At 37.1% G+C, this 72089-nt stretch overlaps 1 long non-coding RNA gene and 1 other non-coding gene across 2 annotated transcripts; one reads left to right on the plus strand and one right to left on the minus strand.

Moving 5' to 3' along the window:
• Positions 1–19597: 19597 nt before the first annotated feature.
• LOC123651618 lies at positions 19598–32673 on the minus strand. Its single transcript, XR_006740472.1, has 3 exons — positions 32593–32673; positions 22017–22025; positions 19598–19608 (listed from the first exon to the last, which is right to left on the minus strand). It is a non-coding gene; the product is annotated as an uncharacterized LOC123651618 (long non-coding RNA).
• On the plus strand, positions 32553–32678 carry LOC118710793. Its single transcript, XR_004985531.1, has one exon. It is a non-coding gene; the product is annotated as a U6atac minor spliceosomal RNA (small nuclear RNA).
• The last annotated feature ends 39411 nt before the right edge of the window (positions 32679–72089 follow it).

The following is a 72089-nucleotide window of genomic DNA, read 5'->3' on the forward strand; positions in this document are numbered from 1 at the left end:
CTGCTTTTACACTTATGCTATGCCCTATAATATTGGAGCCATATTTCAGTTTTACTATTATTGATGAAAGCAGTAGAATTTATCAGGAGGTATGTCCATTATTATATAGATGGAATAGAATAGTCATTGTGATTTCCATATGAACTACATTTAAAAGTAAATAAAAGTAATTTAGAATCCATAATCCATATTGACTTATATAACTTTACTATAGAATAAATTTAGTGACTCTGTTGGCCACTAAAATATTAGCCAATGTTCCTAGAAGAAATGTTATGGATCCCAATAGTTTTTAGTCTAGCTATTCTTTAAAATTCAGCCTTCTCATTTTGTTTCATTATACCAGCCACTTTCCAGAATAAGTTCCCCAGTGTCATTGCATATTGATAGTATGGTTTATTATCTCTCTTCACTAGTCTATTCAACCTAGTGTGTCACTGTGTTAAAAGAATAGTTAACAGCTGCTCTGATCGTGGTTATTTTACAAATGCGACTTCTAGTAACTTATATGTCACCAATTCTTCTATGAATTCTTTCACGCTGTGTTCATTTTCTTTATACAGAGCTTCTGCAGATTCAGCTAGAGATGTGCTGGTAGAGAGACAGAAAAACAAATAAAATATAAAGGAAATCTCTATAGTGGCAACTCCAGAGCTTCAGAAATAGGCAGCATCTTTCCATCTCATTCTTGTTCCTACCATCCTAAGGGGAAGAAGATACAAGAATGAAATGGCCAAGGAAGCACCATGGATTTCTTTAGGGTTACTGTCTTTGGGTTATGAAGTATTAGCAGGAGCTCACATTTTGACACTAAGCAGGAATTCAGCAAAAGTACTCTTATTTGTTGTTTAGTGTAAAAGAATATGATATGTGCAATGTATTTTACTGTTATATAATATTTATGACATTCAAAGTATTTTCACGTATATATTCTTACCTAGGGTCAAGGTAGGCTGTGGTTGGTATATAGTCAACATTTTATCCATATGGAAATTGAAGCACAGGTATGTAATGTGACTTGCCTTCCTTTCTACTACAGTTTTCTGTCTCCCACAGTGGGAACTTCTTGTGAAATAGAACCTGCCATAGCCAAGTTTTCCCATGGCTCCATCTCACCTCCTGTGATGATTTCTTTGTCTACCTCCATTGTGATAGAAGGAGTATATTGGTGTGCCAGGATATCTCTGGGAGCTTGGCTACTAACCAACTTAGGAAGTAAGCAAGTTCTCAATGCTTGTACTCTAGTTTCATTTCTTTGGTTATTCCCTCATTTGTAACTGTCTCTTCTCTTTCAGGCCACAGTTCCTCAAGTTCCAAATGACAAATTTAGTTCTGATAAATTATTATTTTAGCGTAGGATAATAAAATATGTAAAAATCTGAAAATATTTTCCATTTAAAAATAGAGCATAGGATGAGTTCCCAGTCATGAAATTTCAGAGCTTGGCATTCTTTAAATCAGGGGACAGTTTTAGGTACCAAGGATTTCCTGGAAACTCAAAGATCACAACTGAGATGAGTGCCCACTCTGTTTACACAAAAAGCTAGCTTATCACTCAGCAGATAAGAGCTGGGATATCATATGCTTTTAAGTGTCTAAATGATTCAGCTAGATGTTTGAGGCCTCTAGTCTTACATGAGGGTACATATAGTCTTACATGATGGGATTGTTAGGATTAGAGGATATATCTTACAACAATAGGAATACACCAATAATAAGATATGACAGAGACAGCCCCTCCTCTGCAACTGTATTTCTTAGATACTTGGTATGTGAACCATGTAATTTATGTAGCCTTTATGTTACAGTGGCTCACTGATATCACTGGAGTGGGGATGTCTTGAGCTTGGATTTCATAGCTTTTATATCGATGGAACTGTATTCCTATACTGCCAGTTCTGTGTGGCAGTAAAGTCATTTTGGAAGTTTCCACTAAATTCTTGAAACTTTAGGGTGTGTTGGTTAATTAAAAATTATAGGTAAAAAGACAACATTTTATTTAGAAATATTTGATGTTTATAATTTTATTTACACTTTATCATAAGGCTGGCTGATAAGGATTTAAGGGTTGGTCATAGGGTCACATCATGGAAGTCCAGAAGCTATTCTTTGAATAAACTTCCAATAAACTTTCTCTCTAGAATGAATATGCATCATAATTTTTATAACAGCAGAGAACTGCCCTGGTACAATGATACAGCAGTCTATGCATAGCAAAGTTTCCCATATAATAACAAATTATATGAATATAATATATTGGGTCGGCAGCTAAGTAATTGCGGATTTTTTAAAGAAAATCAAAGACAATTTTTTCATGGAACTAAATAACTTTATTCTGTAATGTATTGCCCATTTTGATCAATGACCTCTTGCCATCTTTCAGGCAGCATCATAATCCCACGTTCAAAAAACTTCTGGTTTTTATTAGCAAAAAACTGAATCAGGTACGATTTGACATCATCATCATTATTGAAATTTTTACCATTCAAGGAGTTTTGTAAAGATCGAAACAAAAAGTAATCAGATGGTGCAAGGTCAGGACTATATGGTGGATGTGGCAAAACATCCCAACCAAGCTCCATTAATTTTTGCCGAGTGACCAAAGATGTGTGTAGCCTTGCATTGTCATGATGGAATACAACACCTTTTCGATTTGTCAATTTGGGCCGCTTTTCTTCAACTTCATTGTTTAATTTCGTTAGTTGTTCAATGTAGACATCAGAATTGATCGTTCGGTTGGGTGGTAAGAGTTCAAAGTAGACAATTCCTTTGTAATCCCACCAAACTGATAACAAAACCTTCTTTTGATGAATATCAGCTTTTGATGTTGTTTGAGTTGGTTCACCTGGCCTGCTCCACGATCTTTTCTGCTTGATATTGTTGTAAACAACCCATTTTTCATCGCCAGTTATCAGTCGTTTTAAAAATGGACCATTTTCATTACGTTTCTTTAGCAAATCGCAGCTGCTAATGCGTTGCGTTAACTCTGATTCTTTCAGTTCGCGAAGAACCCATGTATCAAGTTTTTGAACATAGCCAAGTTGTTTTAAGTGATTTTCAATGCATGTATGTGATACATGAAGCTTCTCTGCAATCTCACGTGTTGTACTGTGACAGTCCGAATTGATTATTGCTTTGATTAGGGCTTCATCAACTTCAACTGGACGACCAGAGCGTTTTTCATCTTTGAGTGAAAAATCACCAGAACGAAATTTGGCAAACCAATTTTGACACTGCCGTTCTTTTAAGGCTTTGTCACCATAAACAGCACATAACTTTTTATGAGCTTGCGATGCGTTTTTCCCTTTGCGGAAATAAAAAAGCAAAATATGACGAAAATGTTCCTTTTGATTTTCCATTTTTCAACGAACGCCAAACGAAAACTACAAAACAGATCAAAAAACTTTTTTTACTGATTAACAGCTGAATAGCCAACTATCAAATAACAAAATGTGTTTTACATTTGTACTACGTTTGCAAACCTAAAAATTCAACTGAAGCCATATATGTGTGAAACCAGCAATTACTTACTTGCCGACCCAATAATATTCAGCAGCTAAATATAACAGGTAGGGTAGGACAACTAACAATGGCAGGCCTACAGACCCATCAAAATCCACTTGAAGTAGCCTGCTACCAGTCAAGTACATCTCCATGGGACTTGAGAAACTCCGAGGAGTCAGTACAGATGTTACAGATGGTCATTTACTGACCAGAAGAACACAGCTAAATATTTGTTTCTCTGTTCTCTTTTTGGTGAAAAGCAGTTCCTATTCCCTGCCATCTGAGTTTAAAGGCACTAGTGGGGGTAAAATCCACACATTCTTTTCCCTATAAAAAAAGGACTTTTACAACTTCAAAATGTACACAAGTTTTTGGTTGTGAACTCTGAATTTTTACACCTTAAAGCATCAAAGATATTACTTCAGTCTGAATATATTCAAGGCCAAGTATTACCCTGCTATAATAAAACTCCGATATAATCTCTATAAAAGACTTTATTTTTATAAAATCTATATTATTGTCCCCTCTAGAATGTGTTAGCTGAAGAATATGTTCTTATAAGACTGAGCCTATTGGATGGGATTATTTTGGTGTCATTTACTTAATTAGATGACAATATCTGAAAAATATAATAGATTTATATTTAATATTATTTGCTCTTTATGACAATAGTTAGCCAAGTTATTGCTTCAGCTCCCTCCCCACCAACTAACCACTTGTTAAGGGAACTTTTAGTTTATGGTAATAAGGTCACATCAGGTCTAAGAATAGGGATATTGTTATATTTCCAAGAGATATATGTTCACAAGTAAGAGGGGAAAGGAAACATCTTGGGGTAAAACCCACTCATTTCTATCACTAGTACCTGAACCTACTGGATGTCATAATAGCAATTTCATCTGCTATTTCAGCATCATTATCCCCTTGTAAATGCTTCTAAATTAATAATAGAAATCTTCTTTACATATTTTGTGTATACAATACACTTAAGTTACTCTTTAAAATTGCATGGCTCCCATTTTTTTCCTTCTTCTTCTTCTTCTTCTTCTTTTTTTTGGTTTGAACTTCTTTTCATCTATCCTCTGACACTTGAATAAACTATATCTGTTGGAGTTCTCTGTCTTCCACTAATATTTTGAAGTCCTTCAGGGGCCAAAATCATATTTGTATTCTCTAGAGTCTTCAGAATTTCAGAATCCATTCTGTGTTCTCTTAAAAAGCGGTAATAAAACATGCTTTTGCTTTTAGCTGTACACTTTTCATCATGGGAACTAGGTCAGGGTCACCGATACCTCTATTCCCTACAACTGCTGAGGCTTTGCTAATTGAAAACATCTTGTCTGCCTGACCACTTCATTCTTTTGGGTTAGTTGCTCCCAGGAGATTCCCCATTTATTCATCCTATAGGATTTATGGTGAGCAGTCATGCCTTATATAGATCTCACTCATGGTAGAGTCTAACTACTTCCACCACCAAGCTCTTTCTAGCCTGCTTCTCTCTCTCTCCATAAATCAGTGCAAATTGAATTTCCAAAAAATAAGAATCTCTGCTATATAAAACCAGCTTGTTATTGTGAAGAACAGAGCCATTAGGTCAGGTGGGATAAGCAGTGCTCATTTAATTCAAATGATTCTTGGGTGTTCATTAGAAGAGTAAGTCAAAGTCACCACTAAGTAGGAGGGTGGATGAACCAGGGTTAGACTTGAAGCAAGGTCATGTCTGAGTGAAGCAGAGCTTATAGGGGTGAATGGAGATAGGGCTGGTGGAGTTGGGGGTGGGGAACAAGAAGAAATAAAACATTAACTCTAGATTGAAAAACAAGATGGTAGCATAGGTAAATGCTGAATCCTCCCACAACCACATCAAAATTAAAACTAAAATACAACCATCATTCAGAACTGCCTAAAGTCTGGCTGAATGGAAGCTCCCAAACTAGAGAATTAAGGAAGAAACCACACTGAGACTGATATGAAAGGCAGAGGTATGGAAGGACTGGTTTGATACCCATGTGTGGCATGTTTTTAATTAGGAGGGATATATTGGCTGAACAGGTCTCTCATGAGGAGCAAGGGGTTCCAGCCCCACACCAGAACAATCAACCCAGGGTTCCAGTGCTGGGAAGATAAGTCCCTGTAACTTTGGGCTGTAAAAACCAGCAGGGATTGTGGCAGAGTAACACAGAGGCTGCCAGAGACCCAGGCAGTTCCTCTTAAATAGCTGGTTCATGGACTTACTTGGACTCAATCTCTTGGATCTCCAGCACTGGAGAAGCAGCTTGAAAGGATCCAGGGCCATATAGGCAGGGACTAAATTGAGGGCATGAGTAAGGGGGTGGTTGGGAAGGTAATGGGGGGATGAGGACAGATATGTAATACCTTAATCAATAAAGAAATTAAAAAAAATAAATTGTTGGCATTAGGGTAAGAACAGTGATGGCAGAGGTCATTAATCCTCTGTTGAGATCTCCCTCCACAAAGAGCTGACTGGAAGGCACCATGTATGAGATTCTATCAATCTGGCCCACTCTGTTTGCCCTGTCCCAATACCCCCATGAGATACTGCCCAACCCAATTTGCAGCCCCACCCAAGCTGTTTGCAGTGGCATTTTCATATGAAAGGCCCGTTCTGGCTCAGGCTTCAGACTTTCCTAAAATCTCTAAAACAAGTAACAGCTGGACTCAGCATGCCCTATACCTTACTATGAGTGACCCCTTGAAGATAGTGTAAGGAGCCTCTGGGACAACTTCAAGTGTATCAACATTTATATCATGGGGGTACCAGTAGGAGAAGAGAAGGCACTAGCAGTAACTTGCCAAGGTTCACAGCTTCGCCTCTCCTAGGCACTTTTAAGCCCAACACAAGTAGCAGCTATCTGAGATTGCTCTGTAGCTCCTGCCTGGTGGCCCCAAACATTGGCTGAATTTTCATCTCCCAGGAGACCCCAGAGCTGGTACACCCAGTGGACAGCTTCAGATTACTCCAGATTACAACTGTATCACATCCATGAGTGACACACTCAAGAGGCGGGCTTGGTGAGTACCAAAGCATCATTGAAGCAAGTCCTGCTTCATAGGGATATCTCCTGTACAGCAGTTCTTCTATTGTAGATATAGCTGGTCCTCACAGCCAATTGGCGTGGGGGTAAATTCCTCCCAGTGACACCAATAGCAATCAAGCTTCAACTGCAACAGGACAGTGCAAACATCCTACACAGAGGCATATCGAGTGCCCAGCTCAGGTGACTGGGGAGGCTGAGACACTGGGCCCTATAGGATACCTTCTATATAAGGCCAGACTACCAATTTCAGGAGGCACAGAAGTTCTACCCAATACATAGAAACAACACAAAGAAGCAGCCAAAATGCAGAGACAAAGAGACATGACACAAATAAAAGAACAGAAGAAATCTCCAGAAAGAGATATAAATAAAATAGAAGCAAGCAAACTAATATATACAAAGGTCAAAACAATAGTTATAAGGGTACTCAAGGAACTTAATGAGAGCTTCAAGGAACTTAGTGAGACTTTTAAGGAAATTAGTTAGAATATCAACAACATCAAAAAAGACCAGTCAGAAATGAGGGATACACTAACTGAAATGAAGAATAATTTCAGGGAATCAACAGTAAGAATAGAGGATGCCAAAAATTAAATCAGCGATTTGAATTATGATGAAGCAAAAACAAAATAAAACCCAAACAGAATTACAAAAAAGAAAAAAGAGTCCAAAAATATGAAGATAGTGTAAGGAGCCTTTGGGACAACTTCAAGTATACCAACATTCATATCATGGGGGTACCAGAAGGAGAGAGAGAGCAAGATATTGGAAAGATATTTGAAGAAATGACAGAAAACTTCCCCTAACTGGTGAAAGAAATAGACTTACAAATTCAGAAAACACAGAGAGTTCCAAACAAGATTAACCCAAAGAGGCCCACACTAAGACACATCATACTTAGAATGCCAAAAGTTAAAGACAAAGCGAGAATCTTAAAAGTAGCAAGAAAAAGCAGTTAGTTACCCAACAGGAAACACTCATACAACTGTCAGCTGATTTTTTAATAAAAACTTTGCAGGCCAAAAGGGAGTGGCAAGAAATATTAAAAGTGACGAAAAGCAAGGACCTACAAGCAAGTTTACTCACCAAAGCTAACATTTAGATTTGAAGGTCAGATAAAAAGCTTCACAGACAACAAAAAGCTAAGAAGTTCACCACCAAACCAGTATTACATGAAATGTTGAAGGGTCTTCTTAGAATAAGAAGAAGAATAAGGATAAGAAGAAAAAGATCAAAATGTGAAAATAAAATGGCAATAAATACATATCTTTAAAAAATCTATACTGAATATGTAAATTGTTCAGGACACTGTCACAGTAACAACAGAACAGCAGGCTACATAGGGCGGCCAGGCTGGCAAGGGAAGCAGTTGGGGGTGACTAGGCTGGCATAGGGGGCAGTTGGGGATTACCAGGCCAGCAGGGGGGCAGTTGGGGGCAACCAGGCTGGCAGTAGGGACAGTTAGGGGTCACCAGGCCAGCAGGGAGGTGAGTGGGGGTGACCAGGCCAGCAAGGGGGGCAGTAAAGGGCAACCAGGCTGGTGGGGGGCAATTAGGGGTGACCAGGCCAGTGGGGTGGGGGCAGTTGGGGGTGACTGGGTTGACAGGGGGGCAGTTAGGGGCGATTAGGCCAGCAGGCAGAGGTGGTTAGGGGTGATTAGGCTGGCAGGGGGGCCAGTTATGGGCGATCAGGTAGGCAGGCAGGTGAGCAGTTAGAAGCCAGCGGTCCTAGATTGTGAGCAGATGTCCAACTGCCAGCAGCCGGACATTTCCCAAGGAGTCCCAGATTGGAGACTGGTGCAGGCTGGGCTGAGGGGACCCGCCCCCCTCTGCCCCCTGTGCATGACTTTTGTGCACTGGGCCTTTAGTAGAATATAAAAATCAAAACAAACAAAGGAATATAATGAACTAAATAAACTGATGAATAAAATAAAACCAGAGGTATAGATACATGTAACAAACTGAAGAATCTCCAAGGGAAGGGGAAGGAGGGTGAGAAGAGATTAAACAAAGAACTTATATGCATATATGCATTACCTATAAACACAGACAATAGGGTGATGAAGGTGTGATTTGGAGTGAGAATGGGATGGAGGTGGACAATGAAGGGAAAAATGGGGGGAATATCTGTAATAACTCTTGACAATAAAAATAAAAAAGAAATATTAACCATTAATTTAGTCACAATTAATATTAAAATGCATACAATAAACCCATTAACTCTCTTTCATTAATGGTGGTAGGCAAATCTTTTTCATAAGATGATAAAACAAACCTAAAGTGAACTTTCTGAAGACTGAGGTAAAAAAGATTTACAAAGTTACAGGAACAAATATAATTATACCATGTTTTTAAACGTTTTCTTTTATATATTTTAAATACTAAGCCAAATACATAAAAAACTTTAAATTTATATTAATTCTATGTAAAGCATTTCATTTGTAGGTTGTCTATGTCAGGGGAAAATTAATTAGAGTAATGGGAATTAACAAAGTAGGTCACAGTAAAATTATTTTCTGCATTCATGGTCCAAGGCAAAAATTTCAGGCTAAATAGGGCAGGTATAAAATAAAAATAAACCAGAATTATTTTTCTTATCTTTCAAAGGACTGTTTTCTTGAGGAAAACAGCATTTTAATCTTGCTTATGCTAAATTGTTCAAGAGAACAAAGCAGTGTGGCAAAGGTCAGCATGCTGGAGGTGTTTGCCCACAGAGCATGTCTCTTCATCTCTTCATTGAGTTCAAGTACCATATTCTCTAAACCTAGGGCTTCAGGTCTTTTCAGAGTTGTTCTTGTGGGCCTGTGCACACAGTTTGGTCTATTGCTTTACTCTTCTGAGCAAAAAAAAAAAAAGAGGGAATAGGACTAAGCTGGTGGTCTTCAACTTTTACTGTGAATTGGGATCTTTTGGTGTCCAAACCTTGTTCTGGGAAGTTCTTATTGGTAGTACTGGGGAGGAGTTCTGGAGTTTATATTTTACCAGGTACTTCTGATGTGTTGGTATCTTTTCTCTTTAACAGATAGCTGTGGATTTGGCCTGGAGGGAAGAAATTGGTCACCTATGGTGACTTCCCCAGATTTTTTGGTGATGAGAATGAAATTAGAATTGTCTGCTTTTCTTGCATGGTGACCCAGTTAGCCCAGCATCACCATTTCATGACATGATGCTTCTGCATAAAGCCTTTGATTTATGCTTCTTTATAGGCATGATGCCAGTGCTTACAAATAGGTTTAGGGTTACACAGGGAGGGCTGCTAATGCTCTGGTGGAATTACTGATTGGAAATTGATTACAAATGAAGTTCTGGTTAGGATTTGGGCTATGGGCAAAGGGAATATGTGATCTTCCCTTCATCTTCCTTTCTAGCACTAAATTGTAAAAAAAAAAAAAAAAAAAAAAAAAAAAAAAAAAAAAAAAATCCACTTGCATTGGGTGAGTCTGTTCGGTTGGTGGCAGCAAAGTTCTGTTACAGAAAATTCTCGGAGGCCTTGGTCTTGGATATTTTGAAGAGTTAGAGGGAACAAAGCAGCATGTATAATAACATCCATGTTTTCCGTTAACCTGCAGAGCTTTTCATTTATTGCATGTGCTCTGGAAAGGGACAAATATGTAAAAGGAAGATTCCTTGCTGCTTCGTCTAAATCTAATCCTCTAAATATGCTCTTTGTTTCCAAATTCAGAATAATGTAGCATCAGCTTCAAATGAAGAGTTTAGTCAGGTTGTGATCCAAAAAGGTAGGAATCTGAGGATTTATTGCTGGTTGTCATGTAAATTTATTAAAATGGGAGCTTTGATCTTGAAATACATCCAGACAAGATTAATGATTTAGCATCTGGGAAAATCAAATTTTTGATGCAATGAATGAATAAAAAAGGTTTTACAATTTCACATTTGAAAAGATTAAAATTTAGTACTTAAAAAGCTATTTTAGAATTTTAGCTTAATGGGAACTGTAATAAGCGCCAAGGAACATTAGATGGTATCTGACTAATATATTGACTAGAAGAGTTTGTAAGCAATAAACAGATGGAAAGAAATGAATAAAAAAGAAATGATAATCGGAAAATTAGTGCTTGGGATAGTGATATATTGTAGTTTGTGCTGCAGTTTTCTATCTATGAATCATTGTGTCTATATACCTGAGTGTTAATTCAAGGGCAAATAGAAAATTGAAACCTATTGGTCCACTGATACCCTTGTAGTTGTGCCACTAATTTTACCATTACCAAAGTAATTATCATCCAAAATGGCTCATGCTTTTGGAGAAACTGTCACCAATGCTGACACCATCATTGTGAAGCTTTGGGGGTGGGAGGAGAAGCCATGTGTAAATTGAGAAAATGGAGACTCAGCAAAACTGCTCATGAATTGTCAGAATGCTGACCTGATGAGAGACTATCAACTAGAAAAATGGTTAAAATGTGACAACATTCAAGATTAGTTATGTGATACCCATGAAAATACACACATGGTGTCAAAACAAGCCAGAGGAAAATCATTTGGGGGAAAAAAAGAAAAAAAAAGAAAAAGAATCCCAAGTCAAATTTATAGAAAATACCCCTTTATTAACTTTTGGTCAAGAATATGTTTGTATATTTTCAGAAAACAACTCTGAGACCATCTGGATTCCTATAACAGAGAGTAATAGACTGAAGTGCTCCAGCCATGAAGACAGAAGAGAAACAGTTCAGAGATGGAAGATGCTGAGGACACCTCGCCATAGCAGCAGACAGCAGCCGCCGGTTGCTGAAGGATGCCCAGGACCAAACCAGAGACAGGCGGACCTGCATCACCACCGTTTGTCCACCAACCAGATCTGACATAGCATGGCTGGCATGTACACATAAGGAACTATTTGACATTGAAATTGGGACTCAAAAGAACTGTTGGTCCAGAAAGGAACTCAATACAGACTGATTCATTTGTCTTTCAGCATAACCATTATGGCTTTTCTCAGTTTAGGTTCTTACAAAGGTATTTCTTAGATCACAAGATCTCACACATCTAGAGGAAATGATGAACAACATAGACTGATGAACAAAAACAGACTCGGAGAAAGAGAAGCACCGAACAGACTTTCAAACCTTAGAGGGAAAGTAGGGGAGGGTGGGGGTAAAGGGGAAGAGATCAACCAAGGGACTTCTGTGCATGCATATGGGCCTGGCCAGTGGCCATGGACAAGGGGTGGGGGGAGGGGCAGGGGAGGTGGGGGGGTGGTAAGGCATATGGAGTTTGGGATGATATTGGGGGGATGAGAACAATTATGTGATACCATAATCAATAAAAAAATGGGAAAAAAGATTAGTTACATAAGTACTGAATATAAATGTTCTGATATGATATATTTATTATAGTGCTAAAACATCACCTGATTACTAGTATTTCTCAATTCAGGTTCATATTTTAATCATTTTAACTCCCTTTTTTTACACTGTCTTAATTACATAAAGTTTTTTTTGGAAATAAGTTTGTTTTGCTATTAAAATAATTATTACTTGGCTTGAATAATTATGTAAAAGCTGATTAAAAGCTTAAAACTATTAGGTGGTTATTTAGTAACTTCAAAGTTCTTGAGTGTTGAAATAGTGACTTTATAAAGTAAGTTATCCAATGTAAGCTTAAGTCAAATAGACACCATCAAAGTTGAACTTTCTAGGTTAAAATTTCAAAGTAGGTTGGAATGTAACCATGTAAATCCCATTTAAAGTAATGGGATTTTTCAAACTGGATATATCATTCCATGTGCATAATTTTGAAAATATGTCCTAAAAAATACTTTTCTGCCCCTGTCATCATAAGTCAGTCAGATCAAAGTTTGTTTCTTCTTCATCTTTCAGTTTTGAAAAAATAGCAAGGCAACAGAATACGATGAATATAAACTTTTCACTCATGAGGAGTTTATGAGTGAAGATTAGAAAACAATTATTATAAATTTTGTAAATAAGATGCCTCTTTTTAATAAAGCTGATTTTAAAAAGAAACTGCTGCATACAAATTCCCAATTAAACACAAAAATGGATTATTTCATACACTTGTTGAAATTGATGTGGTAGTTACTTAGTGTAAAGATGAGCTTTCAGAAATGTACTCTAATGTAGTAAACCAGTAGAGAACATTAAATACATTACAGGTTAAAATTTAAAGTAGTTTGAAATGTAAAATTACCTTAGGAAATTCTGATGTAGGTGGCCTTGATACCTGTGTGTGCGTGCGTGCGTGCGTGCGTGCGTGCGTGTGTGTGTGTGTGTGTGAGAGAGAGAGAGAGAGAGAGAGAGAGACAGACAGAGAGAGAGGGAGAGGGAGAGAGAGAGAGAGAGAGAGAGAGAGAGAGAGAGAGAGAGAGAGAGAGAGAGAATAAAGTATGGCTGATTCTGATAGGCAACAGGGTTGAAAACCATTGGCTCAGCCCTGGCCAGTGTGGCTTAGTGAGTTGGGCACTGTCCTGTGCACTGAAAGATTGCTGGTTTGAGCCCGCCAGGTCAGGACACATGCCCTGGATATGGGCTTGACTTCCTGATCAACGTTGTGCTCCCACATAGATGTTTCTCTCTTCTTCCTTCCTCTCTCTAAAAATCAGTAAACTATTAAAAGAAAAGAAAAGAAAACCACTGGCCTATTGTTTTTAGAAAAGGTGTCATGGCCAGTGACAATGGCCCATCATCAACTGGTTGATTTCTGTCCTTCAGTTGAGGATTCTGTTGGTGAATTGCCACCAGTATAATTAAGAAATGGGGATATTTGAGAGAGAAGGTTGCAGATAACGTTTTTCTACATATTTTAGTCTCTCTCTCTCTCTCTCTCTCTCTCTCTCTCTCTCTCTCTCTCTCTCTCTTCTCCTCCTTCCACAGCATGGGCTCTCTAACCTGTTTTGCCTTGCCTCTTCTCACCTGTACATTGTTAAGTCACACATGATAGTGGTTCTAAATGTTTTGAGTCAGATGTTAAATTTTCAGAAGTTTTGTGAATCTTTTGTTAAACACACCATTATTAAAATTAAATCAAATAAACTTACAATTAACTTACATTCAGATAAAAGTACTAAAAAATAAAAAAGGAATGAAAAGTACTAAATACTCAAAAACTCATTGCTTCCTAATTCTTTGATTACTTTTAGTCATGATCTGTGCCCTTGAGGCCACATTAACCAATTGTTTGGTTGGAAGGGACACTACTGTCCACCTCTTCCACTCTTGGCCCTCCATGGTGTCCAGTTGGTAGCCTGAAATCAGCCAGGTGTGGGCTCCTTACACCATAGAAATCAGCAACTGGTACAAGTTAGGACTTGATTTAATGTGTCGATTGTTTACATTTTAGAAGTGATGGAGAATATCTTAAATGGTGATTAAAGAAAGTGTATCTTGTCTTTAATTATTAAATAACAAAAGCATGACAAGCTTTTCTTCCAGTAGTCAGAAACTAAACCATTTTTCAATTGCAAGAAGTTGCTCAAATTGTTGATGAGTGAGTGAAGTTCCTGCATAGTCTGTTTTTATTTCACTTTAGTCTTACTTGTTAACATAAAAAAAATTATCAACCTTAGAGCCACAACTACACTAATTTATTAATGATATTGGTGAATTCTTGATTGAATTGGATAGTAATTAAGTGTATATTAAAATTCTCATTTTGTAATGCTTTTGTTGGAGATAGAATTATAAAACTTGATAGTAGATTTTCAAAAAAATAACAAGTCCCACTAAAGTTATAGGTATATGGACTTTATAATAAAGAATATTGTATTTTGTCATAATATGTAAATTGTGTATTACATATTTTTATATCAGAAAAATTTTAAATAAGCATATACTTATATACACACACATACATTGCTTATCACACATCTTCACACAGAGATCTGATTATTAAACATTTACCAGCTCATCACTGCATATAATCCTTGAAGTAGGGGTTGGAAAAGTCATTTTGTTCAAATTTTCTGCGTTTAGATGTTGGCTAGATGGAAATTTAAAACAGCCAAACCTGGCTAGGTTTCATAAAAAGGTGGATAGACAGCTGCTAAGGTGTGATTTCCCTTCCAAAATTTTTACTTTCATTGCCCATGTATTAAATTGTAGTTTTAGAGATTTATTACTTTGTGTTCTGATGCTCTTTGATCTTCTTAGCAACGATTTTTACATGGAAATGTGTGTATTGGAAATACCTGTTAAAATATAGTTTTCTGGAAAGTATACATCAATGCTCCACCCCTCTGCTAAATTATAACTGTAGGTAGTGTGGTCTGAGGAAACTATATACTTAATGTTTGCTAGACCAGGATTTGGGAACCGTTGCTTGAATCCTGTGTTAAATATAAATAGCCCAGAGGAGCAAAAATGTAATTCAGCTGCTGCCATAGTTAGACAAGGTTAACAGATAGCAGACATCAAGGCCTTGTGGACACAGCCCTTCTCTCCCACCTCCCTCAGGCACCTGGAGCTGAGTGGATAATGAATCCTGGTAGGAGGCATGGCAAGCACAGCCAAGCTAATTGTGAAAGGAAATTCTCTAGACACACACATTTAACTATATGGGAAAATATTAGAAAGGGGTCTTGCCTATTCCTTATTGCTCAGGCAGGAAATATGCTGTGTCTTCAAGTTCAGTGTTATGAAAATCAGATTGTTCATCCATTTTGTGTCGGCCTGCTATATGACTTCCCAGCATGTGTACCCATCTGTCCAGCAATTAAACCTTTAATTTTCTATTCCTATAGTGTTTACAAAACTATTGGCAGAAAATGAAATTTTCATGATGCTGTGTATATCTGGCTGGTCATTTTGAGCCCATATTGCTTTTCTCTAAGACTTGTATGTGGTCCTCTTAAGGGCTTACCAGGTGTCCAATCTACTAGTAAATCGATGAGAACAGTCACTCTCTTTCTAACTTGACACATCTAGTTGGCCTGGAAATTAGCAGGTTTTCCTTCAACCATTCAATTAATTGCTTTTACTCCAAGAAGGTGAGGGTTGCTAAAATTACCAGGTAGGAAGTTTATCTAACTTTTACTTTTCAGACAGAAGCTTGGTATTGTAAAGAAAAGTTTGTACCCCCAAATCTATAAGTAATGGGGAAGTGGTGCAAATATACATTTCTTATTTATTGAATGGTTGGGCAAGTGCTACTAAATGACTTTAAGAATAGGAACTAAGAAAAAAATTATACCACATATTACTATCTCTTTTCTCATTACCCCTCAAAAAACTGGATACTACATCTTACCTTTACCCTTAGATTTTTAGTTATGAATTTGAAATAAATTATTTTATTTAAATAGTCTCACCACTTTTAAGCATTTATCTACAATAATTATTTGCTTATTTTAGTTCACGAACTCTCAAACAGTAGAGACTGTAACTGTTAAGACTATTTTATTATAGAGTGGCCATAGCATTTGGGAATATATCAATAGATATTATTTTATTGTAACACTAGAGGCCTGTTCCACCTAGATCCATGCAGCAGGCCTTCCTTGCTCTGGCTGCCGGCACCTGTTTTCCTCTGGTACCCGTTACCCAGGCCTTCGCTCTGGCTGCAGCAGAAAAGCTAAGCCTCTGCAGTCTTCAGTCTTCAGTCTTCAGTCTTCGTTCCGTGCCTGCATCTGCAAATTAACCCACTGTCTTTGGTGGGTTAATTCTCATACTCACTCCTGATTGGCTGGTGGGTGTCACGGAGGTATGATCAATTTTCATATTTCTCTTTTGTTAGTATAGATGATATCAATAAACTATTTATTTTGTATTTGTATTTCCAGACTTGATTGCCGTCCCTTACAACCCTGAGTAAGTTACATGCAGGGGCTGTTTATGGCTAAAAACAAGGAGAAGGGATTTCCCTCCTTCTCAAGGTAGCTGTCATTCATTTGGGGCAGGTAATGGAATTTCATTTATGTTTTGGATTCGCATCATATGTGGATTTTATTTAGGCAAATTTAGCAAGAGAAAGCTGAGAGAAGAGAGAGAAATTTAAATGTCAGGGTTGAGTTTAAAATTTTATATAGGGTGTCTGATACCCAAAAATAAGTGTGAGAGGGGAGGTGGTAATCTGCTGTTCTTCCTTGGGTATTCTCAGTCCTTTCATACCCCTCATAGCACGGAATTGTAATTGCAGTGTTTAATTGTAGTGATTTATTAATACAATTTGGATGCCAAACATAAGCTAACCCTTACATCTGGTGTTAAACTAAAATGAATAATGTTATTTATCCATAGAAAGAAAACTGTGATAAATTTATTGAGAGATGGCATATATAGTCTCTAATACAGGTCTCCATATTTGACTTTTGTATTTTAAATTAGAAAAACTTAAAATCTAACTAGGAGAAGGCAAGTCCACTGTAGTTATTTTCTTTTTTACCACATAGGTGCTGAGATGAAGACAATTATTTTTTGTTGTTGTTGTTAATCCTCACCAGAGGATTTTTTTCATTGATTTTTAAAAGGAGTGGAATGAAGAAGGAGAGATGGAGAGAGAAAAATATCAATGTAAATTAGACACATCGATTGGTTGCTTCCTGCAGGCACCTGGACCAAGGCTGGGGATGGAGCCTGCAACTGAGGTATGTGGCCTTGACTGAAATTGAACCTGGGAACTTTCAGTCCATGGGTCAACACTCTATCCATTGAGCCAAACCAGCTAGGACATGGAGATAATCCCTAAGTACTAGTCTCAAAGTTCCTAGATAAGTAGGATTTTTTTTTGAATTGTTTTTCTGGTGCCACTGTTAGGGAAACATGGAATTTCTGAGAGGAATAAATTGTTTTCCTATGTTGAGCAAAGTAGGGAAAGAGGAATTGTAGAGAGAACAGAGAGTACCAGAGTCTAGTGGGGTGTGCATATGCACATTAGGAGTGCATAATGCAGAGGATTGATAAAGTTAAAAAAAACAAAAACAAGAGAAGGAGAAAAAGAAAGAGACAGGCAAAAGAGAGCATGGGGGTCTTAGTAAGCACATTTATCTGAATGGCAGATTCTCAGTTGTGGTGATTGAATATCTGAGCACTGAGTTTGGTGTAATGAGAATGTGTGATGCCTTTTATAATAAAACTGTCTACACAGTAAGGTAATTATCAACTCAGTAGAAGAGAGAATTTGAGGTGCTGTGTGACAGAATAAAAGCAGAACAGAGAGATTAACTGACCTATTGATCTAATGCAATTTGGCTAGAAGAATTATTAGGGATGGAGGAAGTACCTTGGCTTTGTTTAGGTTATTTATAGATACAGAATGCTTCTATTTTCATAACTAGTGTGGAATGTTTTATTAAAGTGTCTCATAAACTTTAATTATATTCTGGCTTATATTCTAAAATGTTCAGTGTCCTGTCTTTATTTCTTAGTGTTTGTAATCTTTATTCCATAATTTTTTAAACCTAGGAGCTGATCTTTTATCCCTTTGAGATCATATTCTTCTTTGGCTTATAAATTGCAAAGACTCTAAAACCAGATTGAGGATGGGTTTGCGAGTTCATGGGATAGAAAAAGACCAATGTGGGAAGCGAAAAAACAGAGGTGCTCATGTAGTTTGTATTGTATTGGGGTTGCAATGGATTACCACCAACCGGATGACCAAATGATTAGTGCCACTCACTTTGCTTTGGCTATCTTAAGTGTAACCAGGAAAAGGAGTCACACAGAGTCATGGAGGAATTTTACACAGGAGAGTAATATGATTTGATTTACATTTTTAAAACTTCACTCCTCCTGTTATGTAAAAACAGATTGGGGAAGAACATGGAAGCAAGGAACCAGTTAGGCCACTGAAGTGACCCAGGCCAGAGGCGATGGAGGCAAAGATTAGTGTGGTCATAGAGAGAATAGGCAGATTGAAGTGCTCTTTATTCCATATTTTTTATGTATATGTAAAGCTTTGTAATATCAAAATATTGTTTTTGTTTGTTTTAAAGTTATTTTCCTGTTGAATGTGAGTTAGATTTAGTGATTTAGAATATGGCCCAAGTGTTGCATTGTATGCCATTATTATAAAATCAATCTGTCAAAGTTGTTATTAGAATTAACTGAGGTGGTAAAAGTAAGCTCTCACTATAAATAAACTTTCAAGTAAATATTGGAGAGGCAGTGTGGGCACGGGGGATAGTGGAAAGAGCACATACTTTAGCAATTAGAAAAACCTGTTTGCTAATCCCTGTTTTACCAATTATTGACTGAGAACTACATATTGCTGTTACAAGTTATCCCAAAATTTAGCAGCTTTCATATAGTTATCTCCAATAAGGGTTTAATCTCTGACATTTACAGGGAACTCAGATAGCTAAACAAAAGGAAGATAAACAACCCAATCAAAAAATGGGCAATGGAACTAAATAGATACTTTTTGAAGGAGTAATTAAGGAAGGCCAAGAGACATATTAAAACATGGTCAAAGCCACTAATCATTGGAGTGATGCAAGTCAAAACAATAATGAGGTACCATCTCACAATTGTCAGAATGGCTATCATCAATAAATCAGCAAATGACAAGTGTTGGCAAGGATGTGAAGTAAAAGGAACCCTTGTGCCCTGCTGGTGGGAATGCAGACTGATGCAGCCACTGTGGAGAACAGTATGGAGTTTCCTCAAAAAACTGAAAATGGGACTCCCACTTGACACAGTGATCCCACTTCTAAGAGTATGTCCCAAGAAACTAGAAACACCAATCAGAAAGGGTATATGCATCCATATGTTCATAGCAGCATAATTTACAATAGCTAAGATTTGGAAACAGCCTAATTGCACATCAGCAGCAGTGGTATATCTACACAATGGAATATTATGTTGCTGTAAAAATGGTAGACTTTTCTATCATTTGTAACAGCATGGATGGAGCTGGAGAGCATTATGCTAAGCAAAATAAGTCAGTCAGCGAAAGATAAATATCACATGATTTCCCTCATTTGTGGGTTATAATGAATAACATAAACTGATGAATAAAAACAGACCTAGACACAGAGGAGCATTAATCAGATGCTCAAACCTCAGAGGGAAGGTAGGGGAGGGTGGTGGTAAGGGGAGAGATCAACCAAAGGAATTGCATGCAGGCATCTAAGCCTAACCAATGGACACAGATACCAGGGGGGTGAGGGCACGGGTGTGGGGGAGGACTGGGATGGGGGTAACGTAAGTAATACCTTAATCAATAAAGAAAGGGTGAAAAAATAAAGGATAATATGGTTTCACTTGGAAGGATTATATGGCGTTGTCTTATCAGAAGATAGAGCCAATGCCTTAATGAGTCTGAATATTTCTTAATGTTACTGTCCATGTGGGCAGGGCTTTTATGCACACATAATTTCTAAGTGTGATACTATTATGTGTCGTTTTTATTACAAGTGGTGATTCAAGGGGGGAGTTTTACCTAAACTACTACCTATATGCCCTGTTTTGTCTTGACCTTTCTCCTGAGATCCTAACAGATATATAGCAATCTCCTGTTTATCTCCAGTAGGGTATCCCACAGGCTACTTAACTTCAACAGTTGCAAAACAAGCTCTTCATTTTGAGCTCCAGCCCTTTCCCCGCCCCTCCTTCTTTAATCTAGTGAAGTCATTGCTGTCATTGTTCTCAATGACAAGACTGTCTCTCTTGTCTATCTCCTCTACTCCCACCCTCTGGCCACTACTAGAGTTAGGCTTCTATTATTTCTCTCAGCTGGACATCCAGTTTCTCATGTTAGCTTGCTTCAATTTTTCCTGTAATGTGATCTGAGTGATTTTTTTGAACTGCAGATCTGATTATGATACTCTTGTGCATAAAGTTCTTCAGTGGCTCTCCATTTAGCAACTCAGTTTAAAAACCATTCTCTAGCATCGCATACAAGGTCAGTCTGGATTAAGCTCTTGCACTTCTTCTGAGATTTCTTTCTTTCACTTAATTATAAACACCTAATCCTCTAGATACATTGTTACATTGTACTTCCCATGCCTTGGTACTTGAAGCTTTTTTTTTTTTTTTTTTTTTTTTTTTTTTTACTATCCTATTCATAGATAGTTGTCTGTGAAACTTCTACCCATCCTTTAAGTTTAAGATATAGCTCAGATCTTGCCTTTCATGTCAAGACATCCAAGATCCCAGCGGACAGAATTAAATCTTTGCTTCCCTTTCCCACTGTATCTTGTGTTTGTTTTTGCTATGCTATTCAGCAATCATATAAAAATTAGTTGTGTATTTGCCTGTTTCTGGGTTCCTTGAGGAAAAGGACCATACCTTTCTTATCTTTATATTGCCAGTGCTTAGCAAGGAGCTTCAAAGATAATAGAAACTTGACAAACGTTCATTAAATAAATGAGCAAATCAAAGTGCCTTAGCAACATGAATAGCAACAGTGCATAAGAAAAATGATTCTATAGAAGTGAGACATTCATCAGAAGATCATTTCTTATATCTATTCTTAATAAAAGCAGACTTGCAAATTCATCACTGTTGGGACTATGTTAAACAAACTTAGTCATTACATTTGTTTACAGTAAACTTTGGTTATCTGGTTCCCCCAAACACCTGAATGGCACTGTGCCCAGAAGTAAGAAATATTAAAAATGGACGTGCTTTCATTTGGAAAAATATTCCAAATGAACAAGGACAACTGAAACCATGATATGGTGATGTTTAGTTCATTCTCATTGTAAACAGAAGGTGAGGAGGGCTCTATAAGATAGGGATGTTAGTAAAAGGCAGACTTTCCTATGTGAAATCTGAGAGTCACAGAGTGACAGGTGCTTGGAAGAGAAAAAAAAAAAAGGGAGAAAAAGGAGGGAGAGATCAGAAGCAGAGGTGATAACAATGACAGTGCCAGGGATTTTGTATCTTTCACTCCAGCAGTCTTAGCCAAAAATTATAAATCAGAAGTTAGAACAGGCTTTGTGTGTGTGGATGTGTGTACATGTGTTTACACTCTACTACACTTTATAATTTAGAAGGTATAATCCTTAAAACGCAATCCAGAAAACTAGCCTTTCTAGAATGATGTATTTATAGATAATGCTGGATACTAGAGTAATGGAGATTTTTTATGGGCAGGGATTGTGTTTTAAAACTAAATGTTGTACTCTTTGCTATATGTAGATATCCTGTATATGTGTTATGTGCCATGAGCCACTCAAACTCTTGGTAATCTTTTTCTTTCTTTCTTGGCAATCTTATGAATGAGTGCTATCCATCATGTCCTCAGTAGCCCTACTTAGCTGCTGGAGACTCATGCCTATGGCTTTTTAAAAACTGAGTCAGTTAATTTCATATTTGGCTTTCCTCTTTTTCTGCTGCCTTCTATTTTTCCCAGAATTATTGTCTTTTCCAGACAACTCCGCCTGCTCATAATGTGCCTGCAAGGAAAGCTTCGGTTTTGTCATTTTTTCCTCCAGCAATGTTTTAGAATTAGTTTGCTTCAGGACCCACTTATTCATCTTTCTAGGAGTCCAGGGTATTCCTAAAGCTCTCTTCCAATACCCTATTTCAAATGAAACAATTTTTTTCTCATTATTCTTTTTCATTGTCCAACTTTTACATTTGTACATAGTAATTTGAAATATGAGGATGAGGATGAACTTAGCCTTGGTCTCCAGTGACACATTTTTGCTCTTGGTGACCTTTCCTAATTCTCCCATTGATGCCCTTCCAAGTCTCAGCCTTCTTTTGATTTCTTGGCAGTAGTCTCCGTTTGATTTGATGACTGAACTAAGGTAAGAAAAATCTATAACAATTTCAATGTCTTCATTGTCTATGTTAAAGTTGTATATTCTTTTGTAGTCATGTTCAAATTTTGATAATGTAAAAATAGAGCTTTGCTTTGATCCTTTCTTCTTTTACTTTCACCAGAAGTTATTTTTAATCACTGCAACTTTCAGCCACTAAGATGATGCCATTTGCATATCTTAATTGATATCTTATATGATTTTTATGCTTTCTTCCTCAGAGTCTAGTGCAGGATTTCATTGGTGTTCTGCGTGCAGATTAAACAAATAGGAAGATAAAATGAACTCTTGTTTGACACCCTATGTGACATCTTTGAAGTGAAATTAAAAAACAAAAAACAAAAAACAAAAAATGAGGTGGATGACAGAAGAAATTATGAAAATTATTAAAGACAGGTTAGAGGCCAAAGTTAAAGGTGACAATAGCACAGAAATAATCCTGAATGCAGTTTTTCAATGACCATTACATAAGATACAGAAAATTAGCCAAAACTGGTTTGATTCAGTGGATAGAGCATCAGCCTGCGGACTGGAAGGTCCCAGGTCCGATTCTGGTCACGGGCATGTACCTTGGTTGAGGGCACATCCCCAGTAGGGGGTGTGCAAGAGGCAGCTGATCAATGATTCTCTTTCATCAATGTTTCTATCACCCTCTCTTCCTCTCTGTAAAAAAAAAAAAATCAATAAAATATATTTAAAAAAAGATAAATAAAACTATTACAATTGTCAATGTAAGGAGATAGAAGAGAACAACAAAAAACATAAAACAATAGATTTATACCAGGAGATTAAAAAATAATAAAAGGAAAATGCAAACCTAGATTAGAATACCTGACCAGGAGAAAATAAAGGGATGATAGCAACAGTATACTGAAAATATATAGACTAATCAAAAGCCTTTGAAGAAGATTTCTAGATCAGTGGTTCTCAGCTGAGATAGTTTGGCGTGGCTGTGGGAGAAATGATAAAGATGGTATCTTAGTATGTTTGGGTTGTTATAATAAAACAGGGTGACTTACACGCCAAACACTTATTTCTCATAGTTCTGGAGGCTGAGAAGTCTAAGATCAAGGTGCCAGCACACTTGTTGTCTGCAGAGGTTCCACTTTCTTGTTCATAGATACTCAGCTCTTCACTGTGTCCCCACATGGTGGAAGGAGCTCTCTGGGTTCTCTTTATAAGAACACCAAATCAGTTCCCAAAGGTCCGTGGTCACATTGGGATTAAAGTTCCATGTGAATTTCAGGGGAACATAAACATTTAATCCGTAATAGAGGTGAAGTTTATTTTCAGCACCTTCCAGCCCTTCTGGTACTTCCTGTCACTGAATTCAAATTTCTCAGTATTTTAATTAAAACCCATTCACCAATTTGAGCTCTCTGGAGGGATTTCCACTCACCACTGTCTTTCAGGGTCTCTTCTGAGTGGGATTGTATTGCGGCAATAATATTTTCAGAAAAAAACTACACTCTACTTCCTGAGTTGCCAGGAACTTTTTTGAGGATCAGAGTTGATATTTTCCTTAAAAAAAAGAGGCATTTAAAAAAATCTTGGATATTTTTAGAGATAATATTTTGGAATAAATGCTCCATTCTTTCTCAAGTGGTTTTATAAACAATCATTGTTTCCTTCAATTATATTTGCAAAAGTATTCCGTTGTTTCTACTTTATGGAACAAAGAAAATAGTCAATATTTTCAGTTGGAAATTCTTTATATTTTGTTTAACAATTATAATGTGATAAAGAGTTTTCAAGCAAAGGATAAATTCTAACCTCTGAAACAATCAGTAAGTTATAAACATTTTAAACAAAAAAATTAAATTCGCAAAACAAGGTTAGCAAGCCTTTTGATTCACCAGCTATCTGAATATTCAAGTATCATTTGCTAAAGCATGTAATGTTTTGTTTTTATTTTAAAAAATATGTTTTTATTGAATTTCTAGAGAGAGAGAAAGGGAGAGAGATAGAGAGATGAAAACATCGATGAGAGGGACACATCGATTGGCTGCCTCCTGCATACATGTTCCCTTGACCAGGAATCAAACCAGGAACATCTTGGTTCATGGATCAGTATCCAACCACGGAGCTACACCAGCCATTCTGAAACGTGTCTTGACTCTTCAGAAGTTCTTTAAAAACAGCAAACAATGCACACAATGTAGTCTGGCTCACTGTTGGCGAGTGCAGCAATGCGGTAGGACGCAGTCCGGGCTGAGGGACCTCCCCTCCCCCAGTGCACAAATTTCATGCACTGGACTTCTAGTTGTACTATAAATTAGAGGTAATTTGGTACAGTTTACTATGACCTAGTCTTTTTTTTTTTTTTTTTTTTTTTTTTTTTTTTTTTTTAATGAACAACAGCAATTAATTTCTTACATTTCTGGAAGTGGAGAAGTCCAAGATCAAGACATGGCTGATTTAGTGTCTGGTGAGAAACTGCTTTCTGGTTTATAAATAATACTATGACCTAGTGTTAATTCTGTAATTATTAAACTTTGCCTTCCTAAGCAAGACTGCAGTGAATTATGATTCTCTGACTTGATCTGCAGATTAAACAATTTGGTCTGGCGGCATGGCCTAGCAATTGAGCATCAACCTCTGAATCAGAAGGTCACAGTTTGATTCCAGTAAGGGCACATGCCTGATTATGGGCTCTATCCCCAATAGGAGGTGTGCAGGCTGATCAATGATTCTCTCTCATCACTAATGTTTCTGTATCTCTCTCCCTCTCCCTTTTTCTCTGTAATTAATCAATATATATATTGAATTTTTAAAAGTTTACATATATATATTTGGTAAATCTGAAGAGGCGAACAAACCTTTTCTGGGAATGCAGTGGCCTTAGAGGAGCTGGAAAGAGACAGGAGGGAGAATGCTGTTAAGAGGACTGAGCCCTACTCAGGAGATGACACACTAAGTTCCTTTTTATCTCTGCTAAATGATGGTTTGAGACTGATACTGGACCTCACTCTTAGGACTTTCTTGTTATTTAAAAAATTTTAGAATGCTCTTTCTAAGCCTTTACTACTCAAAATGTGGCCTGTGTTAGCAGCAGCAATGGTATCATTTGGGAGCTTGTCAGAAATGCAGAATCTCAACCACATCCATGGAATTAGATCTGGCATTTTAACATGATCTCCAGGTGATTTAACATTAACATTGGAGAAGCTTTGGTCTGTCTCTCTTCTTTTGGCTCATATTTTTTCTTCCCATTTTTTCAATTGTACTCTCTAACCCTTCTGTTGGATTAAAAAATTCAGCAAACGTATTTTAGCTTTTCAAGGTAATTTTTAAAATTATCTGATTGTTCCATTTGGCATAGAATCGTATTCTAATCCTTTTTAAAAATATGTATAATTGACATATAACATCCAGCCAGATCAGTTTCTTTAGAGCAAATGTTATATCTTGTGACTAGACATAAACACAAAATCTCTTGGTAAAGGACCAGAGTTTTTGGGAGGAGATAGGGTAAGCAGGAGAGGAGTAATTGTATAGGCAGATGTATAAGTGCTATAGGTTTTTGCTCCTCTTCCTGTTGCCATCCTCTCTACGTCCTAGCTTGGCTCTTGGGTCTCGGGGCTTACTTAGATGGACCAGGCACCACCTCTAAAGCAGGCTTTGCTTTGAATTGTATGGATTTCTGCTTTCTCTTTCCACCTTCCAGAAAAATTATTAATATCTCTACTCTGCTCAGTGAAAGTTATCTTTTCTATTACTAGTGCTCTCAGTATATTTTTGTCATTTGTATTCTTTTTACTATCATGTCGTTGGAAACTTAAAAGAGTAAGAGTTAGATAAATAAATTTGGTTCTTAATCTTTTCCAGAAGATTAAGTTTTTTGATGGTGATAGAATAATTTTATGCAGATTTTATCCTTTGTAACTCACTGGGTAATCTTGTAACAATTTTTCTAAAAATGATACTAAGTTCTGTATTGACATAATTTTTACATAATCACACAGACCAAGAAAGAAACTAGAGCTGATACTGATCAGACTATCAAACAATCAAACCAGAGAAAAATTATTTTGTTCATGCATCACTGTGCGTATACACGCACAATGAACATATATACACATGCTCACCCCCACACACACTTTTCTGTGGGTAGGCAAACAAGCATAAAACAAGCTGGACATAGAGTGATAAAATGATTATATTTTGAATTTTTATTAAAAGATAAGTAGATTTCCACATCTGTCTATCTGACAGAATTTTAAAGTTTACATAAAGGCCTTAACAGGGTTCAGTTAGGTATATTGTCCATATGTTCTCAATAACTTCTTACTCTCTCAAGACTGTGTCATTGAAACTGGCTCCTACTGTGAAAGTGGTAGGCAGAATGTACATTTCAAGGATGGTGTGTGGTAAGATCAGCTTCTGATTACCTGGGGCCAGCTCTCAAATCAAGCAGGGGTCGTGTCCTTTGTTAATTTTTTTGTGTTGCAAAAATATTCTCCACTCTATGGTTTATACTTACTTTACTTAATGGTGTATTTTGATGAATAGAAATTTTAATTTTAATGTAGTCTAACTTATTGTTCTTTTCCATTATGATCAGTGACTTTCTGTGCAATTTAAAAATATTTTTCTTAAATAAATGAGAAGATATTCTCCAATATTTTCTTCTAACCTAGAGATACCTAAGAGAAATATAAAAGCTACATTTATATCTTAAAAATTTCCACATTTTAAAATTATTATTTTGTTTTTGCTGCTAATACTCACCTGAAAATATTTTTCCATTGGCTTATAGAGAGAGTAGAAGGAAGTGGGAGAGACACATAGAGAGAAACATCACTGTGAGAGAGACATGTTGGTTGGTTACTTCCTGCCCGGGCCCTGACCAGGACTGGGATTGAGCCTGCAACTGAAGTACATGCCCTGACCAGAATAAAACTGAGGACCTTCAGTCTGCAGGTCAAAGCTCTATCCACTGAGTCAAGCTGGCTAGGGCAAAATTTTACACATTTAAAAAATAAAAGGTATCTGGTGAATTTAATTTTAATAATTTATTTTATTTTACCCAACATATTCTTAATATCACATTTCATCATGTAATCAATATAAAAATTCAGTGAGATATTTTTACACTTTAAAAATCATACTAAGTCTTCAAACTCTGGTATGTATTTTGTAGTTGTATCATATATCGACTCAAATAGTCAATTTCAAAATTTCCAGTGTTTAATAGTCACATGTGGCTAGTGGTTACCATATTGGGCAGCATAGTCTCCTAAACATTTTGTTTTGCCCCTTGAACTTTATATTTATGTATGGAGCAAGGATTGTTTCATTTCTTCCCCATATGGTATTCTAATTGTACTAGCTATATAAGTTGAAAAGAATATTTTCCCTACTGCTTTGCAGTATCATCTTTGTCATAAATCAAATGTTCATACATGAGTAGATTTGCTTCTGTGCTTAAGAAATGTTTATTTTATACAGACAATTTTTCTCATGAACTCCATGGTTGCTGGTGGGGGTAAAAAGGAGCAAACTATAACTTTCCAGTCAATTGAATCTGAGTCTCTTCAAGTTTAAATACTACCTTTAGGAATCTCACTTTTTTGGTACGTGTTAGGTGATTGTCTTAGATTTCTTTCTATCCTCTTGGTTTTCCCCAAAATGGTATGTGGCTATATGGGACATGACCTTGCAGTGCCAATAGGTCCTCTGCTTCCCTTTGTGCTTCTTTGTTCTCTACTGCACTAAATCCATCATGGTAGCGTTCTTGGTCTCTTGGGCTGAGGTCTGCTGATGTTTGCATTTTATTTTCTTGTATTAGTCAGAGCCTAAGCTGCAGGCATTTCTTAGTTTGAGACATGCTCTCCTCCCTCCCACAGCCCATGGCTATCCAGCTCACAACCTCTGGAGGAGTCATTTTGCCCATAACCAATGTGGTTCCATGAGAGCACTACAGGTCCTCAGCTCATCTCTTTCCCATGGACTTGCAGTAATTTTGAGGGCCTGTTTTATCACCTAGCAGCCAAGGGAGGCTAAGGAGTGTTCACTCCAGCTCATCTATACCTGCTTATGCAGATCACTTATATTGTGTCAATGCAGCACCTCCTGCACTGATGTGGGGCCATCGTCGGCTCATCCGAGATTTCCAAATGGGGCATATTGCACAAGATACCTTAATGTCTATTATATACTTTCTCCCTGAAATTTGATAGCAGGTGTACTTGTTGATGCCTCCCTCTAAGACATATCTCTTGTAATTGTGCTTCATTTTATTGTGTTGTGCTTTTTACAAATTGACAGCAAGATGTTCCACCAGCAAATAGAATACAACTCACCTTTTTTGCAATAGTCGCTTATCTATGGTGGTCTTGAACAGACTGCGATATCTATGAGGTATGCTGGTATTTCTGTCTTCCTTCTTTCTGCAGTCCACAGATTTCAATGTGCAGGCTTTCCTACTTTCTGTGTGGTAATGACAATCACTGTGTCACAGCCTGAGTTATTTCTATTCATGGCTCAGAGACAGAGATCTAGCCCTTGCTATGTTAATGAGCTTAAATAATTCATAGAATGTTTCTCTTTCACTTTCAATACATTTTCTCTTTCAAAATGTATAGCTTTCAAGACCATTCTCGTGTTAGCAATTTAAAAAATTGAATTTGACAGTCAAAGCTGAGCATGACTTCATTGTTCTAGCTGATGTCAGCCATTTCTTGGGCAGTGAGTCATGGGACTGTATGATTTACAGGATATCAAAGTACATCTGAAAATATTTCCAAAAATATTATCTCCATTACACTATTAAAAAAGAAAAGAAGAAAAAAATTCCATATTTTCCACCTATGCGTGCCAGATGAGTAAAAATAAAAGCTAAGAGGGAAGTCTGGAAACAGAATTGTGAATCTGTCATTTAAGTAAGGATACCTGCATGGGAATTTATTTCGCACATGAAAGCAGCTGCAGAGTTTTAGAGTCCTAATGAAACAGGGAAATCACCTGTATAAATAGATCTGCTGAATTGATTGTGGCAGCGGTAAATATCAACTTATGCATAGGTATGAAATATCACATGGTCCTGTGATCTGCTAAGAAATCTTGCAATGTTAAATATAGTAACTTTAACATATCATGTTCGTTGTAAAACTTTAGAAAAATAGAGATAAAAGTAAAGAAATAAAACTTCCTACAAACCTTACCAGTAGAGATAGTCCTTATTTTTGTGAAGATCAAAGTAATGGCTGAGAATGAGAACTAAAAGAATAGAGAGGCTTCCTCATGCAGAAAAGAGAGCTGTGGATAGGGGAAAATAAGGTATGAACAATTAGCCCGTCCATTGAAATTTGAAAATGTTTACCTAGGAAGTTTACAGGATGAATGGGAAAGAGACTTTGGGGACAATTACCATTTGTAGGAAGGAGAGGACAAAGACTAGGAAAATGAAATTTTGAGAAGTTTTTCTTTTGACTTCTAGTTGCAGTAATGGAGAACCTGGTTCTTTGGAACAGCTCTCCCATTAAGGAATATTACAGAGGCTGCCCCTGCTCTCCAGTTCTATACAAATATTTAAAGACATCACGATGCTGTACTGTATATTTGAAATTGATAAGAGAGTAGATCTTAAAAGTTGTCATAACAAGAAAAAATTTGTATCTATGTATGGCAGCTGATGCCAACTAGGTTTTTTTTTTTTAAATAAATATATTTTATTGATTTTGTACAGAGAGGAAGGGAGAGAGATAGAGAGCTAGAAACATCGATGAGAGAGAGTCATTGATCAGCTGCCTCCTGCAAACTCCCCACCAGGGATATGCCTGCAACCAAGGTACATGCCCTTGACCGGAATCGAACCCGGGTCCCCTCAGTCCCCAAGCCGACGCTCTATCCACTGAGCCAAACCAGTCTTGGCTGATGCCAACTAGGTTTAATGTGGTGGTCATTTTGCATTACATAGTATGTACAAATATTAAATCATTATCTTATACAGTCTACAGAATATAATGTTATATGCCAATTACACCTCAATAAAAAACAAACAAAAAAGACACCACAAATCTAGTAAGTAATGTGAAGAATTATGGAGCTAAGATTTGGGAGAAGATAGAAACCCAGAGAGGCAAGTAAGGAATTTGGGACCACTTTTACCCTAAAGGCCTCTGATAATTCAGGACGAGATGGATGAGAGGCTGCCATTTTGATAGTTTCCAAGAAATAGTTTAAAGTGTTGTTAAAAGTAGAATTTTCTGCCTCTCTTTTATATGAAATTTCTTCTCTACTTGAAATGACCTCCATATTATCCCCTAAATATGTCTGTACTTTTTCTTTCTTCTTTTAAGACTTTATTTTCTTAAGAGCATTTTAGGTTTCCAGCAAAATTGAGGGGAAGGTACAGATATTTCCCATAACCCCTGATCCCAAACATGAGTCACTTGCCCCATTATTAACATCACTCACCAGAATGGTACATCCCCACCCCCCAAGAATGAATGTACATAGACTCATCATTATCACCCAAGTCCACAGTTTACTTCAGGGTTTGTTGTTGATGCTGTCTATGGTTTTGAACAAATGTATAATGACATACACTGAGTGTCCAGATTATTATGATCTCTGAACACATAATAATCTGGCCATTCAGTTTGTGTGTGTGTGTGTGTGTGTGTGTGTGTGTGTGTGTGTATGTGTGTATGTGTGTGTATTAGAGGCCCAGTGCATGAATTCATGCATGGGTGGGGTCCAGCCAGCCTGGCTAGGGGGAGGGGACGTAGGCAGTTGGCCAGCATGCCTGCAGGTCGAACTCCTGGTCAAGGGGAAAATTTGCATATTAGCCTTTTATATTACATAGGACTAGAGGTCCAGTGTACAAAATTTGTGCACGTGTGTGTGTATGTATGTGTGTGTGTGTGTCCCTCAGCTCAGCCTGCACCCTCTCCAGTCTGAGACATCCCTCTCACAATCCAGGACTGCTGTGTCCCAATCACTAGCCTGCCTGCCTGCCCTTACCCGCTTCTGCCTGCCAGCCTGATCACCCCCTAACCATTCCCCTGCCAACCTGATTGACACCTAACTGCTCGCCTGCCAGCCTGATTGCCCTTAACTGCCCTCCTTTGCCAGCCTAGTCACCCCTAACTGCCCTCCCCTGTAGGCCTAGTTCCCCCCCCCCCCCCACAATTGCCCTCCCTGCAGGCCTTGTTCCTCCCAACTGGCCTCCCCTGTGGGCCGTCTTGTGTCTACATGGGAGCAGCCATCTTGTGTGTTTAAGTGATGGTCAATTTGTATATTACCTCTTTATTATATAAGATATACACTGAGTATCCAGATTATTATGTGCTTAGAGATCATAATAATCTGCCCACTTAGTGTATATCCATAATATTGTACAGAGTATTTAATCACCCTAAAAATCATCTGTGCTCTGATTATTCATCTATCTCCTCTCATGCAACTGCCCCAGTAACCATTGATTTTTTTTTATTATCTTCTTACTTCTCCTTTATCAGAATTTTATGCAGTTGAAATCACAGTGTCACCTTTTCAGATTGGTTTCTTTTACTTAGTAATATGTATTTAAGGCTCCTCTATGTATTTTCTTTATTTTTTTGTTAATTCTTACCCGAGGATATTTTTCCACTGATTTTTAGACAGTGTGGAGGGGAGGGAGAGAAAGACAGAAACATTGATTGGTTGCCTTCCATATGTTTCCCCTACCAGGGCTGGGGTAGAGTCTGCAACCAAGGTACATGCTCTTGACTGGAATTGAACCTGGGATCTTTCAGTCCACAAGCCAACTTTCTATTCACTGAGCCAAACCTGTTGGGGCTCCTCCATGTATTTTCATATCTTAGTTCACCCCCCCCCCCCAAGCACTGAATAATATTCCTTTGTATTGATATATCAATGTTTTTATATACATTTACCTACTGAAAGACCTTTTGGATACTTCTAAGTTTTGGCAATAATGAAAAAAGTTTCTATAAACCTATACATGCTGGGTTTTGTGCTGACATAAGTTTTCAACTCCTTTGGGTAGACACCAAGGAGCAAGATTATTGGATTGTATAGTAAAAGTATGTTTAGTTTTGTAAGAAACCACCATACTATCTTCCAAAGTGGCTGTATCATTTTTTATTTCTGCCAGCAATAAGAGCACCTATTGCTTCACATCCTAGCCCATATTTAGTATTGTCAGTGTTCTAGATTTTGGCCATTCTAATAGGCATATAGAGGTATCTCAGTGCTGTTTTAATTTGTATTTCTCTGGCAACATATATTGTGGAGCTCATTTGCTATCAGCATGTCTTCTTTGGTGAGGTATCTATTAAGAGCCTTGGTCATTTTATTGTGTTGTATGAAAGGAGAGAAGGTTAGCACTCCCCTTGACAAGGATGGAAGAGGCTCTCGGGCCTAACAACACGCATACAGTTAAGGCATTGCCACCTACTTCTTGGCATCTAACCACTGTTTTTAAAGAGGTGAAATAACAATAGACCCCACCGAACTACAACGGATTGTTACAAAATACTACGAACAACTCTATTCCAACAAACTGAACAACCTGGAGGAAATGGACATATTCCTAGAAAAATACAAACTTCCAAAACTCAATCAGGAAGAATCTAAAAATCTCAATAGACCAGTGACTTGGGAAGAAATTGAAACAGTCATCAAAAAGCTTCCAGCAAACAAAAGCCCAGGGCCAGATGGCTTCACAGGAGAGTTTTACCAAACATTCAAGGAAGAACTAAAACCTATCCTCCTCAGACTATTCCAAAAAATCCAAGAGGAAGGAACACTTCCAAACTCCTTCTATGAAGCCAGCATCACCCTAATACCAAAACCAGATAAAGATAACTCAATGAAAGAGAATTACAGGCCAATATCCCTCATGAACATAGATGCCAAAATCCTCAACAAAATCCTAGCAAATCGGCTCCAGCAGAGCATCACAAAGATCATACACCACGACCAAGTAGGATTTATTCCAGGAATGCAAGGATGGTACAATATCCGCAAATCAATAAACGTGATACATCACATAAACAAATTGAAAGATAAAAATCATATAGTCATATCAATTGATGCATAAAAAGCATTTGATAAAATTCAACACCCTTTCTTGATAAAAACTCTTAACAAGGTGGGAGTACAAGGATCATACCTCAACATAATAAAAGCTATATATGATAAACCCACAGCCAACATTACACTCAATGGGCAAAAACTAAAACCATTCCCTCTACAAACAGGAACAAGACAGGGTTGCCCACTCTCGCCACTCCTGTTTGACATAGTACTGGAAGTACTAGCCATTGCAATTAGACAAGAGGAGGAAATAAAAGGCATCCAAATTGGAAAAGAAGAAGTAAAGTTATCCTTATTTGCAGATGACATGATATTGTACATAAAAAACCCAAAAGACTCCATTAAAAAACTAATTGACTTAATAAATGAATTTGGCAATGTAGCAGGATACAAAATTAATGCCAAGAAATCCATGGCATTCCTATACACCAACAGTGAAACTACAGAAACAGAGGCTAAAAAAGCAATTCCATTTACCATCGCACCAAAAAAATTAAGATACCTAGGAATAAATTTAACTAAGGAAGTAAAGGACCTATTTGCGGAAAACTACATGACACTGAAAAAAGAGATAGAGGAAGATGTAAGGAGATGGAAGAACATACCATGTTCATAGATTGGTAGGATCAACATCATCAAAATGTCCATACTTCCTAAAGCAATCTATAGGTTCAATGCACTCCCCATTAAAATACCAACGGCATATTTCACTGACCTAGAAAGAACTCTCCAAAAGTTCATTTGGAACAATAAAAAACCCCGAATAGCCACAGCAATCCTGAGAAAGAAGGGTAAAGTAGGAGGGATCTCAATACCAGACTTCAAACTGTATTACAAAGCCACTGTTCTCAAAACAGCCTGGTACTGGCACAAGAACAGACATATAGATCAATGGAATAGAATTGAGAACCCAGATATCAACCCAAATCAATATGCTCAATTAATATTTGACAAAGGAGGCACGAATATACAATGGAGTTAAGACAGTTTCTTCAATAAATGGTGTTGGGAAATTTGGACAGACACATGCAAAAGAATGAAACTAGATCACCAACTTACACCATTCACAAAAATAAACTCAAAATGGATACAGGACTTAAACATCAGACGGGAAACCATAAAAATACTAGAAGCATCCATAGGCAGCAAAATCTCAGACGTATGCCAGAAGAACTTCTTCACTGATACTGCCCCTAGGGCAATGGAAGCTAAAGAGAAAATAAACAAATGGGACTACATCAAAATAAAAAGCTTTTTTACGGCAAAAGAAACCATCAACAAAATAACAAGAAAGCCCACTGTGTGGGAGAACATATTTGCAAATGTTACCACTGATAAAGGTTTAATCTCCAACATTTACAGACAGCTTATACAACTAAAAAAAAGGAAGATGAATGATCCAATTAAAAAATGGGCAATGGACCTAAATAGAATATTTTCAAAAGAAGACAGAAGGAAGGCCAAAAGGCACATGAAAACATGCTCAAAGTCACTAATTGTCCGAGAGGTGCAAATCAAAACAACAATGCGGTACCATCTCACTCCTGTCAGAATGGCCAACATCAACAAATCAACAAACGACAAGTGTTGGCGAGGTTGCGGAGAAAAAGGAACCCTCGTGCACTGCTGGTGGGAATGCAGACTGGTGCAACCACTGTGGAGAACAGTGTGGAGTTTCCTCAAAAAACTGAAAATGGAACTCCCATTTGACCCAGTAATCCCACTTCTAGGAATATATCCCAAGAAACTAGAAACACCAATCAGAAAGGATATATGCACCCCCATGTTCATAGCAGCACAATCTACAATAGCCAGAATTTGGAAACAGCCTAGGTGCCCATCTGCAGATGATTGGATCCAAAAACTATGGTACATCTACTCAATGGAATACTATGCTGCCATAAAAAAGAAGGAATTCTCATCATTTGCAGCAACCTGGATGGAATTGGAGAACATCATGCTGAGTGAAATAAGCCAATCAATGAAAGAGAAACACCACATGACCTCACTCATTTGTGGATGATAACGAACATTATAAATTGATGAACCAAGAGACAGATATAGAGACAGTAAAGCAACAGGCAGACTGTCAAATTACAGTGGGGAGGGGAGGAAGATCTGGGGGAGATAATAGATCAACCGAAGGGCTTGTGTACATGCATATAAGTACAACCAATGGACATAAAACTCTGGGGAGGGAGTGTATGTATGGGAGGGAAGGAGGGGGGCAAAAAAATCAATAAAATATATTAAAAAAAAGAGCTTTGGTCATTTTATTTTATTGCATTTATTGGGGGTGACAGTGGGTAATAAAGTTTTATGGGTGTCAGGTATACAATTCTATAATACATCATTTTTATACTGTATTCTGTGTTCACCACCTCAAATCAAGTTTCCTTCTATCACCATTTATCCTCCCTTTTCCATATTCTATTTCTCTCCACCCCCTATTCATACTGTTGTCTGTGCCTATTTTTTCTGTGTTTAATCTCTTCACCTTTTTACCCAGCTCCCAACCCCTTCCTCTCTGATAATTGTTAATCTGTTCTGTGTATCTTTGAGTCTGTTTCTATTTTGGTAGTTTAAAATATGTTTCTTTTAAATTGACTTTTTTAGAGGGAGAATGGGAAGGAGAGGGAGAGAGAAAGAAACATACATTGCTACTTCCCATGCTCCCTACTGGGGATTGAACCGGCAACATGGGCATGTGATCTGACTGGGAATCAAACCAATGACTTCTTGGTATATGGGATGATGCTCCCAACTGAGCCATACCAGTCAGAGCATAATGTTAGTTATTTTGTTCACTATATTACATTTATAAGTAAAATTATATGATACTTGGTACTTATCTTTTTCTGACTGGCTTATTTCACTTAGCATAATACACTCCAGGCCCATCCATGCTGTCAGATAAGGTAAGATTTCCTCTTTTATATGGCCAACTAATATTGCTCAGCAGTAGTTGAGTAGATAAAAAAGCTGTAGTACATGTACACATTGGCTCATTTTTTAATCATGTTTTTTGTTTCCCTGTTGTTGAGCTTTAAGAGTTCTTTGTGTTTTTTGGATAACAGTCCTTTATTAGATGTGTCTTTTGAAAATCTTTCTCCAAGTCTGTGACTTGCTTTTTAATTCTTTTGATATTCTCTTTTGAAAAGCAGAAGTTTTTATTTTAATGAAGCCAAGCTTATCAATTATTTTTTTTCATGGATCATTTATTTTATATTGTATATTTAAAAAGCATCAACATAGTCAAGGTCATCTAGGTTTTTCACTATGTTTTCTTCTAGGAGTTTTATAGTTTTGTGTTTTACATTTAGGTCTCTGATCCATTTAGAGTTAATTTTTGTGAAGGGTATACTTTCTATAGTTTTCATACTCTTATTGATATCTTCTTCACATTTTGTCTGTTTGAAACTCTCTTTGCCGTTTTGATTTACTATAGATCTTTCTCTTCCATAAAGACTTTTCTTACAATTCTGGCATAGAGTTATTTTTTTTCTTTTGAAACTTCTTAGTGTTTATCTCTAGCACACTTGTGCCATGTGTTTTTTATTCCTAAAAGTTATTTTTGTATAATTATATATATTTTGCAATAAGTAGATAGTACGATCTTGATCCTAGTAGGTAGGTTAATCAATTTGAGTATATGTGTTTACACATTCCCTGAAATGGTGACAGATACTCCTTTTTGCCAGGTTAGCTGACTTTCTTCACTTTCAAACTATTCTAACAGTTGATATTGCCTTTGGAAACTTAATTTTAACAAGAAAGTAAGAGAAGAGAAAATCATAACAAGCTGAGAATTTGTTGAGTGACTGGAGCAAGGAAAATATTTTGCTAGGTGGTGTTAGGGCAAACAAAAATGTGGTGTCTGTCCTCAGGGACTCAGAATCTAGGAGAGCACAGAGTTTACCAAGAATGAAAATTTGTTTTCAGTTATTGCAGCAAGTCAACTATGTTGGTTGGCATTGTGCATAATTAAAAGAAAAACGTATGGGTGCTTGTTCCAAAGGCTTGGTATTGCTCCAACTCTGCATGCAAATGTGAGTAGAATTGGAAATATGAGCAAGTTAGTTTTTATGTGTCTTGCTTTGTGGGTTACTTCTAAAATAATTACTACTACTAAATAAGTAATACAAATTATATTTTATATATAGTTTTGAATTTATAAGTAATACAAATTATAATTTATATATAGTTTCTCTTTTACTGGTATAGTGGTCTCTTTTAGGTTTAAGGACTTTGCATCATCAAATTTAGTGCAGTGATTATTTTCTATTATTATAAAAATATTTAATACAAATTTTAAGAAATAAAAAGATCATACATATTTTAAGAAATAAAAAAAACCTATATGAATTTTTCAAATGTAGTGTCTTCTTAAGGCAAAAAAATGTAAACTGACTGCTCTGGATTTGTTAATTGAGAAAAGTGTGACATCAGATGGTTTCACTTGATGATTGCTTCAGGGAACACCTATTATTAGGTTCTTTGGAATGGGAAGATGGAAATGAGGAAATGAAAGGAAAGGTTGAGGGAACTGCATGAATGAATAGGATACTAAGAACTCATGCAAATGATTTCATTCTTAACCTAAATTTAAAACAAGAGATACTTGCTATTTTTAAGGAAATAAAAACTGACAATTTTCTAGAACAACAGGACAAAACCTCTAGAATATTACCACCTGAAGAGATCTTGTTAGATAACCTTTTGATTAAGTATGGAGTGGTAGAATAAAGAACCACCAGTTTAGTTGGCTTTAATGTAGAGCTTTTTCCCATTGATCAAGCTGAATATTTTATATATTCTATCTAAGAAAGTAAAGTGATAATGACAACAGCAACATTATGTTGAAATTAGGAATACAAGAAAGTAAAATGAGAAACAAGATTTGAGTAATGTTTTTAGATGAAAAGAAAAAAATGACATAATTTCACATGTTAATATAATATTTTATTCTGGGAAACTTATACCATTTCTGGTTTCTAATTCATATCCTTATTTTGGGAATGAGCTAGTATTATATAACACTGTTAAAAACAAAATTCAAAAATCATAAATTTTGAAGATCGTATTGGCCTTATTCGATGATTCATGGATTGGGCAGCAGTTCAGCTAGCAAATAAAAAGAGCTCTGAAGAGCTGTGTGAAGTGAAAGACTTTTATAGGCAAGAGAGGGCAGGACAAAGAACTTATACAAACAAACAACTGATTATTTGTGGCAAGGTCACCTTTCTTTAGGGAATATCAGGGGTCTGTCTGGCAGATTACTTCACTAGTGCTGACCAGGTATTTCCAGATGGATTGGTTTAAAGGTCCATGCTTGGGGCAGGCTGAAACTGTAATTAAGTTAGATATAAGTCTCAGTTATGTGACATGGGGCTTGGAACAAGTGACTCCATTTTTAACCTACTGTCTCCTTTTTAAACAACTTTCTTAACCATAGGTCAGCTATGGTTCATTAGATTGTATGCTCTGTTTTTTGTTTTTTTTTATGAGAATAATTTCTGTTTTGCTAACTCTTGAGTCTCCAGTACCAAGTGGAATGCTTGGCATATAAGAGATTCATAACTCATAATTTGTTGTTCATAATAAATACGTAACTATCAACAAGTGAATCTAAAAACCAATGAAATTAAAAAAAAATCTGATGAACAATATTAACTGTTGAATATAATAGAATCAGAGGTATGGAAGGAGAGTGAACTGATGATTCTTGGGGAAAAGGGGAGAGGGGGGTGTGGGAAGAGACTGAACATAAACTGTGCACCTATGGATGAGGACAATGGGGGTGGGGAAAGAGCAGAGAGTGGGGTGGGAACCTGGTGGAGGAGAGCAACGGAGGGGGGGAAAAAGAGGAACATTAGTAATAATATGAACAATAAAGATTTATTAAAAAAAGAGATTCATACTCAATATTTTTAAAAGAATAAATGTTAGCTATTCAGTATATGATTTGGCTTAAAGCAAGGAATTAGGCTAAAGAATTTTCCAAGACTTTAAAAAATTGTCATGAAACTAATGCAAAAGACTGACACATTTTAGTCATGGGAACATATGGATATCTCTCAGTGTGTAATTTTTATGTTCTTGATTTTTATATCCATATCAGAGAAGTAGCAGCCCATTTGAATTGGCAAAAAAGAGAACACTGAAAGACATTTAATAGCCATTCTGCTCCTGATTTGTTTATAAACAGGCCTTAATGTTTTCACCCTTATTTAACCAAATCTTCCCAGATAGATAAATATTGATTGTGATAATCTGGTCATGAAGGTCTTTACTTGACAACTTAATTGTGGGTAGGAGTTGTAATTATGGACCATGATACCAGAGAGCTCTCATGGGAAGCTTTTGGGAAAATTTTTCTTTTAAAATGGGACCAGAGACGTGCAAGATTGGAAATTATATCTCTGCTCAATGTTGTCTACCTGTGATAAGGTATCTGATAAGGGCCCTATTGAACCTGCAAAGGAAATCGCAAAAGAATTGCAGAGACATTGAACTGGATCTCTGATTCTCATTTATTAGATCTTGAGATTGATTTCCCCTAGATTTTTCAATGGGTGAGATTATGTGTCCTTTAAGTCACCTTTAACTGATTCTTGTTGCTTGCAATTGAAAACATCCTTAGGAAGGCAAATGATAGCAGAAGGAAGAGAATTATAGACTTAGAATGGGCCTTAGCCCACCCCCTTTCCTTACTATAAGCATTTGCATACAATTGACAATATGATAATGAGGTAAAGTCAGAAACATGAATAAAAAAGTATAATTACTAGTGAAGAATTATATTTTGGAGCCATTTAGAATAAAGGTAAATATTCACATACAATCAGGGGAGCCAGAAGGCATCTTCTTTACAAAAAAAAAAATCTAAGTCAGTAAAGGAAAAATTATTTTCCATCTAATTTGGTTGAGAAGCCTAGGAATAGCTCTTGAAAGAATTTCATTCTAGATGACAAAAATAAAAATAACTTCCTTTTTAAAGCCACACACTTTAGAATGAATTCTTTTCTGAGGTTTTTAGATACCCAAGAATTAATTATAGTACATGCTTTCTTTAATGGAATCAAAATACAAAAGGAAGGTATAAGAAATCAACTACTTGGAAGAGAACCAATTGGAGGCATAGGTAAATGAAGGTGCTCACTGTCAGTCACAACCACATCAAAATTACAACTAAAATACAGGACAACCATTATCCAGAACTGCCTGAAAGCTGACTGAATGGAAGTCCTACAACTAGAGAAACAAAGAAGAAAGCACATTGAGACTAGAAGGAGGGACAAAGGCAAGGAATGGGCTGGTCTGACATCCATGTGTAGCATTTTTTTGTTGTTAATTGGGAGGGATATCTCCAAGGCCTCCCACAAGAAGCAGGGGTCCCAGCCCCACACCAGCTTCTGGATAATCCTCTAAACAAAAAATCAGGAAAGAAACAACAATCCTAAATGACTCACTAGATCAGATGGACATAATTGACATCTTCAGAACATTTCACCCCAAGGCTACAGCATATACATTCTTCTCAAGTGCATATGAGACATTTTCAAAGACAGACCACATATTAGAACACAGGCAGTCTCTTCAAATTCAAGAAGATATAAATCATAACAAACATCCTCTAAGATCACAATGACATAAAACTAGAAATCAACTACAATAAAAACAATGAAAAACAATCAAACTCTTGGAGGCTAAATAGCATACTATTAAACCATGATTGGGTTACCAGAGAGATCAAAGAAGAAATAAAAAACATCCTGGAAACAAATGACAATGAAAACACCACAATCCAAAATCTATGAGACACAATGAAAGCAGACCTGAGATAATATAAAAAAAAAAAGTTATTCAACATCCTATGGCTTTCATTTTTTTGTGAAATCAGTAAAAATATTAGGTATCTTTATTTCCTAGACATTTTCCCAGAAATGCAAATGTTCTTTAAAATATAGACCATGTACACATTTAATGAAAATTTCTTTCTGATGAAATATGCATTTTCAGATTTCCTTTGCATTTTAAAAGCAGGTTCATATTTCAAAGAGAATGTAATTATCAGGCTTACCATGATTTTTTAAAATGATGTTTAGGTTGAAACTTAGAAAAAAAACTTTTTAACTTAATAAATATTGTATTATATTTTAACAAAAAGAAATTATCAATTATTTTGTTACTTAAATACTTGAATTAGAGAGAAAGAGTTGGGTTTATCTAAAGCAGATAGTTACTTTTATCTGAATCTAGGAAAACTCTAAAAGATAAACCATAGCTGTCTGGATGTATTTCAATTGTGGAAATTTGATTAGTCCAATTCATGGAGGGTCTTTGAACCCTGATAGCAGGATTTGCTTCTAGATTAGGGGACATTGTCTCTGCTATTACTGAAGGTGGTTGGGGGTTGTAAATGAGTGGAATTACTTTTAACCATTTGCTTGGAAAATTTAAAAGAGGAGTAAGAACTAGCATGGAGATTTCCAGTCTAGTCCTTTGACTAGAAATTTTTCAAACTCTTTCCCTATGTGCCTATCAACTCATCTTTCACTGGCTGATGTTCTTAGCACTCAATGAGGTGAGCAGGAGCACATGGTTCACATGGCCTACGTAATGGCCTTGGTCTGTCCTGACTAATTCCCGGAATCTTGGGGGAAAAGTGAAAGTTGAAAGGGAGGGCCTGAAATAATTAGTGGAACTCTAAATCCTAGCTTCAGATTCAGAAGTAGGTGCTTTCAGCGTGGGTCTTACATAAAAACTAGAATTGGTCATTCTCATTCCCTGGGAGAGAAAGGTGCTTTTCCTGATCTCATAAGAAACTTTTGTGAAAGTTCATTATTCTCTCACTTGGAATTTGGAAAAAAATATTTTCCATGTTTTTAACAATCAAACCTTATTCTTTAGAGAAAATTATGGATCATCCTACCAAGGAAGTTCAACTCTTTCTGTGATAACAAAGTTGCCTCTAGCATGAATGCAGACAATTTAAAAAAAACCTCTCACATTGATCTCAGCAGAGAGTTCTGTGAACTTCTTAGGTATATCTGAAGCAACTTGGCATTTTTAACAGATCCTCCTTACCCATGGTGGAAGGACAGGTGTGTTAAAAGGCCATCCAGGTATGCATAGAGGCTTAGGGGGACATTACATTCCAAACTACTGTTGTTTTCTCTCCATCCATTCTATTCTGGTCTAATCTTCCAGCTCACACTTGGATGCTGCCTCTGTGCCTGGTGCTGAGGCCTAACCTAGACTGTCTGTCATGGTCTCTTGATAAACCTTGGTCTACACTCTGTTCCTCTGGCCATCATACTTCACTTGAAGGTTAGCCTAGACCTCCAGACTCTAGCTCAGATTAGCAACCAAGTTACTTGAAAAATCAACTATTACGGTAATTGGAAAACAACCATCTTCATTTTTGAAATGAAAAAAACCCTCTTTATTCTTTCAAGAAAGATGTCTACCAAGTTGTTAATACTAATATAGGTATAATCAGCTCCATGTCCTGTGCTGTCTTCTATCATGACTGGAATAGAAATTACTAAATTTATTATCTTTGCGCTATTTAGCAAAATGTATTATTGGAAAGCATCCCCCACCACTCCCAATTACAAGATAAATTCTTCTTGCAAGAAAAAGGTTTATCTATGGAAGGAACATACTTAAAAACTTCACTGCTGTGGTCTCATATCTGAAAGACTTTCTCTGTATCAGGAAGATATATAAAAATATCTTGAGAGTGAAAATAATTTTTCTTAAAAGACAACCTTTTTGTTTGTTTATTTAAATTCTTACCCAAGGATATGTCTTTATAGATTTTTGAGAGAGAGAAAAGGGGGAGGAGAGGAAGAGAGAGATTAGATAGATAGATAAATAGACAGATAGATAAACTTTAATTGGTTGCCTCCCACAGGTGTCCTGACTGAGGACTGGCTAGGGTACAATATGTTTACTTTTATTAGTAAAGTTGTAAATGAGAGTGGTTAATGCTCCATAATTTTATTCAGTAACTAGAGGCCCAGTGCACAAAATTTGTGCACAGGATGGTGGTGGTGGTGTATGTGTCCCTCAGCCCATCCTGCACCCTCTCCAATCTGGGACTCCTCAAGGGATGTCCGACTGCCCATTTACCCCAATCCCAGTGGGATCAGGCCTAAATGGGCAGTTGGACATCACTTTTACAATCCAGGACTGTTGGCTCCCTACTGCTTGCCTGCCTGCCTGATTACCCCCTACCCACTCCCCTGCAAGCCTGATTGATGCCTAACTGCTCTCCTGCTGGTCTGATTGCCCCTAATTACCCTCCCCTGCCAGCCTGGTCACCCCTAACTGCCCTCCCTTGCCAGTCTGGTTGCTCATAATTACTATCCCCTGCTGGCCTGGTTGCCCCCAACTGCCCTCCCCTGCAGGTCTGGTCACCCCCATCTGCCCTCCCCTGCAAGTCTGGTCACCCCCAACTGTCCCCCCAAAATGCCCTCCCCTAAAGGCCTGGTTACCCCTAACTGCCCTCCCTGAAGTCCTGGGTCTCTCCCAACTGCCCTCCCCTGCTGTCTTGATTGCCCACAACTGCCCTCCCCTACTGGCCTGATCACCCACAACTGCCCTGACTGCTGGCATCTTGTGGTGGCCATCTTGTGTCCACAAGGGGGCTGCCATCTTTGACCACATGGGGGCGACCAGCTTGTGTGTTGGAGTGACAGTCAATTTGCATATTACTTTTTTATTAGATAAATAAAATAGATATATGACTGAGAAATGTGAGAAATTTATCAATTTGGAACATAGAACCAGGATACTTACCTTATCCTGTGATTTTTATTGTATACTAAATAAGGAAAAAGCAGACACTGGCATTCAACTGTTTCAGCATGTTATTAAATTCTTTCCCTGGATCAATGGCAGAGGTACTCAAAGTGGCATTTAAATTAATTCGGCTTTCTTCAAGTTAAAGGTAGACAATGTATTTTGTTTCTAGACAACAAACCATATTTAAATGAGATTTTAAAATGTTTACTTTTGTGCCTGATGAATTTAATGAAACTTTGCACATATATCATTTCTAATTCAGAGTTCAGAATACATAAAGTGATAATAAGAGTTGTCACATAAACAAAGATAAAAGGAAGTTTAATTGAATGTGTCTCATGCTTTGTGTATAGACAACTTATCTTGATGATTTTCTCTTTTCAAAGTGGATTGCTCAAATTAAGCCATATTCTGTTCTTACATAGGCATTTGCTTTGTTTTCTTCCTTTAGAGGTATTTTGTTTCCAGTTTAGGGTTTGTGATGTAGTCTATTTTTTTTTAGATGGCAAAATTCATTTTAGATACATAGATCTAAATACATTTATATACTATTAATCTGTCTGTTTCTGAAAAAAAAAAAAGTTCCCTTGAAGTATTGAGCCAAAGCATTTAGTTATACTAATTAATGTTAAAATTGTCATAGTCACCCACCAAGCACATTGTTGGACTGGTAGCCACCACATGGATGAATGTTACTACCAGTTTATGAAGAAGGGGGATTATACCTTGATGTCCAGGTACTTGACATTGAGGAAAGCATCCTCACTGAAGCCTGAAAAGTTGTTGTACCCTAAAATGTGAGGCTGCTTGTTTTATTTCTCTCAGTCTCTGCGTGCCCTTTTTACAATGCCTATGTTATAGCGTGCTACTGTACAGGCCCAGGAAACTGTGTTTTAATAAATCAGTGTATTAAATACTTGGCTATAATTGGGTCTCTCATAAAAAGTATATATATGGATTTTGATTTCTTATCTATTCCAATACCCAATATCTTTTTATTGTAGCATTTAAGCCATTTACCTTTTATAGTAATTATTGACAGGTACATATTTCTTGGCATTTTATTCTTTTAACCCTGTTCCTCTGACTTTTCATTCTCCTCTCTCCCTCTCCTCCTCCTCCTCCTCCACCTCCTCCTCCTCCTCCTCTTTCTTTCTTCTTCTTCTTCTTAAGTAGGCCCTTTAACTTTTCTTATAATACAGGTTTAGTGGTAAACAAATCCCTTTAGCTTTTTATTGTCTGGGAATTTTTTTTATTTCTTCCTCAATTTTAAGTGATATCCTTGCTGGGTAAAGTATTGTTGGTTGTAGGTCCTTGATTTTCATCCTTTGAATATTTCATGCCTTCTAGCCTGAAATGTTTTTGTTGAGAAATCAGCTCACAGTCTATGGAAACGCCCTTATATTTAATTAACTGCTTTTTATTTTGCTGCTTTTAAGATTCTCTCTTTGTTCTTAACCTTTGGCATTTTAATTATGATGTGTTTTGACATCAGCCTCTTTGGGTTCATCTTGTTGGGATTCCCTGCACTTCCTGGACTTGTGTGTACACTTTCTTGCCAGATTAGGGAAACATTCTCCCATGAGGGGGAAGTACCAATCAGGTTCACAAGGAAGTCTAGGTAATGGCCCCATCCCAAAGCCAGTCACTGACACCCCCTAAATCTACCCAGACTTCTACATCTTAGCCTATTCAGCTGACTTTTCAACAGGGTCTACACTCCACAGGATGGGTTGAGAGAGAAACCAGAGTGTGGGGTTTTTGATTTCCCGCAGGCTGATGCTACTCATAGGGGAGTGCCCCAACTAAGAATTATGTCACCTCCATTATCAATGAATGACTTAGTTCTGGATCCTGGAGCCTGTTCCCCAGTCTCTTCCCCAGAACCTCAAATCTCAGACTCCCCCCAGGCAACTCTAGTCAGAACTTTCTTTTTCCACCAGAGCCCAGGGCAAGAGGCTACAAAAGAGATTTTGTGCATTGGCCCTTTAAGAGAGCTTCTATGTCTCCTACAAGTTCTGTCTCTCCTTGGAGGGCAGAAATAGTGCTGTGTTAATGGGCATCTCTTCCCAACTCTGGTGTTCTGGGATAAGGGAGGATGGCTTGGGTTTAGTCCCAACATTTCTCAGGAGGAACCCCCCACAACTGAATTATTCCTTCAGAATCTCAACCATTGCCCATGGGAGTGAGATCAGTCTTTTTCATGTCTCCACCCTTCTTACCAGTCTCAATGTGGCTTCTTCTATGAATTCTTGGTTATAAGACTCCTGTTCATCTAGTCTTTAATTGTTTTTTCAGAACAATTGCTCTTAAGTTGTATTTCCATTTTGGTCCTGGGAGGAGTTGAGTATAAGATCCATTTACTCTGCAGCCATCTTGAAAGTCCAATGTGATTTAAGTATGTGGAAATGATGCAGGATTTTTTTTTCCCCTCACAGAAGAGAAGAAAGACATTAAATGGTGTTGATTAAAAGGAAAACAAAGGGCAGAAGGAAAGAAGACAGGATGATCTGCTGAATCAGAAAAACACTGGAGTCTTCTATTTCTTTTAACTTTCTAGTTACATGAGTCAATAAATGCTCTTTATTGTTTAAGCCAGTTTTAATTGGTTTAGCCTTACCTTCAAAATGAGGAGTCTAGGCTGATAAAGAATACTAGTTTGAGGAGGATCTGAGAAATAAATGCTGTTAAACATTTGATTGTCCAATTTCAATATTAAAGTACAAAATATAATTTTGCATGATATTCTCAACAATACACTGAATGAAACCTAAAAACATAGAACAGGGTAATAAAATCTAGCCTAATGGTCTTTTACAATAGTTCAATTTAAAAGGCAAAAATAAATAGCTTGCCAGATGGAAGAGCATAATAGTTATCATTAAAAGGGTAATCCATTGTCTTTTACCCAGATGGAAATTTCTATTATTTACAAAGTTTTATTTTGAAAATATTTCTTTAGAGTAAATTCTTTTACATGTACTCAGTCTTTTAGAAACCAGAAACTATCTTTATTTAGAGAATTTTATAGAACTGATTTTCAAATAGATTCCCAATATGAAATGACTCAGAATGATGAAAATCATTGAGAACTCAGACTATCAGATCTATGTATACTTACTAAATGTTAAACAGGGCAGGTAAATAAAGGAAAAAGAAAGCTTATCAATCAAGGAATAGACAGAAACAGTGAATTTAGTAGATTCCTAAAATTAAATGCTCAGCATCAGGTGCAGGAAAATCACTTTTGTTTTATTTATTCAGTATTTGTTAATAAGTATCCATTCTGTGCATAGTCTATACTCAGTGCTTCATTGAATCTAAAAGTTCTACTTCACATTACAACTCAACATCACTATCAATGAAGCCTTCCCTTATAAAGTACAATTATATTTTGTACTTTAATATTGAAATTGGACAATCAAATGTTTAACAGCATTTATTTCTCAGATCCTCCTCAAACTAGTATTCTTTATCAGCCTAGACTCCTCATTTTGAAGGCTTCCCCTCTCTGATCCATTGCATTTATAAAGGAATTGATTCATTTGATTTTGTTATATACTATTTTTTTTGTATTCTAATGTATCTGTAGCATACCTATGTATGAATCCCAGTCCTCATACTTGTGTGTGAATCCCAGCCATGGTACCTATTCCCTGTTCACTTTGACAGATCTCTGAAAGTTGGATGACTCATCTGTAGAATGAAGAATAATGATACATCCCAGAGTTGTGGCTGTTGTGCAAACTAAATGACATAATGAATGTGAAATATTTATCCTAGTGGCTGAGTGCTACTTAGCATACATTATAACACATATAATTAATTATAATATATTTAAATATATTTAACACAAATTATAATATATTTTCTAGATTTTTAAAGGTTTATTTTATTTTAGAATTTAGAAGTTTTTTTTTTATTTTTTATTTTTAAAAAAATTATTTTAGGCTTATTATGTAGAGATCCTAGATTTCACCAAGAAATGTCTATTGGATAGAAATCAATTTGTGCTTGACCTTTGAGGAAAATACCGGATTTTGAGTCTGTTATTTAGGCATAGAGTATATAATTTTAAATATCAAATTACCAATAATTAGGTGCCTTGAATTTATAAAACATTTTGCTGCTTTAAAAATAATTATATATTCTTTTTCAAAAATTTTTATTAAGTTATTATACATGTGTCCATATCCCCCATTGCCCCCACACCCCTCTCCTATACATGCCTTCACCCCTTGCTGTCTCTGTCCATTGGTTATGCTAATATGCATGCATACAAGTCTTTTGGTTGATCTCTCCCCCTTACCCCCACCCTCCCCTACCTTCCTTCTGAGCATATGATCGATGTTTCTCTGTCTCTAGATCTGTTTTTGTTCATATTGTTTATTAAAATATACATATAAAAATAATTATAATGTATTTGTCATAATTTGATTCTCTCTGTCATCCCATGTTTCTTCTGGGTAGGTATATTTATATCCATTATATAGGTATAGCATTCAGGAATCAAGAAAGAGAAGTAAGTGGAAAAACTGAGCTAAAATAAAAAATTTTAAACTTTAATCCATGGGGCCCTTCTGTAAAAATGACATTGAAGTCACTTATTTTTAAAATTATTCTTAGTGATTTATCTTTATGAATAGGAGCACTTCTGCAGACTCTAACTTCCTGGAAGAGGTGATGGAGGATGAGAAAAAAAGTGCTTTAAAATAAACTTTGGGAAATGAATATACATCCTCCTTAGGCACAAATATATTTGTAAGAGGGTTGGCACTGATTTTGTATAAGTATAAATTTATGAAGACTTTGGAAAGAATATTAATTGCTGGTTTTTAAATATTTTTTTTCTGTCTTTTAGCAACAATCTTTTTTGGAGATAATTATTTTTCTTCTTATATTTATCTTGTGAAGAACTAAAAGGGAAAAACAAAGATACCCAATTACTTGAGGACAGGATTGTAACAAAGAGAGAGAGAAAAAGTGTTTTTAAAAAATCCCAGACAATAGTTTCAGCTGACCATAAATAAATTGATTGTTGTTCAATCAGTAGCAGCATATCAACAAATACAAAGATCATATTTCTACACTGAAGACTACATTCTGAGAAGTAGATGAGGCCACTGAAATAACTTCTCAAGAAATAATTTTAGCCTAAAGTAATTTTGGCATAAATTAGTGGTTGAGTGTTGACCTATGAACCAGGAGGTAACTATCTGACTCCTGATCAGGACACATGCCTGTGTTGCAGGCTCAGTCCTCAATGTGGGGCATGCAGGAGACAGCCAATCAATGATTCTCTCACATCATTCATGTTTCTATCTCTTGCCCCACTTTCTTTCTTTCTGAAATAAATATATATATGTTTATTTATTATATATAATATATATTAATTATTTTTATATATAATTAAATATTTATTGAATATATTATATATATTAAAAAGCAGTAATTTTAGCAATGCTAAAATAGCACTGTGGTATAGTTCAACTCTATAAGAATCAACTGAGTATACCAGTTTTCATAGCAGGGGCATTTTACAAAGTTGTGTCTTCACTGAAGTTGAATATGTGGTCAACATTGATCACATAAAACCAATTGTGCAGAGTAATTTAAAATGGTGATTCAGAAGGAGGTAAGCTAAAGTGTTTAGCAGTTAGTGTGATGGGAACAAAAGAAAGCTTTAATTTGGTTTAAGTAAGATGAATACAAAACTCCATGAATTTTATTCAAGACTTTCTATACAGCGTAGTCATGGCATATTTTTAGTCAAGAACTAAATAATAATTTGTTTGGTTATCTGGGGACACAAAAAGAGAAATAAGCTTATAAGCTAGGGCATTAATAGGGGGGAACATGAAGTCAGTGGAAAAGTTCTCAGAAATAAGTATGAATTTAACAGCTGTTCATTGATAAGAAAAACATTATACAGAATATTAGATATGTCAGAGAAGGCATAGTGAAGAGGTAGATCTTGTGTTGATGAATGCCTAATAAAGACCACTAGATGCAAGAATGATAAAATGTGCAAAGATCCAAAAGGTGGAAATAAGCATATTTGTAACAAACAAGAAGGAGACTGTCCATTTCAGCCATATTAATCTTTTCCTCCTTTAAACTTTCATATACATCCTCATCTTTATATTCAATTGGCACTAATTTTGTATTACTGCTAGAAGCCCGGTATACGGATTCATGCACTGATGGGGTCCCTCAGCCTGGTCTGCAGGCAATTAGGCTGAAACCGGCTCTCCAACATCCCCTGAAGGGCTCTGGATTGTGAAAGGATACAGGCCAGGCTGAGGGGCTGGGGAGGGAACCAGGGTGTGTCAAGCCCATGTTGCCCAGTCCCAATCAGCAGGACCTCAGCAGCAAGCTAATCTACCAGTTGGAGCATCTGCCTCTTGGTAGTCAGTGCATTCATGTTTCTATCTCTTGATAGAATGGTTGATGGAGTAGTCAGATAGTCATGTTTCTATCTCTCTATTGAATGGTTGACGGAGTAGTCAGATACTTAGCATATTAGGCTTTTATTATATAGGCTATCATATTGTATAACATTTTATTGCTGTGGAATAACCATAAATTTAGCAGCTAAAAGCATCTATTTATTATCCAATAGTTCTATAGGTCAGAAGTCCAGATGGGCTCAATTGGCTTCTCTGCTTAGGGTTTTTATGAGGTTGAAATCAGGTGTCAGCTAGTCTGAGTTCTTATCTGGAGGCTGGTGGAGAGTTTACTTCCAAGCTCATTCCAGTGTTTGGCAGAGTACCATTCCTCCTGACTGTCAGACTGAGGTATCTGTCACCATGTCTTTTAGCTGAGGTTTCTCTCTGCTTCTAGATGTTTGCACTTCCTGCTACACGGACTTGTTAATCTCCAAGCCAGCAATGGCATGTCGAATTTATTTTACTCTTTGAATATTTCTGACCTCCTCTTCTGACACTAGCCAGAGAAAAACACTTCTATATCCAAAGGGAGATCTCAAAAGGTGCCAAACCCTACTGAAGCAAATTCCACTTCTTGTGGCCAGCACCAGCATAGCAACATGCACACTATTGTCTGGTCAATCCACAGTCAGGCAGCCTAAGGGTCAACCTCACGCACAATTGGACCAATAGTCATCAAGACTCAATTACAACATGAGGTCCCACTTAATGCACACAAGGGACATTCCTGGTACATCCAGATCAAATGATCAAAAAGACTGCAATACAGTGTGCCAGTGGACACCTATTACATAAGGCCACCTTACCAAGACTTGGAGTCATAGCAATCTACTTTATAAACACAAACAAACACAAAGAAGTAGCCAACATGGTGAAACAAAGAAACATGCCCCAACGAAATAACAGGAGAGAGTCCTTAAAAAAGAGCTAAATGAAATAGAGGCAAACAGTTAAAAAATGGTTATAAACATGTTCAAGGAACTTAGGCAGGACTTTAACAAAGAGTTAAACTTGGCTATCGTAATAAAAGAATATAGAAACCATGAAATAGAACCAATCAGAAATAAAAATAAAGTATCTGAAATGAAGAATAGACTAGAAGAAATCAATAGCAGTTTCAATGAAGCAGTGGATTAAATCAGTAGTTTGGAAGACAAAGTAGCAGAAAACACCCAATCAGAGCAGCAAAACGAGAAAATAATTTTTTTACTTTTTTATTTTATTATTTAAAGTATTACAAATAGTGGTACATATATCTCTTCCCCCCCCCATAGACCTTCCCCCCCTCGCACTTGCCCTCACACCACTCACCCCCACCCCCCAGTGGATTGCATCCATTGGTTATGCTTATATGAATGCATACAAGTCCTTTGGTTGATCTCTGACATCTGCTCCCCCACCCAACTTTTCCTGGCCTTCCTGCTGTAGATTGACAATCTATTCCATGCTTCTTTGCCTCTGTATCTATTTTTATTCATTAGTTTATAATGTTCTTTATATTCCACAAATGAGTGAGATCATGTAGTCATGTAGTTTTTTTTCTTTCACTGACTTGCTTATTTCACTTAGGATAATGCTCTCCAGTTCCATCTATGCTGTTGCAAATGGTAAGAATCCCCCCCCCCCCTTTTTTTTACAGCAGTGTAATATTCCATTGTGTAGATGTACCATAGTTTTCTAATCCACTCATCTGTTGATGGGCGCTTAGACTGATTCCAAATCTTAGCTATCGTAAATTGTGCTGCTATGAGCATAGGGGTGCATATGTCCTTTATGATTTGTGTTTATATTTTCTTTGGATATATTCTTAGAAGTGGTATTCTTGGGTCAAATGGCAATTCCATTTTTAATTTTTTGAGGAAATGCCATACTGTTTTCCACAGTGGCTGCACCAGTCTGCTTTCCCACCAGCAGTGAAGGAGGGTTCCTTTTTCTCCGAGTCCTTTCCAGCACTTGTAGTTTGTTGATTTATTGATGATAGCCATTCTGATAGGTATGAGGTGTTACCTCATTGTTGTTTTGATTTGCATCTCTTGGATGATTAGTGACTTTGAGCATGTTTTCATATGTCTCTTGGCTTTCTGAATGTTTTCTTTCAAAAAGTGTCTATTTAGGTCCTTTGCTCATTTTTTGTTTGGATTGTTTAGTTATAAAGAACATTATAAACTGATGAACAAAACTTTCTTTTGTTAAGTTGTATGAGTTCCCTGTAGATTGTGGATATTAAACCCTTATTGGAGATAACATTGGCAAATATGTTCTCCTGTGCAGTGGGCTTTCTTATTGTTTTGTTGATGGTTTCTTTTGCAGTGCAGAAGCTTTTTAATTTGATACAGTGCCATTTGTATATTTTTCTTCTTAGTTCCCATTGCCTTAGGAGCTGTATTGGTAAATATATTGCTACAGCAGGTGTCTGCTATTTTGGTGCTTATGGCTTCTTCTAAGATTTTTATAGCTTCCTATCTTACATTTAAGTCCTTTATCCATTTTGATTTTATTTTTGTGTATTATGTAAGTTGGTGGTCTAGTTTTATTTTTATTTTTTTGCAAGTATCTGTCCAATTTTCCCAGTAGCATTTATTGAATAGACTGTCTTGACTCCATTGTATGCTCTTGCCTCCTTTGTCAAATATTAATTGAGCATAATATCTTGTGTTGATTTCTGGGTTCTCTGTTCTTTTCCACTGGTTTATATGTCTGTTCTTATGCCAGTACCGGACAGTTTTGAGAACAGTGGCTTTGTAGTATAGCTTGATATCTGGTATTGTGATCCCTCCAACATGGTTCTTCTTTCTCAAGATTGCTGCAGCTTCGGGGTCTTTTTTTTTTTCCAGATGAATTTTTGGGAGGTTTTGTTCTAGGTCTTTGAAGTATGATGTTGGCATTTTAATGAGCATTGCATTGAATTTATAGATTTCTTTGGGTAGTATGGATATTTTAATGATGCTGATTCTACCAATCCATGAAGATGGTGTATTTTTCCATTTGTTCCTATTTTCTTCTGTCTTTTTTCATCTTCCTAAAATTTTCTGAGTACAGATCCTTTATCTTCTTGGTTAAATTTATTCCCAGATATCTTAATTTTTTTGTTGCAATGGTAAATGGAATTGCTTTTTTAGTTTCTCTTTCTGTGAGTACATTATTGGTATATAGAAAAGCCATTGACTTCTGGGTTTTAATTTATATCCTGCAACATTACCAAATTCATTTATTAAGTCTAATAGTTTTTTGATGGATTCTATGGGATTTTCTATGTACAATATCATATCATCTGAGAATAAGGAAAATTTTACTTCTTCTTTTCCAATTTGGATGCCCTTTATTTCTTCTTCTTGTCTGGTCGCAATGGCTAGTACTTCCAGTACTAAGTCGAACAGGAGTAGTGAGAGTGGTCATCCTTTTCTTGTTCCTCTTCTTAGAGGAAATGGTTTTAGCGTTGCCCATTGAGTATGATGTTGGCTATAGGTTTGTCATATAAGACTTTTATTATGTTGAGGTATGATCCTGGGTGGGTAGGGGGCTGAGGGGACTAGAGGACTCTGGAGGCAGGTGCAAGAAGTGGCCAGACCAGACTAGAGTGGTCCTGGCTACCCTGCGTGTCTACCATCCTGGTGGGGCTGAGGGGATTGGATACCATCATCTTTGAGGGCATGACAGTCAATTAACATATTCCTTCTTTATTGGCTGTGAATTGACCATCAAGACCTCACATATTCCATCTTTGTGAGGGCTTGATGGTCAATTAGCATATTCCTTCTTTATTAGATAGGATAAGTACTTGTTTGTAGCCATTTATGTACTTTGTGCCTGTGTTCCTCCCTCCCTTTATATTTATTCTTCTTTCAGCATTTTGTTTAGGATTTCTTACATTACTGGGTTGGTAGTAATAAACTCCCTTAGCATTTTTATTTTATTTTATTTTATTTTATTTTTTGTCTGTGAAGCTCCTATTTTCCCCTTTCATTTTGATTGAAAGTCTTGCTGGATAGGATATTCTTGGATTCAGTCCTTTGCTTTGCTTCACTTTGTATATTTCATTCCATTTCCCTCTAGTTTGGCATGTGTCTGTTGAGAAGTCATTTAGTAATCTGGATGGAAGATCCTTTATAGGTAACTCTCTGTCTCTCTCTTACAGCCTTTAAGATTCTCTCTTTGTTGTTAACATTTGCCATTGTAATTATGATGTGTCTTGATGTGAGTCTTTTAGGATTCATCTTGCTTGGGACTTTCTGTATTTGTGTAACTTTTTTCTTCTCCATATTAGAGAAGTTTTCTGTCATTATTTCTTCAAATAGATTCTCTAATCCTTGCCGCTCTTCTTGTCCTTTTGGCACCCCTATTATACACATGTTACTTCATTTTGTGTTGTCCCAAAGCTCCCTTAGTCTCTGTTTTTTATTTTTATTTTTATTTTTCAGTTGTTGTTCAGATTGGGTTTGTTTCTCTACTTTACCTTCTAACTCACTAATTCAGTCATCTGCTTTTCCTAGTCTACTATTGAAACCTTACATAACATTTTTTATTGTAGCTATATCCATGGAAATAGCCATCTTGGTTGGGTTAATTTGCATAGTTGCTACTGATTGGCTGGTGTGCATGGCTTGTGGGCACAGTGGAGGTATGGTCAATTTGCATATTACTCCTTTATTAGATAGGATGGGTGCTTTAATTCAATTTGTAATTATACACAGCATTTGACAACTAACTCTAAAAGATCAGAAAGGAGTCAATGAATTGTTAAGTTACATTTTATGCCTCTGAGTGGGTCATCATTATTTTATGTGATTTTTATTTGCAAGTTAGAAAGTCCCCTGCCAAAAGAAATCTATATGGTCACATAGCTGTTTTCTATCTCATCCCCAAATCCAGGACTATCACTATTCTAACCCTCCTTAACCAACCACATATGAAGGCAGAATAATGTGTTTTATACATCTTGAAAAAAGTTGTGCAAATGATATGGTGTTCTGTTTTACAGTAAAGAAAATTGATAGCCAGATGCATCTGAAAACACTTAGGCAGGTTTTGAAGAGTCTCTGTCACCTGGTTGACATTCCTGTTATTTTTAGCTTCCTTTATTACTATTAGCCATAAGAATTACCTTTCTCTGAGGAACAAAGAAATAAGTAATCAGGTATATTTCAAGATGATGCTGCCAACATTTATTGTTTTTGCCATATTTATTATCACAACAAACTTGTATTTGACTTGTTTATAGAGATAAGAGTTTGAATAATGTCTTCCTCATTTGCCTTTTTTTTTTTTTTTTTTTTTTTTTTTTTTTTTTTTTTTTTTTTTGGTCAGTGACCAGAAGGAAAGACAGCAGAATATAGCCAGGATTATGGAGAGATAGTTCTCTGGTATTTTCAAGGAGAAACTGTTAAGGACCGAATCTTATAATTACAAAACCTTTACTATGTACAAATGCACTATTTTGCAACATTATCTGTTTCCAAGTAGCACTTAAGTCTCTGTAAAGATCTCTTCACTGTAGAACACATGAAATTACATTGACTTGTTCACTAGTTATGTTTTACAGGTGCTTTTCTCACATTTAAAATGAAACCTTTCAATAAATTTATCTCTCTAAAAAAAGAGTGTATTTAAACCCATCAGTGGCACTTAGTGACTGAAGAAGAGTTCTTTTTCTTCCCTCTAGTGCCATCATCTAGAACAGAATAAGAACTAAGTATAATACATGAAATTAACTCTTAGAGAAGTTTTATTAGAATTGTAGAAATGGTGGGTTTGCTAAGTTGAATTTAAATAGCTGACTAGGGATAACACAATTAGACTCTGATGTTGTTGTTTTTAAACAAACTTACTACAGAAAAGCTGTAGGAATGTCATGGATTACTTGTGGCATCATTAATATTTTAAAATGTGGCATTATAAAATATTTAAATATAAATATTTTGATGTGAGCATCTTCACACAGTTGCAACACAGTAAATTAGAAAGGACTCATATGCAGCATTTTAATTAAATCCATAAAGAACACTCCTTTAACTTCTAGGCAAGCCCTAGTTTAAATCCAATATAAACCCTGCATTTCATTGATTGCTTCTGCAAATTATGTGTCTCATAGTCACACTTTTTTCTCTTTTCAGGCAAGTTAAAAAAATCATTTTGTTTGAAGTTTCCCTAAGCAATTTATCTAAAACTAGAGGCCCAGTGCACAAAATTCATGCACGGGGGTATGTGTCCCTCAGCCCAGCCTGCACCCTCTCCAACCTGGGACCCCTGAAGGGATGTCTGATTGCCCATTTAGTCCCGATCCTACCTGGATCGGGCCTAAATGGGCAATCAGACATCCCTCTCACAATCCAGGACTGCTGGCTCCCAACTGCTTGCCTGCCTGCCTTCTTAATTGCCCCTCACCACTTCTGCCTGCCAGCCTGATGACCCCCTAACCACTCCTGCTAGATGCCTGCTAGATGCCTAACTGCTTCTATGCCAGCCTGTTTGCCCCTAACTGCCCTCCCCTACAAACTTGGTCACCCCTAACTGACCTTGCCTCCAGGTCTGGTCCCCCCAACTCTCTCCCTTGCAGACCTGTGTCTCCCCCACTACCCTTCCATGCAGGCTTGGTCACCTCTAACTGCCCTCCCCTGCAGGCCTGATCGCCCACAACTGCCTTCCCTTTTAGGCCTGCTCCCTCTCAACTGCTTTCTCCTGCTGGCCATCTTGTGTCAACTATCTTGTGTCCACACAGGGGCAGCCATCTTTTACCACATGAAGCCAGCCATTATGTGTGTTGGAATGATGGTAGATTTGCATATTACTCTTTTATTAGATAGGATAGAGGCCTGGTGCGTGAGTAGGGTTGGAGACCAGATGGTTTGCCCTGAAGGATGTCCCAGATAAGGGTGGGGGTTCCCTTGGGGCATGGGGCAGCCTGGGAAAGGGCCTATGGTGGTTTGCAGGCTGGCCACACCCCCTGGTGATCCAAGCGGAGCCTTTGGTATCTGGAATTTATTTATTTTCTATAATTGAAACTTTGTAGCCTTGAGCGGAGCCAAGCCTCCTGCTTGCTCTGTGGCCACAGTCATTTTTGTTGGGATTGATTTATCTTCTATAATTGAAACTTTGTAGCATAAGTCAAGGCAGGCCAGGGCTGCAGGAGCTTGGCTTCCTCCATCGCCAGGAGCAATCCAAGCCTTCTGCTTTCTCCAGCTCTGTGACTGCCACCATTTTTGTTGGGATTTATTTATCTTCTATAATTGAAACTGTGTAGCCTTGAGTGGAGGCCTGGGTCCACCAGAGTGTGCAGAAAACTTGGCTTTCACAGCCATCTTGGTTGGGTTAATTTCCATACTTGCTCTTGATTGGCTGGTGGGTGTGGAATGTGGGTGTAGCAGAGTGATGGTTAATTTGCATATTACATAATAAGTTTGCAGAGATTGGTTACATGAACCTTAGTGGTCACGTACCACTTTAGGTTCAGAGGAACATGTTTCTTTTGGTATTATGTTTAATGGACAAGCAAGCCTTTGTGTTTTGATGTAACCAATGAAAATAATCTACCTGCTTTAACACAATCACTATATTTTATTGTCAGCACTGTGATTTTCTATAGGAAAATACCTTGTAGAGACGTTGGTCATCATTATCATTATCATTATCATTATCATTATCATTAGCATTTACTTAGTGCCTAAAGTAGAGTTAGAATGGACTAGAATATTTTTTTTATCTCAGAATGCAAATGTGTTCAAAATACATGTACAGTTTATCTTGTAGCTTTATGTAAGTATGAACACAATTTATCTTGTAACTTTATGTAAGTATGGTGATGGACAACTGGGAAGTTAATATTTCATTCATTTTTTCATTTGTTTCTTCTTTACCTACCTAATAAATAGTCACTTATCTTTTTCTATGAGCCTGATACTGTGAAGAATTTAATATGAAGAATAAAACAGTAAAACAGATCAATCTCTGTCTTCAAGAAGTTGATATCTTGTTACCACATGACCCAGAAACCCCTTTCCTGGGTATCTACTCTAAACATTTGAAAATATTTATATCATAAAGATATATACACCCCCTGTTTATTGCAGCATTATTCAGGTGGCCAAGACATGGAGACAACCAAGGTGTCCTGCAATAGAGGATTGGGTGAAGAAGATGTGTTACATATACACAATGGAATACTATTCAGCCATAAGAAAGGAGGAAATACTGCCATTTCCTGTAACATAGATGGATCTTAATGCTAAGTGAAATAAGTCAGAAATAGTCAAGAACCACATAATTTCACTCATATGTCAGATATACAACTGAAAGCAACAAATGAACAAACAAGAAAAACAAGCAAACAAAAACAGACAATATGTTGTTTACCAGAGAGAAAGGGGGTCGAGGTGTAGTTAAGGTTAAAGGGAGTCAAATATATCATCAGAGAAAATGATTTAACTTGTAGATATTGGGCACATAAAATGCAATATACAGGTGACCAGGCTGGCGTTGGGAGGAGTTAGGGGTGATCAGGTTGGCATGCAGAGGAAGTGAGGGTCAACCAGGCAGGCAGGCAGGAAAGTGAATGATTAGGAGCCAGCAGTACAGGACTGTGAGAGGGATGTCCAACTGCTAATCTAAACCAGGGTCCAGATTGGAGAGGATGCAGGCTGGGCTAAGGAGACCCCACGTCCACGCCCTTGCTCTGTGCATGAATTTCGTGCACCAGGCCTCTAGTGAATGTTATAATTCTGATGTTCACTAAGAGTATTTATATGAAATGTGTCAGTTTCTTGGTTTTTATTTATTTTTATTTATTTATTTATTTTTTAATATATTTTATTGATTTTGTACAGAGAGGAAGGGAGAGAGATAGAGAGTCAGAAACATCGATGAGAGAGAGTCATCGATCAGCTGCCTCTTGCACATCCCCTACTGGGGATATGCCCACAACCAAGGTACATGCCCTTGACCGGAATCGAACCTGGGACCCTTCAGTCCCCAAGCCGACGCTCTATCCATTGAGCCAAACCGGTCTTGGCAGTTTCTTGGTTTTTAGATATAAGCAACAGTGTACCTTATTATTGATGTGTCTATATTCCTAAGGGGATTTTTAAAAATATCTCTAAGCTTACACATGAAAATGGTAGCTTAATTTTGTTCTAGGATGAGTTGGTCATGATACCATTAGAAACTTCAGTGCTGCTAATTAAAACAAAGGTAGATTTAAGCAGCATTGCTTGAAGAGAAGATACTTAGCCACTCCTCTGGTCACTTCTGTGCAGAAGTGGCATTGCCTTTGACTCAAGTTCTCTTTAGATACCTCAATTTTATAAAAAGATGACTGTTTACTTCCAGCTTGGCTGGCTGCTAAAGCACAGGGAGCTGCACTTAGCCTGTGACCTAGAAAAATAACAATCTAGGTACTTGAAAGAGGCTGTCTTTGGCTCACCATTGCTCAATACTTACTGAAAGCTTGGTCAAAATAAACAGTGTATATGTAGGTTTGCCCCCAAGGATTTGTAGTCCATTTCAAAATTTGATTGCCGGTTCATGTCAGGTAAGCAGGGAACTGGAATTTCACTCCATTTCTGGTCTCTCCTGTAAACTTATTTTTGCCAAGTTGCTCTTTTGACATTGCATCAGTCAACTACTTTGAGGGTGTTTAAAGAACTATTCCTATGAGACGCATTGTCATGTTTACTGTAAGCCTGCTAAGGATAGTGTTATTTACTATCTCAGACAGTTTACTACCTATCCACATAAAAATTCTCCACTTTTTACGTTAGGAGGTATTGAACTTCTTTTAAGGAATTGGTGGGTTTTATTTTATGGACACCAAGAAGGCCATAATTGTTCATGTTTTCCTTCCTGGTGTGTCTGATATCATTCCTAATTTTTGGCTTACTTTTGGCATAAAATAGGCTTTAGACTTCCCTCCTCCTTCCGTCCTTCCTTCCTTCCTTCCTTCCTTCCTTCCTTCCTTCCTTCCTTCCTCCCTCCCTCCCTTCCTTCTTTCCTTCCTTCCTTCATCTAATTCATAGGTTCATTTTATATTTCTTACTTGCATGCTACTCCTTTCCCTTCATTTTTCCTATATCTAAATTTTATTTTATTATATTTTGTGGTATTGTATGATTTTTTCTAAATGTTTTATATCCTTGCTGGTATAAGGCTGGGTATTCAGATGCACATACAACCAAGAATACTCAAAAGGAAGGAAACATTTGCCTCTAGCACTTCAAGGTCAAAACATTATTTCCATTGTTGATGTAAGTGAGTTTAAAGTAGGAGTTGCTTCTGAAAGGATCTCCTCAACATGACTCAATATTAGAGAAAACATTTTTAATACACCACCCTCACCCCACTGACTTAACTTTACTTTGGCTTGAAAGTATTTTTGGTTGAGTAAGAAAGTCTATAATTAATAGTTCTCACAGCAGTGTTTTCAATTAAAATAGAAGAGAGAGAGAAAGTTGGGGAGAGAAGGTTGAGGAAAGTGTAAGGAAGATTTTCACTTTTTATTTTCTTTAAGTTTTAACTTCAAATCACATGTTTTTTCTGAGTTTAAAGTGAAAGTTTGAAATTATACAGCAGCATGAATGTTACCATTAAAGTACTATTTTTATAATCATAGATATTAATAATATCTAATAATAACCAAATATCTGAACTAGCACATTTAATATTCTGATGTTTAACCCTTTCATATTTATAGTGTATTAACTTAATGTTAACAATACTTACAATTGTATAACATTTATTATAAGACACCTTGAAGAAGATGAATAATATTTTTTATGAAGATAGAGATATTTTTTATCCTGAAATTGATAGTGATTCATGTAAAAGTGTTAAGGAATGAGCCTGTATGAAACAACAGAAGACTGAAATATGGTTGAGGAATTCTAGTCATTCAGATATTTCCTTACTTGATGCTCAGAGAGCTTAGCAAAATAACCCAAAGGAACAGTTTCCTACAGGGACCTCTGGTTTCCTTAGTAGGTAGTAAGCAGGTAGGTGAGGACTTCCTTCATTCATTTATTGCAATTCTACCTCATTATGGAAACGAAGGTGAAGCTGGGGGAAGACGATGATTTTGAACAAGAAGAGACTTGAATTGGATACCACCATCTCTGACCAAACTGACCAGGATTTGCTGAAGACAGAAGCTCAGTGCTCACTTTTTCTAGATCCAAGAGAGTGGTATCTTGCTCCGACCCACGAGGCACAGCAACGTGGGGAGAGGGAGGACCTTTGGAGGATGAAAAGAAGGGACAGGGGCACGGAGAAATGGAGGCAAGACAAATTTCTGATCAAGCCTCAAACTTTATTTTTGGAACAGCAGTATATATACAGCAGGAACAAAGGGGGGCAAGGTTGCCTACGCAGAGGGGTCTTTGGCAGTGTATAATTGGTTTAGGTACTGAGTGACAAGGTGGTAAGGTACCTGGCAACACAGGATTGGCTAACTGCCAGGGCGGTGTAACATTCCAAGGCCGGGCTAGCAATGGGGGAGGATCAGGAAGGGGAGTTGCAGAGATCCTCTGGAACAAGATGTGATAACCTTTAGCTTCTGGCCAAACCCGCAGGGCACCGCATAACTTCTGCTAGAAGGAACTTAATTCTAAGATGGAGTTGTATTTTCTTAAGACAGAGTTGCTTGTCTCAACTCTGATGGCTCCCGACAGTATCTAATCAAGGGCAAGGCTTCCTTACCTGTGGCTGAGCTCTCTGTTCTATGGAATCAGTGTTGGTAGGGAAAAGAAATGGGGATTCATATGTTCCCTCTCCATTCCCAACACACACACACACACACACACACACACACACACACACACTCTGGAGAGGGGAGAAGTTTCCCACATTGGCTAACCTACTCAATCTTTTGGGATCCTAGAGCAGATATCAGACATCCCTTTACTCCAGATGCTGAGATGTAGAAGCTGGAGGCTGGAGTACTGGAGCTGGGAGGAAGAGCATTTATTAAAAGGGCATTCTATTTGTAAGAACATGCAATATTTACTTATGAAAGAATATAATTGAGATAATATTCTGAAGAATATATATTTTATTCTTCCTGTATTTTTAATTTTTCCTTCCAAGGAGTCTAATAGGTTTGTGCTCCTTTGTGCTTATTAATTCAGGGGGTAGATGTAGCAGACCAAGCAGCAGTGTTGCATGGCAAACATCTCTCCCTCCAGGCTTTTGTTGTCTAAAGATACAACCCTGAGTTAGGAGAGTACCTGTATGTCTAAGACAGTACCTGTCATCCAAGAAAGAGGAGAGTGGAGCTTTACCTTAGGTAAGAGGAGAGAGAGAAAGAGAGAGAGAGAGAGAGAGAGAGAGAGAGAGAGAGAGAGAGAGAGAGAGAGAGAGAGAGAGAGAGAGAGAGAGAGAGAGAGATGGATGAGAGAGACACATTGGATTGCCTCCTGCAGGCACTCTGACTAGGTCCAACGGGTGGAACCTGCCACCTAACTACATGGCCTTGAACAGGAATTGAATCCACAACACTTTGGTGCATGGACCAATGCTCTAACCACTTAGTAACACCAGCCAGGGCTCTTGGCCTTTTTTTTTTTTGAGCGGTTTCAGACGTATTTTAAAAAATTTTTAATTATTGAAATTGGCCTTTTCTTACCAGTACATAATTCACTGATAAGATATGTGTCATTCTTGTCTTAGACTTGCAAGTTTAGAAGTTTATTTCAGCCTCCAGAATCCTTTGCAGGGCTGCCAGTGGTCCTATCTACTGCTCACTGCACTTTGATGGCAAGCAGAGCAAAGCTCTTCTGTGCTCTTCCATCACACAGAATACACACCCTCTTTTTGTTCCATCCAGGGAAAGCCCTTGTTTTTTTTTTCTGGGGAAGTCTCTTTCCTTTCGGGTTTCTGGCTAATACATTATTACTGTATGAGAATCCTCTTCTTTTATCCTCCTCTATGGACAGAGGAGTTCCAGAGCTGAGGCTTTGGAAGACAATAGAAAGATTGGCTGCTTTTTGCTTTTTCTACATTTATCTTGCTCACTTGAATTAAGGAAAGAAAAAGGAAACAATGCAGGGAGAAATAAATAATTACAGATTAGTATTTTAAAATGTTATCCTAGCAAAATAAGGCATTGTGTGGTATGTATATGAGAAGAACAGATAAATCAAAATTAATTTGTTAATTTTTTACTGAACTTATCTGTCCAGGAACTTCTGGAAATATAGGCTCCCCTCTCCGCCATGGACTTTTATGGTTTTAATATTTTTCTTTTTCTTTTTTTTGTTAATCCTTATCTGAGGATATTTTTTTCCATTGACTTTTAGAGAGAGTGAAAGGGAGTGGGAGAAACAGAAAGAAGAGAGAAACATCTATGTGAGATCTCTCATATTAATTGGTTGCCTCCTGTACCCGCCCCAACCAGGGCTGGGGATCAAGCCTGCAACCGAGGTACATGCCCTTAATATGAATGGAACTTAGGACCCTTCAGTCCACAAGCCAAGGCTCTATTCACTGAGCAAAAGTGCCTAGAGCTGGTTTAAATATTTTTCAGGTTATGTGGAGTTGGGTACTTCAAGCACATGGTAAGTGAATGTAGAAGTTACTGCCTTCTAAAAACTGGGAAGCCAAAACATGATTGTAAGTTGCAATCTGAGTCTTCTAGTCTGCAAACCCATGAAATGAGGAGGGGAAAAGAACAAGATAGAGAATAGAGGGAGGGGAATGCTAATCCTTCAACATTCTTAGAGAAAGCAAAGTTTTATTTCTTCTTAATGTGAGGGAGCTACTGAGTCATGTCTTATATTTACAGTCACTTTTTACGAGTGGCCTCTTGCCCTTCATTATTTCTGTCTCTCTGTATTTAACTTATGCTTCTCCAGTTTCATTTTTCATTTTTTATCTTCTATTAAATCAAGATTTTACATATTATTTACTTGAAAGCTTTTGTTTTAGCAATACTTGCTCACTAAGCTTTGATGTAGACCTGGACTCTGTGAAATCTATCCTTCCCTCAGACATTTGTTCTCTTTTGTTTCTACCTGGACATGAAGTGTGCCTGGCGAGCAACTGAGCCATATACAGAACCTCTGAAAAGGAGAGAAAATGATTGAGCTGGCAGCTCCTAAAACATTTCCCCAGATTGTGTTTGAAGCAATTCAAAACCTCCCCACCACACTGTCCATAGTTGTGCATCCCTAAGAAGGCTGCCTTCCCAGGAGCTGGTGCTGGACCTCTGTGAGTTTGGAATAATGTGGTCCTGGTAAGGAGACATTGCTGTTTTCAGTGTTTTTAATTCCTTTTGTTTCTAAAAAAAATAAGGAATACCCTTTCGATCATATGGCTCTAGGAGGGACCTTGCCAAAATACTCTATGGGCACTTACAGCAGAGTACTTAGTGTTTGCTTTGCGTGATGGACAGATACCTAGCAATCCCAGGATGCTTTTTAATTGGAATGGATGTTCAAGCAGTAAGCATGATTTCACAGTTTTTATCTACTTCCCTCCCCCATTATACTCTGGGCTTTTGCTCTTTAAGAGGAGAAAGAACAGTTGAATTCTCTTTTCTGTTTGAAAAGAACTCCTGGGATATTTCAAAGTGCAGGAAATGAGAATGGGTGATTCAGTGATCTGTACTGGAGTAAATTAGCAGATTATGAGTAACAAAGAAAAATCTTCTGAGCCTTATTACTCTAGGTTTATGCTCAAACCTACCTTCTCCTCTTATATAACTGCTTGCCACATAAGCTGATCCTGTTTTCTTTTCAACATTCAAGGATATTTTAAGAATACTCGTGTTTCCCCAAAAATAAGACATCCTCCAAAAATAAGACCTCGCACATGGAAAGATAAGACATCCCCTGAAAATAAGACCTAGCGCAACTTTGGGAGAAAAAATTAATATAAGACACTGTCTTATTTTTGGGGAAACAGGGTAGGAATCAACTGAAAGGGTTCTTTGAAAAGAAAGAACATTTTCTTCTGGGGTCTTTGAAAAGAAAGTGCAGTGTTCGCTCTTCCACCCATTCTCATCTTGGGTTTACCCCTGCCTGGTGTAGAAGCAACTTTGTGTAGGGGTTAGGAATTCAAATATAAGAAGAATTGATAAAATTTAGTTAGATGAACTAAAGGAGAGAAGACTCAAATAAATAATATAATAAATAAAAGTGGAGACATTAAAACATACACAGAAATACTAGGATCATGAGAAACTACTATGGACAATTACAGGCCACTAAATGATTAAACTAGAAGAAATGGATACATTCTTAGGTGCATACAGCCTACTAAGACTGAATTATGAAGAAATAGAAAATCTGAACAGACCATTAATGAGTATTAAAATTAGATCAGTAATAAAAAATATCCCATTTTAAAAAAGCCCATGACCAGATGGCTACATGGGTGAATTCTATAAAACATTTAAGGAAGAATTAATGCCAATCCTTCTCAAACTCTTCCAAAAATAGAAGAGAAGAAATACTTCCAAACTCATTTTATAAGGCTTGAATTAACCTACCAAAGTCAGACAAGGAAACCACAAAAAGAAAGAAAAATTATAGGCCAATATTCTCTGATAAACATAGATGCAAAAATCCTCAATAAAATATTAGTAAACAGAATTCAACAGTACATTAAAAGGGTCATTTACCATGATGAAATGGGATTGATTCCTGGAAAGTAAATCAATAAATGTGATCTACTACATTAAGAAAATGAAATAGTGTCATTCTTCCTGCATTTTCAACAAGAGGCCATGCATTTTCATTTTGCATTGGACCCTGAAAATTATGCAGCCAATTTGGCCTTTGCTGAAACTATTTTTCTTTAGAAAACCTCTCCCCTTTCCCTTTCTTTTTTTGCCACTCCTGAATCTCTGCCTGTCAAAATCCAACCCTGATTCTTTTTAATTTTACTTGAATACTTCACCTTTTGACATTGTTCCCATCCTTCCAGAAATAATTGCTTCCATACATTGCATAACTGTGAGTTACCTAGCAAAGTAATTTAGTATATATCCCCCTTATCCCTAATAGGTACCAATTAAGCTTTCTTGAAAGTAAGGATGTCAGACTCTTCTTTACTTCCCTATGGCTCTTTGTGCATCATATCCTTAATCAGTCCTCTATAAGTATCTGAGTGGAGAGGGCAGTGACATGGTCAAAGCTGCTTTTGTTGCCCATAGCTCATGTGCAGAGAGTCAAGTGGCCAAGAAATTTGTCTCAATTTATTGTAGCCCCACAACTAGTCTGTGTCTCTCTACTCCCAGGTTGCTTCAATACTATCCAATTTGTGTTTTGTTGTTCAGTACTAAGGAAGATATTTGTCATAGGTTCTATTTGCACCAAAGATTCAAGGTGGCCTTGTGTTATGAACTGAGTTGTGTCTCTGACAGTACCAAATTCATACATTGAAGCACTAACGCCCAATGTGGCTATATTTAGAGTAAGGTAATAAGTAAGTAAATGAAATAATAAGGGTGGAGCCCTGACCAATTGGATTAGTGTCCTTATAATAGGAGACCCCAGAAAACTCACTCTTTCCACCATGTGAAAACACACCAAGACAGCTGTTTGCAAGCCAGGAAGAGAATTCTCATCAGGAACCAAATCAGCTGGCACCTTGATCTTGGACATTCTAGCCCTCAGACTGTGAAAAATAAATGCATTTTGGTTAAAAATAAAGAGAATGAAAGATAAAAATAATATGATCATTCTAATGCACAAAAAGTGGACATAATTAGTGATAAAAACCCTTAAAGTGGACATAAAAGAAACATATCTCAACATAACAAAGGTCATATATGACAAGCCCACAGCTAACAGCATACTCAAATATGAAAAACGAATGCTTTTTTTTTTTTTTTTTTTTTTTTTTTTTAATGAGAACAAGAACAGAACAAGGATTCCTACTCTTGCCATTTCTATTCACCATTGTTCTGGAAATCCTAGCCAGAGAAGTTAGGCAAACAAAAGAAATAAAAGATATTCAAGTCAGAAAGAGTAAAACTGTTTTCAGATGACATGATATTATATATAGAAAATCTTAAAGACTGCCAAAAACCTTTCAGAACTAATAAATGAATTCAGCAAAATTGCAGGTTGCAAAAATCAACATACAAAAATTAGTTTCATTTCTATATATAAACAAAAACCATATGAAAAAGTTATGAAAATAATTCCATTTATAGTAGCATCAAAAACAATAGTAAAATACTTAGATATAAATTTAAACTAGGAGATAAGAGACCTGTATTCTAAAAACTATAAAATACTGATAAAATAAATTGAAAAACTATAAAATACTGACACAAACAAATGGAAATATATTTCAAACTCATGGATAGGAAAAATTAATATTTAAAATGTTTACAGTTGTGAAATTCATATATAGATTTAATGCAATCCTTATCAAAATTCCAATGACATTTTTGACAGAAATAGAACAAATAATTCAAAACTTTGTATGGAACTACAAAAGACCCTGAACAGCTAAAGCAATCTTGAGAAAGAAATACAAAGCTGGAACCATCACACTTCCTGATTTCAAACTATATTACAGAGCTAATACAAACAGTATGGTAGTAGCATAATGACAGACACATAGACAAATGGAACAGAATAGAGAATCTAAAAATAGTCCCATGCATATACATCAGCTTAGTTTTGACAAGAGCACCAAGAATACAAAATGGAGAAAGATAGTCTCTTCAATATATGGCCTTAGAAACTGGATATTCACATGAAAAACAAACTGAACCACTGTCTTACACAACTCAGCAAAATTAGTTCAAAATCAATTAAAATCTTAAGTGGAAAACTTGCAAGATCCTTTTAATTTTCACCTGAGAATATTTTTTGTAGAGAGAGGTAGAGAGAGAGAAAGAGAGAGAGATTGAGAGAAGAGAAACATCAATGTGAGAGAGACTCTTTGTTAAGTTGCCTCTCGCACACACCCTGAAAGGGATCAAACCTGCAACCTTTTAGTGTAAGGATAAAACTCCAACCAACTGAGTTACCTGGGTCCGGGCAACTTGTAACTTTAAAACTGCAGGAAGTAAATATAAGGAAAAAGCTCCTTTACGTTGGTCTTTGCAATAAATTTCTTGATAAGACACCAAAACAAAGGCAACAAAATACCAAAATAAACTAGTGGACTCTGTCAAACTATAGAGCTTCTGCATGACAAAAGAACAACACACAAACCAATTCATAGAGTGAAAATGCAGCCTATGGAATGTGAGAAAAATATTTGCAAACCATATATCTGTTGAATTAATTTCCAAAATATATAAGTAATGCATATAACACAATAGGAAAATAGTGAAACAATAACTTGCTAAGTAATAAACAAATGACCTAATTTGATATTTTTCAAAGAATTTATACAAATGACCAACGGGTATATGAAAAGGTACTCAAAGTCACTAATAATCAGGGAGGTGCAAACTAAAGACATAATGATCTATCACTTCATACCAGTTAGAATGGCTACTATCCAAATACAAGAGAAAACACGTGGTGAGAATATGAAGAAAAGGGAACAGTTACACACTGAAGGTGGGAATGTAAATTGACATAGCCATTATAAGTAACCATATGAAGGTTTCCAAAAAAATTAAAGTTAGAACTATTACATGGTCCAGCAATTCCACTTTTGGTTATATATCTGAAGCAAACAAAATCAAGATGTTGAAGAGATATTTACTCTTCCATATTCACAATAGCAAAGATATGGAAATAACCTAAGTTTCTGTGTATGGATGAATGCATAAAGAAGATGTGCTATATATATATTTCAGCCACCAGACATAACATTGAAAGATATCTTGCCGTTTGCAAAAATAAGGATGAAGCTTGAGGATATTATACTAAGTAAAATAATTTGAATAGATGAATATAAATACTGTATGATGACACTTATATTGTGGAATACTCAAAAGGAAAAATTCTAACATACAGAAACTGAGTAGAATGATGGCTGCTATGGGCTGGGATATGGGAGAAATGGGGAGATGATGTTGGCCAAATGGTATAGACATTCAGTTAAAAGATGAATAACTTCTTGCAATTTAATATACAGAATGGTGACTATAGTAAATAATACTGTTTTGTGTATAGGAAGCATGTTAAACTCTAAGGCTAACACAGGCATGGTTTAAGTTTATGTGGGCCAAAAAAAAAAAGCTTCAATTTTCACAGAAATGTAGGTGTATTTTGATAAAGACATGCTGAATACAAAGGTCTGAAATAAACGAGTAATCATTAACATAAAACAATAGAACATTTTAATAAAAATAATTATTTTCTTGAACATTAACTTACCAGACACTGAATAAACTGTACAAATTAATAAGTGTAATGCAAATATATTTTTCTTGTTCTCCAAAATGAAATATTTCCTGTTGCACACACCAAACTTGTCAGTACAAGACTAATGACATGGCAATCAGCTGCTAAATATTCACTGCTAGTATTAGTGGAGAGAAATGATGTGCCAGCCCATAAGGCACATAATGGAAATGAATGCAACATGATTATAGTAGTCAGTCATTAGTGAACATTGTATTTCATTATTAATAATCCTGTCTAATAAAAGAGAAACATATAAATTGACCTTACCTTCACTACGCTACCAGCCAATAAAAGTGAATATTCAAATTAACCCAACCAAGATAGAGGCCACATGGCGCTGGGGCTGCAGGAGTGGATGGGAGACACAAACCCGCAGGGAGGCCGGCACCTCGCAGTACCAAGCCCCACCATGGCCACACTGGGGCTAGAGGGCTGGATAGGAGGCACAAATCAGCAGGGAGTCAGGCACCCAGCAGCTCCAAGCCCCGCCATGGTGAACCTGGGGCTGGGGAGGGGGGCAGATCTGAGACACAAACCCACAAGCCTTTCACCCAGCAGCACCAAGGCTGATGGCCAAGGTGCTAGGGCTGCTAGAGAGTGTGTGTGTGTGTGGGGGGGGGGGGTAGGGGTAGGGGTGGACTGGGAGGAGGCAGCAGAGACACAACCCCCAATAAAACATGTGAAAAGAGAGATAAACTACCATATCTATCTCCCTTTCCACAGGATGAGAAAACTGCCCAGGGTTTATTTAGCGATGTGGCCCACACCTTTCTACAAACACAGGGTATGTTATGACCACTTCCAGGAAGATCTGGTCAGAATATCATCTCCAGGGAATAATGCTACTGTGGCAAATCACCTAAGAGAGGAAACAAGCTTTTGTTGGGTTTATTCTGAAGGTCAGAGACCATGCCATCCCAACATATGCTGTGTTGTTATACTGATGATCTTGACCTGCAGATGCTTGTAAAACAGCAAATGCATGCAGAGGATTTCAATGAAGTCTTCTGATCTCCTAAAATCGGACCTCCCAAAAGGAGCTTAAATGTCATAGGTCCCCTTGATGGGAAAATTGTCATCAGGCAGAGAAGACTGACTCAGTCATAGGACAGGAGAGTAGAAGTTGACATCACACTCAAACTTTGTTACAAACTATTCCCCCCATTCCATTCCTAAAAATCATTTACACTCCCTTAAAAGAGCTACACCGCCTGTTCCCTTTTCCTAGGAAGAAGATATTTAAATCTGCATTCTCAGCCACCTTGGGGAGTTACTCATTTTCCCCTGGGATCTCCCACATATCCACGAGGTACACATGTTTATGAACTTTTGTTTTTCTCTTGGTGATCTATATTTCATTACAAGGGCCTCCATTAAGAACTCAGAAAGATAGAGGAAAACTATTTTTCCTTCTCTATAATTCTCGGGAAATCAAGTCTCCAGCTGAATAATGAGGTTGGCTCAAGTACCAAGCAGTCCCAGAGATTGGAGGTAAGTTTCTAGGGAAAAATCCTTATATTGGCATCAAAGTGGGATGAAGGGCACATGCGTGGTTGCTGGTGGGAGTTTAAAGTGGCTCAACGTTTTTGGAGGATGATTTGGCAAATTCTATAGAAATGTTCAAGGTACATCCAAGAGTCTTCTTCTAGGAATCATATCTGCTGAGATAAAGCACAAATACATAAGCCCTGGTCAGAACCCAGGATGCTACTGTGGGCTCCTCTTTCATGATAGGAAAACCTGGGAACAACCTGCATTTTTAGGACAAGGTGGCATCTATACTAATAAAAGGGTAACATGCTAATTAGAATGAACATCTTCTGGACAACCTTCCGGATGTCCTTTTCGACAAAGCCATGTGGGCGTGGCCAAGGCAGAAGTGGTTAGAGGTGATCAGGCAGGCAGGGGAGAGCAGTTAGGGGGATCAGGCTGGCAGGCAGGTGAGTGGTTAGGAGCCAGAGGTCCTGAGAGGACCCAGATTGGAGAGAGTGCAGGCTGAGTTCAGAGGACCCCTTACCGTGCACGAATATCATGCACTGGGCCTCTAGTTATGTATAATAGGGTATTGTAAAAGTTAGGTTACTGAATTTTTATTAAAACATTTCTTACATACCGTTATATTGGCTGGGACTCAAAAATATTCATTGTGGGCCACATATGGCCTACAGGCCACAAGTTTGACATGCTGCCGTATAGTCATGTACCTATAATGGCATTTCTGTCAACAA

This window comes from Pipistrellus kuhlii, unplaced genomic scaffold (genome assembly GCF_014108245.1).
Source record: "Pipistrellus kuhlii isolate mPipKuh1 unplaced genomic scaffold, mPipKuh1.p scaffold_m20_p_1, whole genome shotgun sequence".
In the NCBI taxonomy this organism is placed as follows: Eukaryota; Metazoa; Chordata; class Mammalia; order Chiroptera; family Vespertilionidae; genus Pipistrellus; species Pipistrellus kuhlii.